This window comes from Bos indicus x Bos taurus, chromosome 14, assembly GCF_003369695.1.
Source record: "Bos indicus x Bos taurus breed Angus x Brahman F1 hybrid chromosome 14, Bos_hybrid_MaternalHap_v2.0, whole genome shotgun sequence".
Classification (NCBI taxonomy): Eukaryota; Metazoa; Chordata; class Mammalia; order Artiodactyla; family Bovidae; genus Bos; species Bos indicus x Bos taurus.
This window is the reverse complement of record NC_040089.1, coordinates 69550989-69623077: the sequence shown is the minus strand read 5'-3', so window position 1 is coordinate 69623077 and position 72089 is coordinate 69550989. Positions and strand designations below refer to the sequence as shown.

The window sequence follows — 72089 nt, the reverse complement described above, 5'->3', positions numbered from 1 at the left end:
AGCACATTATCCCATTATGGGAGCACCGGCCCGGCCTCCAGCATCCTGCTAGACCCAATTCCATCCCCCTTCTAGGGGAGCCTTTGCTTTCCCTCCCAAACCCCTCAAATCTTCTGTGATCTTCACCTCCTCCCTATCCCTAGGAAAAGTCGAGGTTCTTCTCACTTCCTTATGCAGAGCACTTCAGTGTGATAAAAATACCTTTTGTTTCTCAGTGGGAGGAGTCATCTCTTCTATTCAAAGAGGGCTGCCTGGCATTTTCGCTGGATATGTTATATATACACATATTAAGCCACTCCCTGAGTATGAGAAAATGGTTGTGGCAATTCTTGCTCTAAGCAGCACTTTCCCCTTTTTAATTGTAAACAGAAATAACTGGGGATGGGGAGAGCACGGGGTGAAATCTGAGAGCAAAAGCTGAGTTTACTGCGCAGGGCACCTGCCCACTTGACTTCTCACTTTCTAAGCTCACCTTTGGGGCTAAGGGTTTACTTCCCTCAGAGACTGGTTTAGGGTGGTTTAGACTGTTAGAAGCTAAGAGTGACTTTCTTAAATATTCGTGACTAAACAGAATTAGGGAATCAAACAACATTCTTTGCTTCCAGTTGACATTTGATAAATGTTGCTTCTGCTACTTAATTGATAATTAATTCTGTTGAGAGCAGGAATTTTACTCCACAAACTCAAAAGTGCAAAAATATCATATTCTTGATTTGTTTAAAACCAAATGAGACCCCTAGGTTTTTCCTATATTGAAATTCTAGAGACTTATTGATATGTATTATTTTAAAGATGGCCTATTTTGTAGGAGAGAAGCTTAGAGGTAGGATTTTTAGGTCAAAAGGTCAGTGTATTCTGCAATTGGACATACAGTTCCACATAGGATCCCACACTCAGAAGTTTGAGAGCACCTGGTTATCTACACCCTCACCAGCCTGGAAGTTATCAATCTTTTCAACTTTTGCCAAGCAGATGGGCAAAAATTCAATTTTGTTATGATTTTAATTTGCATTTCCCTGGCTACTGGCAAGATTGAGCAACTTGTTATGTTTATATGGCATCTGCACTTCCTTTGATCTACTGGGTCACCTGTCTTATTGATTTCTAAAAAGCCTTATGTAAGTAAGGGCTCTTAACTCTGTGTGTGTGTGTGTGTGTGCTGTAGATACATTGATAGTTAACTAATCACTTGTTTTTTGACTGGTTGTGGGTTAAAAAGACACAGACCCTACTCTCAGCTCATATTCCAATGGGGGCATCAGCTGAAAGACAGAGAATGATCATAGAACTTGACAGAGCTGTACCCCAGGGGCACGTCTAATATCTGTAGCAGGCAAAATTTGCTTTTGCATTAGTATTACTTTTTAATGATGAAAACAATGTAACTTCATTGAAGGCCACAGCATACTTTTATCATGAAGTCAGACAAAACGATGACCACTGCAGGATTTTGCCAGAGCTTGACCACTCATAAACTTATTTAACTTCTACCACTTCTCACATGTCCCCTCTCAACCTACCACTCCCAAATTCCATTCTTCCTTAGAGTGTTTCTACCCACCCTTCTATTTTCAAAGGAATGGTATGTTAGTTTGTGACAGAGATTTTTTTTTGTAGATCTCCAATAAGTCTTAGACTCTTTAATACACATGTTAAAACCATCAGAGAAGATTTAGTTTCTTGAAATAGTTGACTATGCACAAAGAAGTTTTAGACTTTATATTTTAAAATAGGAGGGCCCATTTTCCTATGTAGTATTAACTCATTTAACATATTTTGATTGCTTACCCCTATATCAGAGAAGGCAATGGCACCCCACTCCAGTACTCTTGCCTGGAAAATCCCATGGACGGAGGAGCCTGGAAGGCTGCAGTCCATGAGGTCGCTGAGGGTCGGGCACAACTGAGCGACTTCACTCACCCTCTATATACCAGGCACTGTTTTAAAAACTGGGGAAAAAATCCAACTTTGGATATAATATTACATCTGCATGCTCATGGGACTTATGTGTTAGTTGAAGCAGAGAAAGGCATTAAATCAGTATAAACATAGTTTATAATGTCAGGTACATAGTATAAAAAAAAATAAGATAGCTTAAGAGGAGTGTTATGGGATGAATTGTGTCCCCTCAAAAAGATGTTAATTCTCAGTACCTGTGGATGTGACCTTATTTGAAAATAGGATCTTTGCAGATGATCAAGTCAAGATGAGGTCATTGGAGGAAGCCCTAATCCAATATGCCTGGAGTCCTTACAAAAAGGGGAAGTTAGGACACAGTGACAGACACACACACAGGGTGAATGTCATGTGAAGATGAAGGCTGAGATTTGGATGATGCTTCTATAAGCCAAAGGATGCCAATGAGTGCCAGCAAGCCACTGGAAGCTAGGAGCAAGGTATGGAACAGGTAGTGCTTCACAGCTTTCAGAACACACCAACTCTGCCAACATCTTGATCTCAGACTTATAGCTTCCAGAATTGTGAAACGATACATTGCCGTTGAATTGAGACATCCACTTTGTGGTACTTTGTTATGGAACCCTTAGGAAACTAATACAAAGAGGAAAAGTAAGATTTTAAGATGGGATGATGAGGGAAGTTCACATGTGAACAGAGAACAGAATGTAGTCAAGCAGATAAACTGGGAGAAGCATGTACCAGACAACGAAATGTCAAGTGCAAATAACCTCTGGTGGCAGCATGCTTGGCTCTTGTAAGGATCACCAGGGTCAGGATTCCTGATGCACAGTGAGCGAAAGGCAGGGAGAGTGGGAGGAGGTAAGGTCAGACCGTGTAGAGATCTACTGGCCATGACGTGTGGACAGTTGGCTTTTTTCTGGGCACCATAAGAAGCAATTGGAGGACTGTAGGCAGACACATGATGTCATTGGTGTCACAAGAAGCAAATTTAGTTTCCTGTTAAGCAGAAAACAAGGTTGAGTTTGGTATCTGTATTAGCCAGTGCTCTTGGAATTGTAAGTAACAGAGGTTCAACTCAAACTTGACTAAACAAGGGAGGGAACTTAACTAGATCACATAACTGAAAAGCCCAGGAGTAGTTTAGGCAGGGAGGGGGATCAGCTCTGATCATCAAAGATCTGTTTCATGGTTTCCTTCTTTCAGCTCTGCTTCCTGTATGTTGACGTCCCTCGCAGACAGGTTTTTTTCATTATGTGGCAAAAGGACCTTTCGCAGCTCGAGACGTTCATACTTTTTGGTACTGGAAATCCCAATATATATATAGTCCTACAATAAGTAGTGGTGATTTCTGAAGACAGTGTTTTGATCAACTGGCTTGGATCATGTGTCTACCTCTTTGGCAAGGGAGCCCACACACGGACTGAATGATACAGTGTATGAGAAGCATTCACCAATAGGAAGAGCGATGTCAGAGCCACTATGCTGCCCAGCTTCAGAACTCTAATTCGTGATGTAGTGTATGTGAACGGGACCTCCTGGAGTCCGGGAGTGCACAACCCCAGAGAGGTCACACATGGTGGCCCTTGGTTCTGTAACCTAAAGAATGGCAAAGGAAGTTGGGCAGGCAAAACCAGCAGGTATCCCCTAGTACCATCTCATTATAACTTTAAGAAAGGACTTTTTTTTTTAGGACTGTTTATGACAAGTTCTTCAGAGAAGGCAATGGCACCCCACTCCAGTACTCTTGCCTGGAGAATCCAATGGATGGAGGATCCTGGAAGGCTGCAGTCCATGGGGTCGCTGAAAGTCGGACACGACTGAGCGACTTCACTTTCACTTTTCACTTTCATGCATTGGAGAAGGAAATGGCAACCGACTCCAGTGTTCTTGCCTGGAGAATCCCAGGGACGGGGGAGCCTGGTGGTCTGCCGTCTATGGGGTCGCACAGAGTCGGACACAACTGAAGCGACTTAGCAACAGCAGCAGCAGCAACATAACAAGTTTTTGGCTGGGCTTTTGCCTTCTTGGAACAAAACATGACTCATAAAATGCAAATCTACAGTAGATAAATAAATAGATTTATTTTAATTTGTCTAGGGACGTCCTCTTAAATTTAAGGAACACCAATAATCCACCTTTGATAACAGTACTATAAATGGAATTATAATTCATAAGTGCAATGGCTCTTCCTTTCTAAGAACTTCACACATTCATTTATTTCATGACTATTGGTTGGGCCCCTGATAGTGATAAGGAATTCAAACATAGTGGGGGAACAAAACAAAACTGATTTCTGTCCTCATGGGTGAGATCGACATTGGACAATGAACTTGGATATAAATATATACTTTATGTTGTGATAACTCTGGGGCTTCCCTGGTAGCTCAGACCGTAGAGAGTCTGCCTGCAATGCAGGAGACCTGGGTTTGATTCCTAGGTCAGGAAGATCCCCTGGAGAAGGAAATGGCAACTCACTCCAGTATTCTTGCCTGGAGAATCCCATGGACAGAGGAGCCTGGCAGGGGGTCCCAAAGAGTCGGACATAACTGAGAAACTAACACACACAGAATTATTATAAAGGAAAAGAACTGGGTTCTATCAGAGAGAATTGACAGGAGGTGGGGGTTAATTTAGACTCGGATCAGAGATTTATCTGAGGTTGTGACATTAAAGCAGTTTGCTGAAGGATAAATAGGAATTAGCCAGATGAAGAGTGGGAGAGGCAGGCAGAGTATTCAGGCTGAGGGACCAGTATGTGTGAAGGCCTTGAGGAATTGTGGGTTTCACCAGACATCCCTGGCCAGGCCCAGGGACATTATCCCAGACATTTCCATTTCCACTGATTGTTGCTTTCCATAATATTTCAAATTACACTGAATTACACACATTCCCTTTTCATCATTACATGGTAGAATGAAAGTTTAGATTTCCCCCTCTGATGTATAAATATTTGTATATACTAGTGTACTAATATATGAGGATCACAAGCTGATCAAAAGTCATCAGAAGGTAGAAGTTATTAAAGGAGGACTGTAATTATTTCATGCTGACAATATGTTTTCAAGTGTTTCTTAGTAATTTAGCATTTCAGTTTCTATGACTTTGTGGCAGAAAAGAAGATGATGAAAAGATTTAGAAAACAAGCACAGACAGGAGTTTAATATTTAAAGGGAATTATCTGAAGTTCTCTCCTGGCATCTGCTAAGTGAAGGAGAGAAACCTGGGTGCTAGCCGCTGGTGAGGAGGTAAAGCTTAGATGTCATGGTTCAAGACTTGATTAATCAGAATCCCAAAAGAAAATAGATGGCCCACTCAGAAGAGGCTAAATTGGGATGTTTTATATACAAAGGGACTGTTTTCAAAGCTGTATGTGTGCAGGCTTACGGCACTTCTTAATGAGTCTATAATACCCAGGCCCACAGAGATGAGGAGTAGAGATGTTTCCTGGACCCAAGAGATAGAGAGGGACAGACACACAGAGTCGTGTATCACTGCCACTCTATATGAGAGAAGAAATGACCTTTAGTCGAGGGACACTGCCAGCTGGAGGCAACTTTATAGGAAGGAAACAGAAGGGTGAAGCAACCTGACCTTCTTCTTCTTCCCTTCCTCTGACTTCTAGTTGAACCCAACCAGAAGGCAGAGTCATGAGCATCCACTGCTGTGGTCCATACAGATCAATATTCCAGGAAGAGTGCAGGATGAAGAAGAGAATGAGGAGATCTGACCCTAAGGAGGAAACAGGTATTTTGCCACAGTTCTCAAGAGGCTTTCCACCAACCCCCAGGTACACAGCTAGTCAGCACCATGCTGCTTGGAATCCATCCAGTTCTTGTTGACCATGCTTCATCGTCATGAATGTGCAAGGATGTGTATTAAAAAATACCGAAAGTGCTTATCTGCTGATTCCTAGGATACCTTGCAAACTGGACAAGTAGTATCAACTCCTGCTTTTAAAGATTTAGACCTATCTGCTTTTTTTTTTTTTTTTAACTGCAAGCCAGTCAACCCCTAAAAATATACAGCCCACAGACTTCTGCAATCAGGTGCCCTTGGAACAATTCCCTAATTAAGTGATGAGATCCTTGAAGAAAGACATTTCTATCATACTGCTATCATTTTCATTACTCATCTTGGTTTTTAAATATCACAGAAATTTTCAAATATGAAAAATAGTATAAAGATAATGTATACTCATATCCGCTACCCTAATTTAGAAAATGTTAATATTTTGATGTTTCAGAAATTTTAAATAAAGTATCACAGAGTGGAAGGCTTCTTGTCACTTATGATCTCTACTCATTCAATAACTTTCATTTTAAAAACACATATTGAGCAACGACTTGCTGCTGCTGCTTAGTCGCTTCTGTTGTGTCCGAACCTCTGCGACCCTATGGGCTGCAGCCTGCCAGTCTCCTCTGTCCATGGGATACTCCAGGCAAGAGTACTTAGAGTGGGTTGCCATGCCCTCCTCCAGGGGATCTTCCCAACCCAGGGATCCAACCTGGGTCTCCCACATTGCAGGCATATTCTTTACCGCTGAGCCGCCAGGGAAGCCTGAGCAACCACTTGCTGCTGCTGCTGCTGCTAAGTCGCTTCAGTCGTGTCCGACTCTGTGCGACCCCATAGACGGCAGCCCACCAGGCTCCCCCATCCCTGGGACTCTCCAGGCAAGAACACTGGAGTCGGTTGCCATTTCCTTCTCCAATGCATGAAAGTGAAAAGTGAAAGTGAAGTCTCTTAGTCGTGTCCGACTCGTAGCGACCCCAGGGACTGCGGCCCACCAGGTCCCTCCGTCCATGGGAGTTTCCAGGTAAGAGTACTGGAGTGGTGTGCCATTGCCTTCTCTGGAGCAACTACTTACTCTACTACAAATCTAGGCAGTAAAAACAAGTAAGACTGAGACTTGTTTCCTTTACTCAAGGTGCTCCCGATCTAGTAGAGTGGGAGCAGACAAGGAGACACCTGGGAAGAAGATGTGTGGGAGTGGAAAAGAATTTAGATCCCTCGACTGAGCGACTAAGAACTGCCCAGATCCCACACACAGGTAAAGATGCTCATTAAATATAAATTGTATTGAACTGATCTTGGAAGTTGTGGTTGCAAAACCTAATGCAAGTGTCAAAAGAGAAGAGAAGAAGAAACAGGAGGAGATGGAGAATGAAGGCCAGAAGAGAAAGAAGGGGCATCATAAGCTCTTGGGCTCCTAACTATTTACCTCTACAGCACACTCCGTGGGCATTGTTCACAGAGACATCTTCCCCCACCCCTCACCCTTCAAGGGCGCTTGATTTAGGGGCTGTGGCTCAGGAAGGAATTGGCAGTCTTTGGTACAAAACTGAAACTCCATTCTTTTCTCTCCCACGTTGGAATGCCTTTATCTTAGGGATAACCTGGCATCATCCCTAAATATATTGAAAAGCAAGATATTTTCAAAGTTTGGTTCTTTAATTCTGATTCAAAATACTTTGTGCAGAGACAATCCACCTTAACCACATGGCAACTATGACAGGTCTTGTCTGTGACTTGTGGAGAGGCCACCGTCTATTTTCTTTCTTTGCAGACATGACTTTGTGGAGCATTCAGCAGTTATTATCCCTAAAATGGTTGATGGTCTATTTGTGGTAGGTTGGTGAGAACAGAGAGAGAAGCAAACAAACCAGTAGCTTCTGCATTGAAAACTTGGCAATACACAGCCGCAGTGGAAACTGAAGAGCGTAATGGATAAAGCCACAATTGCACTAACACAGTGACAGCTCAGTTCAGTCGCTCAGTTGTGTACGACTCTTTGCGGCCCCATGAACCGCAGCACGCCAGGCCTCCCTGTCTATCACCAACTCCGGAGTCCAGCCAAACCCATGTCCATTGAATCGGTGATGCCATCCAACCATCATGAGATGGTTGTCGTCCCTCTGTCGTCCCCTACTCCTCCTGCCCTAAATCTTTCCCAGCATCAGGGGCTTTTCAAATGAGTCAGCTCTTCACATCAGGTGACCAAAGTATTGGAGCTTCATCTTCAAAATCAGTCCTTCCAATGAACACCCAGGACTGATCTCCTTTAGGATGGACTGCTTGGATCTCCTTGCAGTCCAAGGGACTCTCAAGAGTCTTCTCCAACATCACAGTTCAAAAGCATCAATTCTTTGGCACTCAGCTTTCTTTATAGTCCAATCCTCACGTCCATACATGACTTCTGGAAAAACCATAGCTGACAACTTTGCCTCTAAGTGTTTCTTTTTTGTTTGTTTTCTACTTTTTTGTTTTGGTTGCACCTCTCAACATGTGAGACCCTAGTTCCCTGTGCTGCGCTGTGCTAAGTCACTCAGTTGTGTCCTTCTCTTTGCGACCCTATGGATGGTAGCCTGCCAGGCTCCCTGCCACATCTCTTATGTCTCCGGCCTTGGCAGGTGGGTTCTTCACCACCAGCGCCACCTGGGAAGCCCCCTAGTTACCTGACCACAGGTCAAACTGCACCCCCTGCAGTGGAATAGACCCCTACAGTGTCTTAAGGCCCCCAGGAAATCTCTCCTCTTATTGTTTCTGATTGAAATGTATAATAGACACCTTTTTACCAAATGAGAAACTTGCCACCAATGAGGTGTTTGACGCTGGCCAATTTTATTAAAATTTCTAGTGTCTAGTCCATAGTGAGCTATAGCCAGAATTAAAAGCTCAGGAAAAGAACATCAATAGACAACATTCTTTCAGGACTAAACCTGTATACTTGTGTATTTAGAAAAACAGTAATTGAAGATAAGTACACTACACTGAAAAGCATGATGCATTTTGGGCTTCTCTGGTGGTTCAGATGGTAAAGGATACACCTGCAATGCAAGAGACCCAGGTTCAAAACTTGGGTTGGGAAGATCCCCTAGAGAAGGGAATACCTACCCACTCCAGCTTGCCTAGAGAATTCCATGGACAGAAGAGCCTGGTGGGCTAGAGTCTATGGGGTCGCAAAGAGTCAGACATGACTGAGAAACTGACACTTTCAACACTTTCTCCAAAATCAGGTAACTGGAAGGCTTAATGAAATGAGTTGTGGAAATTTTTCACAAGGGGAACTATTCTTTTCAAGCTCAAATTTCTTCACATTCTGCCATTCTTAAAGTGGTTGGTTAGGTCTTCCAACAGAGAAGGCAATGACAACCCACTCCAGTACTCTTGCATGGAAAATCCCATGGATGGAGGGGCCTGGTGGGTTGCAGTCCATGGGGTCGCTAGGAGTCGGACACAACTGAGCGACTTCACTTTATTTTTTCACTTTCATGCATTGGAGAAGAAAATGGCAACCCACTTCAGTGTTCTTGCCTGGAGAATCCCAGGGACGGAGGAGCCTGGTGCCTGCCGTCTATGGGGTCACGCAGAGTCAGACACGACTGAAGCGACTTAGCAGTAGCAGCAGGTCTTCCAATAGCAAAAAGTGCAAGTCTATACAGCATCTTGGTGCAAATTCAGAGGAGGACCCCCTTGAGGCTCATGCAGCCCTGCCAACTTGTGCCTCTGGGTGAGCGAAGGCGCCCGTCACACTTGGCAGCCTGAGACCACCACTTACCCCCATGCCCAGGCACGTTTGTGCAGTGCGCAGACTGTACAACCAGGTGCCTTGATTTCAGTGCCAAAAAACATCGCTTCAGAACAATGCCCTGAACACCTCCCAATGCTGGGCACTCAGCCAGGCACTGGAAATAAAAAAAGGAATAAAACAGAGTCTACTCTTGGAACCTGGGAAGAGGGCCATGTAAACAGATTACCACAATAAGACCGAATAATGTGATCAAAGAGAAACGCACACACATCGCTACTGAATCACAAATTAAGGAACCACTCATTTCTCTTGGATGCGGCTGTGGTCAAGGAAAGTTCAGAAAGGAAGAGGCATTTGAATGAGGGTTCAGTGGGTGATGAGTGGAAGTCTATGAGGTGGGAAAAGGGGATTGAGACGTTTGGTGACAAGGATAAGCTTGAGTTTCTTCTGCTACCCCAAACTCAGGAAAGCCTCAGTTGCAGCTTTATCTCTTGACCTAGGACTTGGGTCTCACTACTTCTGTTGGGTTTGTCCATGTCTTTTTTTGGCCTCTGAGGTGATCCAGACAGCTCAGCAGTGGGGCTTATATAAACAGAGCAATAGACAGTGTTTTTGCCAGCATAGCTCTGTCGGGCATCTGAGGAGGCAGGAGGTGACTGGTCAAAGGCTGGATTTGGGAGCATGGCCAAATGGCCTCCTTGTAGACGTAGCACATAAGGACATTCCAGGAAGAGGGAGCACCGTGATCCCACAGTATTTTGTTTGCCAGATGGAAATCTCCTTAGTGACAAACATTTAATTTGCCTGTAGATGTGACCTTTGGTTACACAACAGAGTTGTGAATTAGCTAGAATATCATGTTTGAAAGACCTAGACTGCTTATTTCCCTAGAAGGATCAGTTTGTTTGGCCCAGAAAAGCTGTTCCAAGACCACAGATGACATTTCTAACTCTAGTGAACTTTTCCCCTTGTTGGCACATTGCTGCTGGTTGCTAGAAGACATGGCTCCTCACAAACCATCGTCACTGTCAGAGAAGCAAGTGTGTGTGTGTGTGTGTGTGTGTGTGTGTTCTTTTGGAAGGAAGTCAGAGGCGTCTTTTCTGGGTGGTTAAGAGGGAGAGTCATATGCAGGCATCAGATAGTATTGGGGTACAAGGGTCAGAGGCAGGGAGCTTTATTTCTTCCCCTGGAGTTAGACACTGTGACTTTGCTGTGATGCTCTGAAACAACCTTGTCCTCTGAACCTGTTTGTGCAGTTCAAGGCGGACAGGAAGCTTCACTGGGCACTGGTCTGTGCAATTGCAACATAATAATAAACTTGCTGACCCTCTTTCTACTGATTAGTTCCAAACTAGCTATTCCAGGCCACATAAACCAAGTTCTCCTTTCATGACCCTAATGTTGAGATAAAAGGTGGTGGTGAGTTATACAGCACCAGCCCTCAGGAAGTGCCCGAGGGCCCTCTTTGCAACAATCTGATAGCCACAGAAAGCACCGAGGAGTGCTTCCCCGCCTGTGTGTGAGCCCCTGGTGCCCAAAACTCTGCTTCTGAAGCTCCCAGTGACTGAGAAATGGAAAACTAGCCCACATTCGCATCTAGGAAGAAGTCATCAAAGAGAACATGTAGTCAAGCGTACTTTATAAACACAAAGAGAACATTCCTTCAAAGTAGGCAGGCACATTAAAACATGGCAGGTCAAAGAATGAAGACAAAGGGCTGTGCCAGCCCATATTCAAGGATCCTGTTGAAGGGGGATCCCGTGGTGATGAATACCATTGGGAAAGTATCATATACCAAAATTCCTCAATCACCCTGTAAAGAATTTATATTTTTTAGTTCAGGAATGTGAAGATACCTCCATTCCATCAGCTGCTTATGTAAAAAATCTAGGTCATTATTTATTTCTCTCTTTTCTCCATTACCTCCCCCCCACCCATGAACCTGTCTGTAAGTCAACTTCCAAATTACATGTTGATCTGTCCACCTCTGTTTATCTCTAAGCATGATCCCAGTCCATGCCACAATAATCTGATGCCCAGACGATCTCAAGAGGTTTCTCCGTACTTACTCTGCCCGCCTCCACCTCTGATTTTTGTGTGGGAAGGTCTTTCTAGGTATAAACAAATGGAAGAAATTAACAAATGAAAAGTTCTGTAGATTTGATAAAAAGCTTAAAATTTTAAATGTCAAAAAATGACCACACACACCTTTAGCAGTATGAGAAGGCTCATATATATATTTAGTATATATGTTTAAATATACTTATATGTATATACGGTTCTGTATTAATTTATTCAGTGAATATGTAACTTTTAAAATAAAAAATTACATGCAATAATAAATTAAAAATTACATACAATAATACATGTTACACACAACTAAAATTAAGTAACAAATTGGAAAAGTATTTGACAAAAAGATGATAAACACTTAAAATAGATTTGATAGACAATATATACAAGCTCATATAACTCATTTTGACTTAGGAAAGACCCTGATGCTGGGAAAGTTTGAGGGCAGGAGGAGAAGGGGATGACAGAAGATGAGATGGTTGGATGGCATCACTGACTCAATGGACATGAGTTTGAGTAGGCTCCGGGAGTTGGTGATGGACAGAGAGGCCTGGCGTGCTGCAGTCAATGGGGTCACAAAGAGTCAGACACGACTGCGTGACCGAACAACAACAACAACATATAGCTCAAAAAACCATTAGGACCATTAGCATTAAAATGGATAAGGAGGACTTCCCTGGTGGCGCAATGGATAAGAATCTGCCTGCCAGTGCAGGGGACACGAGTTTGACCCCTGGTCCAGGAAGATCCCACATGCCGTGGAGCAACTAAGCCTGTGCGCCACAACTGAGCCTGTGCTCTAGAGTCTGCGAGCTGCAACTACCAAGCCCACAGAAGCCTAGAGTAGATGCCCTGCAACAGGAGGACTCAGCACAATGAGAAGCCCACGCAATGGAACGAAGAGTAGCCCCCCTCGCTGCAACTAGAGAAAGCCCATGCACAGCAATGAAGATCCAGATCAGCCAAAATTAAATAAATAAAAATTTTAAAGTGCTCAATAAATGATTCTTTAAAAAAATAAATAAAATAACGAAAAAAAAGTATTTTGAAATAAGCTACCAGATTTTTTAACCAAAAATGGGTAATGATGCTAATAGTGAATCACTGAAAATTAAATACAAATAAGCAAACAAAAAATTCTGTCTCACTAATAATCAGATAAGTGAAAATTAAAAGTTGAGATATTACGTTTTGCCTATTAGAGTAGCAAGACTTTTTTAAAAATTTAATAAATCTATTATTTTCATCCAGTTTGTAGGAGTATAAATTTCTTTGGTAAGAATTCTGGCAATGACCACTATCTCAAAAGCTCACATTTTATTTCTAGGAATTTATCATAAGGCAATAATCACAGCTACAGGAAAAGATTCAATTATAATGTAATTGTAGCCATGAAATTAAAAAGATGCTTACTCCTTGGAAGGAAAGTTATGACCAAACTAGATAGCATATTAAAAAGCAGAGACATTACTTTGCCAGCAAAGGTTCATCTAGTCAAGGCTATGGTTTTTCCTGTGGTCATGTATGGATGCAAGAGTTGGACTGTGAAGAAAGCTGAGTGCCGAAGAATTGATGCTTTTGAACTGTGGTGCTGGAGAAGACTCTTAAGAGTCCCTTGGACTGTGAGGAGATCCAACCAGTCCATTCTAAAGCAGATCAGTCCTGGGTGTTCATTGGAAGGACTGATGCTAAAGCTGAAACTCAGTATTTTGGCCACCTCATGTGAAGAGTTGACTCATTGGAAAAGACTCTGATGCTGGGAGGGATTGGGGGCAGGAGGAGAAGGGGACGACAGAGGATGAGATGGCTGGATGGCATCACCAACTCGATGCACATGAGTTTGACTGAACTCCAGGAGTTGGTGATGGATAGGGAGGCCTGGTGTGCTGCGATTCATGGGGTTGCAAAGAGTTGGACATGACTGAGTGACTGAACTGAACTGAACTGAACTGAAGAATTATTTATAAAATCAAAAATTGGAGAAAATATATGTCAGCTATAAATTTAACATAATTCCAATAAAAACACCCTCAGAATCTTTTTAGTAGGAAAAAACTGATCCAAAAAGTCGAATGAAAAATAAACAGGAATGGCCAGGAAAACTCTGAGAAGAGATAAGAGCAACAAGGACTAACAGTACCAGACACATATGAAAAATATTTTAAATCCTCAATGATTAAAAGAATGTAGCACTAGAATGCTAATAGAGACAAACAGAACAGTATAGACACAAAACACATACATGAATTTATTCTGTGAAAAAGCATTTCAAATCAAAGGAGGAAAAGGTGGGCTACTGAATAAATGATGGTAAGACAACTAGACAGGCATAAGGAAAAAAGTTGGATCCATGCCTTTGTAACACTTACTCCCTCCAAACAAACATATATATATATACACACAAATATAAATATAAACATATATATATGTATATATATAGGACCTGTAGAAGTGCTGCTCAGTTCAGTTCAGTCACTCAGTCGTGTCCGACTCTTTGTGACCCAATGAACCGCAGCACACCAGGCCTCCCTGTCCATCACCAACTCCCGGAGCCCACCCAAACCCATGTCCATTGAATTGGTGATGCCATCCAACCCTCTCATCCTCTGTTGTCCCCTTCTCGTCCTGCCCTCAATCTTTCCCAGCATCAGGGTCTTTTCAAATGAGTCAGCTCTTCACATCAGGTGGCCAAAGTATTGGAGCTTCATCGTCAAAATCAGTCCTTCCAATGAACACCCAGGACTGATCTCCTTTAGGATGGACTGCTTGGATGTCCTTGCAGTCCAAGGGACTATTAAGAGTCTTCTCCAACACCACAGTTCAAAAGCATCAATACTTCAGTGCTCAGCTTTCTTCATAGTCCAACTCTCACATCCATGCATGACCACTGGAAAAACCATAGCCTTGACTAGATGGACCCTTGCTGACAAAGTAATGTCTTCGCTTTTTAATATGCTGTCTAGGTTGGTCATAGCTTTCCTTCCAAGGAGTAAGCGTCTTTTAATTTCATGGCTGCAATCACCATCTGCAGTGATTCTGGAGCCCAGATAAATAAAGTCAGCCATTGTTTCCACTGTTTCCCCGTCTATTTTCCATGAAGTGATGGGACCCGATGCCATGATCTTAACTTTCTGAATGTTGAGCTTTAAGCCAACTTCTTCACTTTCCTCTTTCACTTTGCTCAAGAGGCTCTTTAGTTCTTCTTCACTTTCTGCCATAAGGGTGGTGTCATCTGCATATCTGAGGTTATTGATGTTTCTCCTGGCAATCTTGATTCCAGCTTGTGCTTCCTCCAGCCCAGCGTTTCTCATGATGTACTCTGCATAGAAGTTAAATAAGCAGGGTGAGAATATACAGCCTTGACAGACTCCTTTTCCTATTTGGAACCAGTCTGTTGTTCCATATCCAGTTCTAACCTGTTTCTTCCTGACCTGCATACAGGTTTCTCAAGAGGCAGGTCAGGTGGTCCCGTATTCCCATCTCTTTCAGAATTTTCCACAGTTTAGAAGGAACCAAAGTACTAGAAGAAAACAGGGGGAAAAATTAGTCAAGACATTTTTAAATCAGAAAGGCCTTTCTAATAATGACACAAAAGGAGCCACAAGAGCAAATATTGATGTTTGAGTATACAAAAATGTATTACAAAATTTCTACACGGCAAGATTCCACAAGAGAAGTCAAAACCAAAAACAGACTAGGAAAAAGTTGTGATCCGTCTTGACCATTTCAAGCGTACAGGTCTGTAGCATTAAGTCCATGCACGCTGCTGTGAGACCTTCACCACCATCCATTCCCAGATTTCTTTTCATTTTGCAAAACAAACTCTGTTCTCATGAAACAGTAGGGCCCCACCCCTCCCTCTGCAGTCTACTTTCTCTCTCAATGAATCTGATGACTCCAGGTACCTGGTGTAAGAGGAATCATGTCGTAAGTGTCCTTTCGTGAACTGGCTTATTTCACTTAACACCATGTCTTCATGGTTCATCCGTGTTGCAGCATGTGTCAGAATGTCCCCCCTCCCTTTTTAAGGCTGAATAACATTACATTGTATGTATTTCTCACATTTTCAATCCATTCATCAGTCAATGAACATGTGAGTTGCTTGGCAATTTTGAAAAACACTGCTCTGAACTTGGGTGTACACATACCTCAAGTCCTCACTTGTATATTTTTGTACTTCAAATTTTTTTTGCACCTTGGAAATTGCATTAGTAATCAACTGCTGTATAACAAACCATCCCAAAACTGGATGATTTAACAACAATGATTTATTATTTCTCCTGGTTCCGTGGGTTGGCTGGGTTTTCAATTTATTTACTTGGCCTCAGTCACACAGTGAAATTCCGATGGGAGATCTGGTGGGCACAAAGGTCCAACTGACTTCTTCCGCATGTTTTGCAGTTGGTCTCGGCTTCTCCTGTCTGGTTTTCTTCCATAGAACTTCATATCCTCTAAGAGGTTAAACCACTTTCCTTAATGGCAGACTCAAGAGAACTGTTCACGAGGGGAAAGCAGAAACTGCAAGGTTTCTGAAGTACAGGCTCTGGAACTTGCACAATGTCACTTCTGCTACCTTCCGCTGGTCAAAGCAAATATCAAAGACAGCTCAGATTCAAGGAGTGGGAAACAGACTCTATCTTTTAATGAGAATAGCTGCAAAGAATCTGTGGTCATATTTAACCTACCACAGGACTAGATTACCTATTCAAACATATTAAATAAAAATGTTTATAAATAAATCATAATGATATGGGAAATTCATGTTATAATATTTTAAAATGCAGAGGGAAAACTTGTATGTGAATTAATTTATATTGGTAACACCACTGTCTCCTGGCTTCCCTGCTGCCTCCTTAAATACTCAATTTTCAATCTGTTTTGTTTCTACTAGAGATCGTGGCTCAATTCAAAATGGCTTATATAGTAAGGAGTATGGATTATTTCACATAACAAACACTTCTGAAGAAGGGCAGCTCCAGTGGTTGAAAATGCATCTGCTTCCTAATGTCAGCAGGGACCCGTGTCGGCATTTCAGCTTGATCCTCAGACAAGTCTCCCTCATGGCCGAAAGTTGGTTGCTTCAGTAACAGGTGTCCCATCCACCCACCCAAAGGAAGAAGAGGTATTATACTGAAAAACCGTAAGCATATTGAAAAGTTGAGAGTGGTGCAACCTAGCTTTAACTATTGATAACACTTTGCCACAGGCTTTCCAGGTGGCTCAGTGGTAAAGAATCTGTCTGCCAATGCAGGAGATGCGGGTTGGATCCCTGGGTCGGGAAGATGCCTTGGAGAAAGAAATGGCAACCCACTCCAGTATTCTCGCCTGGGCAATCCCATGGATGGAGGAGCCTGGTGGGCTATACAGTCCATGGGATGGCAAAAGAGTTGGGCGTGACTTAGTGACTAAACATTTTGCCATGTGCCATAATTGCTTAACCTCTCTCCTTCACTCTGTGACTGATACATGTCTACATGTCGACATGTTAAAGTTTTGTTTCCTATGTCATTTGAAAATCATGTGCAAATATCACAACTCCACCCCTACATAATTCAGCCTGTATTTCCTAAGAATAAAGATGTCTTCTGTAGAATGACAGTCTCCCACCGAAGAAAAATTAACAGTAATCCTTTAACATCACTTAATGTTCAGTCCCAAGTTCAACTTTCCTCAGTTATCCCTAAAATGTGTTTTGTACCTTATGTAATTCAAGCCAGAATCCAATCGAGTTGCATATATGGCACTTGGTTTTATGTTTCTTTGGTCCTTTTAAATTTAGGACATTCTCCCAATTTGTTTTTCTTGTTTTTTAATGACAGAAACTAAATGTTACAATTTATTCTGTTTTCATGATTACAGGCATTACAGGCGAGTAAACAAGGCAAGTCAAGTGACCTCTTTTCTCTCCCCACTCTCCATTTAATCATATGCAGCATTTTGGCATTTTTATGATACACAGGTGGACTTAATTCACTGACTTAAGTTGAAAGCTGGCAGCAGTAATCTTTGTAATTTAGGATCTTCCTCCAGAGCCACTCCAAGGATTTTAATTCCTGAAGTACACCATGCATTCTGAAATGGTGTTCACTGCAACATTCATGGGAGAAGGCAATGGCACCCCACTCCAGTACTCTTGCCTGGAGAATCCCATGGATGGAGGAGTCTGATAGGCTGCAGTCCATGGGGTGGCTAAGAGTTGGACATGACCAAGTGAATTCACTTTCACTTTTCACTTTCATGCATAGGAGAAGGAAATGGCAACCCACTCCGGTGTTCTTGCCTGGAGAATCCCAGGGACGGGGGAGCCTGGTGGGCTGCCATCTATGGGGTCGCACACAGTCGGACCCGACTGAAGCGACTTAGCGGCAGCAGCAGCAGCATTCATGAAGCTTTCATGTCTTAATAGGAAATCTGACACCACTTGTTAAGGTAGGGAACCGTTGAAAGCCATCTTCCTCTTGGCTAACCCAGTCCACCAGCAATCATAGTAAAATGACTATATAAAAATAAAACTGTGTTCCCAAGCATTGACTGGAACTGTTGTGCTGGGGACTCTTTCTGGAGAATTAGCTTCCTCAGAGAAAAGAGATCTTAACCAGTTGCTTCCATGAACAAATAACCCCTAGAGTGTATGTAATGTCCTTCAAAGAATGACTCAAGGTCAGGCAACCTTAGTCATCCTGACAAGCTTATGCATGTTTTCCTACAAGATATATTTAAAACTGATCCCAGACCAAGTATTGCAACCCTAATCCCAAATAATCCCATTATTTAGAACATGGAGTTCCTGCTGAGATGTCAAAGCCAGAAATCTGAAAGCAAAGTGATGGTTCATCATCTTTTTAAAATGAGAGAAAAATAGCAAGGAGGAAAGGAAACTCCTCCCTCCTGAATTCATCAAATCAATGCTATCTTCAGTTTTAATTGACACGATCCGGAGACCTCAATTTCTTGATTTGAGGAGTCCACTCTCAAGGTGACTGTCAAGGTCAAGAAGAGCTTTCAGGCTTTTCTTTGCCATGGCCCATGAACTCCAGTCCTTCAATAGGAATCTTCTTCTCCTTTATTGCTTTCTGAACACACTGCTGGTAGTGCATGAAGAGGTTGGGCAAACCCAGTGATTGAAGCACTGTGTGTACTTGAGCTTTGTGTAGGTGCAAGCCTCTCCTCGGAGAAGGCCATGGCACCCACTCCAGTACTCTTGCCTGGAAAATCCCACGGCAGAGGAGCCTGGTAGGCTGCAGTCCATGGGGTCGCTACCAGTCGGACACGACTGAGCGACTTCACTTTCACTTTTCACTTTCATGCATTGGAGAAGGCAATGGCAACCCACTCTGGTGTTCTTGCCTGGAGAATCCCAGGGATGGGGAAGCCTGGTGGGCAGCCGTCTATGGGGTCCCACAGAGTCGGACACGACTGAAGCGACTTAGCAGCAGCAGCAGCAGCAAGCCTCCCCTACGCTGTTTGTGGTGTCAGCGTCCTCCAACTATCTGTGACCCCATGGACTGCAGCACGCCAGGCCTCCCTGTCCTTAAGTATCTCCCAGAGAATGATCAAACTCATGTCCATCGAGTCCATGATGCCATTCAACCATCTCATCCTCTGTCATCCCCTTCTTCTCTTGCCTTCAATCTTTCCCAGCATCAGGGTCTTTTACAATGAATCAGCTCTTCACATTAGGTGGCCAAAGTATTAGAGTTTCAGCTTCAAAATCAGTCCTTCCAATGAATATTCAGGACTGATCTCCTTTGGGATTGACTGGTTGGATCTCCTTGCAGTCCAAGGGAATATCAAGAGTCTTCTCCAACACCACAGTTCAAAATCATCAATTCTTTGGTGCTCGACCTTCTTTACAGTCCAACTCTCACATCCATACATGACTACTGGAAAAACCATAGCCTTGACTAAATGGATCTTTGTTGGCAAAGTAGTATCTCTGCTTTTTATACACTGTCTAGATTTGTCATAGCTTTTCTTCAAAGAAGCATCTGTCTTTTAATTCCATGGCTGCAGTCACCATCTACAGTGATTTGGGACCCCAAGAAAATAAAATCTGTCATTGTTTCCACTTTTTCCCCATCTATTTGCCATGAAGTGATTGGAACCATATGCCATGACCTTAGTTATTTGAATGTTGAGTTTCAAGACAGCTTTTCCACTCTCCTTTCACCTTCATCAAGAGGCTAAGGGATTAGAGGGATTTAATCTGCATATCTGAGGTTGTTGATATTTCTCCTGGCAATCTTGATTTCAGCTTGTGCTTCATCCAGCCCAGCATTTCGCATGATGTACTCTGCATATAAGTTAAATAAACGGAGTGACAATATACAGCCTTGATGCACTCCTTTCCCAATTTGGAACCATTCCATTGTTCCATGTCCAGTTCTAACAGCTGCTTCTTGACCTGCATACAGGTTTCTCAGGAGGCTGGTAAGGTGGTTTGGTTTTCCCATCTCTTTAAGAATTTTCCATGGTTTGTTGTGATCTATACAGTCACAGGCTTTAGAATAGTCAATGAAGCAGAAGTAGATGTTTTTATGGAATTCTCTTGCTTTTTCTATGATCCAACGGATGTTGACAATTTGATCTCTGGTTCCTCTGCCTTTTCTAAATCCAGCTTGAACATCTGGAAGTGCTCCGTTCATGTACTATTGAAGCCTAGCTTGAAGGATTTGGAGCATTACCTTGCTAGCATGTGAAATGAGCATAATTGTATGGTAATTTGAACATTCTTTGGAATTGTCTTTCTTTGGATTTGGAATGAAATCTGACCTTTTCCAGTTCTGTGGCCGTTACTGAGTTTTCCAGATTTGCTGGCATATTGAGTGCAGCACTTTAACAACATCATCTTTTAGGATTTGAAATAGCTCAGCTGGAATTCCATCACCTCCACTAGCCTTGTTCATAGTAATGCTTCCTATGGCCCACTTGACTTCCCACTCCAGGATGTCTGGCTCTAGGTGAGTGACCACACCATCATGGTTATCTGGGTCATTAAGACCTTTTTTGAATAGTTCTTGTGTGTATTCCTGCCGCCTCTTCTTAATCTCTTCTGCTTCTGTTTTGTCCATACTGTTTCTGTCCTTTATTGTGCCCATCATTGCATGAAATGTTCCTTTGATAGCTCCAGTTTTATTGAAGAGATGTCTGGTCTTTCCCACTCTGTTGTTTTCTTCTTTCTTTGCATTCTTCATGTAAGGCTTTCTTATCTCTCCTTGCTATTCTCTGAAACTCTGCATTCAGTTAGGTATATCTTCTGCTTTTGCTTATCTTTTCTCAGCTATTTGTACAGCCTCCTCAGACAACTGTTTTGCCTTCCTGCAATTCTTTTCCTTTGGGATGGTTTTGATCACCACCTCCTGTACAATGTTTCAAACCTCCATGAATAGTTCTTCAGGCACTCTTGCTACCAGATCTAATCCCTTGAATCCATTTGTCACTTCCACCATATAATCATAAGGAATTTGATTTAGGTATACCTGAATGGTCTAGTGGTTTTCCCTACTTTCTTCAATTTATGCCTGAATTTGGCAACAAGGAGCTAATGATCTGAGCCACAGTCAGCTCCTGGTCTTGTTTTTGCTGACTGTATAGAGCTTTGCCATCTTCAGTTGCAAAGAATATAATCAATCTGACTTCAATATTGACCATCTGATGATGTCTATGTGTAGCCTTCTCTTGTGTTGTTGGAAGAGGGTGTTTGCCATGACCAGTGTGTTCTCTTGGCAAAACTCTGTTAGCCTTTGCCCTGCTTCATTTTGTACTCCAAGGCAAAACTTGTCTGTTACTCCAGGAATCTCTTAACTTCCTGCTTTTGGATTCCAGTCCCCTAATGAAAGGGATATCTTTTTTTGGTGTTAGTTCTAGAAGATCTTGTAGGTCTCCATAGATCCGGTCAACTTCAGCTTCTTTGGCATTGGTGGTTGGGGCATACACTTGGGTAACTGTGATGATGAATGGCTTGCCCTGGAAACAAACTGAGATCATTCTGTCATTTTCGAGACTGAACCCAAGTACTGCATTTCGGACTCTTTCATTGACTATGATGGCTACTCCATTTCTTCTAAGGGATTCTTGCCAACAGTAGTAGCTACAATGGTCATCTGAATTAAATTCGCCCATTCCTGTCCATTTTAGTTTGCTGATTCCTAAAATGTTGATGTTCACTCTTGCTATCTCCTGTTTGACCACTTCCAATTTACCTTGATTCACAGACCTAACATTCCAGGTTCCTATGTAATATTGTTCTTTACAGCACTAGACTTTATTTCATCACCAGACATATCCACTAAAGCCTTGTTTATGCTTTGACCCAGTGTCCTTTTATTAGGGAGGCTTCTTTTTTTATTCTCAGAGATGCCATAGTGGACTTTCCCATAAGTGTCCTTGTCCAGAGGAGGTAGACATGCATGGTCCTGGGCCAGTCACTGGGGATGTACCTGTGTGGACTGAGGAGGGTACCTGGCTCCTTTGACACCTGTACAAAGAGGTTTGTCTGGTGGAGGAAGCAGACAGTGCTTTCTCCTGCCCCCTTCTGTGTTCCATGGTACCATCTTCACCTCATGTCTGACATCCACCACTTCTCTCGACTTCCACTATTGCACCTGTCCAAGTCGCCAACAGCTCTGGCCCGGTTTGCAGCCATGAACTCCTAACCCATCCCACTGTTTCAAATCTATTCACCAAACAGTCATCAGAGTTTAGTTTTAAAACCGAAGTCCCATTATGTCAACTCCCTGTCATTCCTTAAATGGCTCCATTATGTCATTCCTTAAATGGCTTCCCAGCACACTTATGATAAAATCCTCCACTCTCAACCTAGCCTACAAAACATCACATCATTTGGCTCCTTCTCACCTCTCCAGTCTCAAACGGTCCACCCTCCTGCACACTCAATGCCAGCTACACAGGCATTCGCCCTGTTCTTCACGTGTGCTTTACTGATTCAGGACTTCTGTACATGAAGTTACACCGTATGGGATGCTACCCCACCCCTCCTTCCTTTGGCAGTAGAATACAGCAGTTGTTACAGCTCAGTTATGCCCTCCTGCCCTCTCATTCATATGTTGAAGTCCAAACCTCCAGTACTTCAGAATCCGACTTTTAGAGAGAGGGTCTTGAACAACGTGATTCCAGGTAAAATGAGATCATCAGGGTGAACCCTAATCTAATATAACTGGTGCACTCATAAAAGATGAGATTAGGACACAGACACACCCAGAGGGAAGACCCTGTGAAGATACAGGCAGGAAGCGACCATCGGGAAGCCAAGGAGAAAGGCCTCAAAAGACATCAGCTCTGCTAGTACCTTGATTAGGATAGCTAGCCTCCATAAAGGTGAGAAAATAAATTTCTGTTGTTTAAGCTCACCCTGTCTGGGATATATTGTTAGGCAGTCCTAGGAAATCAACATAGTAGTTAAGCAGGTGAGTTCTAGAGTAACCTTCCCAAGTGTAAATCCTGCCTCTGCCAATTTCTAGCAAATGGTTCAAACTTTTCTTGCCTTAGTTTCTTTTTCTGTAAAATGGGGATGATAACAAGAGTACCAATAGAGTGACAACCGTCTAGTATGCTCCAGAGCAAGGGGTTTCCTGGGATGCAGGACTCTCAGTGCTTAAACCTGAATCAAGTGTATGCAAGCTCAGTTATGTCCAACTCTTTGCAACCCCAGGAACTGTAGCCCACCAGGTTCCTCTGTCCACGTAATTCTCCAGGCAAGGATACTAGAGTGGGGTGCCATTCCCTAAAACCTGAATGATCACCCTAAACTAAATACGGCTGTTGTGAGATTGAATGAATATCTAGGAGAATGTCTAATATATGGTAAGCACTCAATAAGTAACAGGTATTGTTATTATCATTAACTATATTTCAGATCTCAGTTTAACTATCACTTTCTCAGAGATACTTTTCTTGACCACATAATCTAGGTTAGGCTCCTAGTTAAATTCTTCCATAGTATATGGTTCTTTTTAATTAGGGGTTCTGAATATCCATTTTCTTCATTTTCAATAATAATGGGACCCCTGATTTCTAACGGCACATGTCTGCAGGAATAAAGACTATTTCCAGCTTTTGTTGTAGAAAATTACATTCTAATCACTGGGATATGAGTAGATGGGATATGTGCAAATGTTAGGTTGTGCCGTTAAAGCAGAGGGTTCTTAACCCAAGGAAGCTGTGGATAGAATTCACAGTGGTCTGTAACCTTGAGTAGGACAAAACCCAAAAAATCTACATCTGTATTTTTACTAACTGCTAACTAAAATTTATCATTGGCTTCAATTACGAATATAGGCAACAAAGTGCAAAAGTATTGGAAGTAATCATGATCTTGTTACCAAATGAAATGGCAAATAGTCTTTCATATTGTTTATGTTCATCATGACTATGACACTTGAAATCAGACTCACTGCTAAATATCATTTAACGTTGAGGAAGCACATCTATTGTTACATGCCATGGCACAAAAATGACTAAGGAACTCCCGGAAGAGAAGGGCGTTGTGCCCCTTCCCCTTTGACTCTTACTGCTGACTGGCACATAGACTAGCAAGAGGCCATCTTGGACATGGAGGTAAGAACTGTACCCTTCGGATGATGGAACAACCAGACTGAAAAAGCCAAGGTGTCTGGGATCCTGGAATCTCCATGCAACCCTAGATTGCTTATACCGGAACTGGTACTTGAAAGAAGAATAAACGTCTACTTTGTTTACAGCAGTGTTATTTTGTATCTTCATCTGAGCAGCGGAATCTATATTATTAGTACAACAGTTACCACATTTTCTAATTGCATATTTAGTTGTGATGATTTTTGTTTGTTTAAATGTTTTTACCACTAAGAATAAGTTCTTGGAGGACATGGAGCACATTTATTCATTCTGGAATCCTAGCCACTAGTACACTGTAGACACAGAGTAGATTCTCAATAAATGTTTCAAAATGAATGAAACAATAGCATAAGAAAATGCGCATCCGCATGTGAGGCTACTCAAATAACACTGCACAGGCAGTATGTAAAAACAAGTAAAAAGCCTATGCAGAAAGAAAGAGATTGGAAGAAAATACAAAATGTGGATAGTAACTGTTTGAATCATAGGTTTTAGCATGATTTTTTTCTCCTACACTTGCCTATGTTTTCCAAATCTCCTTTAATGAGATTTTTTTAAAAAGAAAAATACATATAATCAAAAATATGTAACAGAACAAAGTGGACTGAGGAGAAGTTAGTTGATCCCTGAGAGCCATGGAGAAGCTGGAGGAGATGGGTGCCGTATTGTCGTCTGGGGAGATTTAACCAAATGTGGTCTGGTGCCGACCATTTACTATACACTCAAGGTGTCATATAAAAGCCAATAAGTGGGCTTCCCTGGTGGTACAGTGGATAGGAATCTGTCTCCAATGCACCCCTGCACCACAGGTTCGATCCCTGGTCCAGGAAGATTCCACATGCTGCGGAGCAGCTAAGCCCATGCTCCTGAACTACTGGAGCCCTCGCTCTAGAGCTCATGCTTTGCAACAAGAGAAGCCACTGCAATGAGGATCCCCGCTCACCACAACCAGAGAAAGCTCTAGGGCAGCAACAGAGACCCTAGCGCAACCATAAATAAATAAAAGAAAGACTTCATTAAAAAAATAAAAGCCAATAAGTCAGCCTGACTCTTATTATAAAAAGTGAAACTCACTTCTTAACAGAGCTCATGTAAAAAATTAGAAATGATGTAATATTCTGGAACAATGATGCACAGCTCTTTACAATGTAGCAATAACCACAGGACGATCTTTATTGAGCTGAAGCTTGGAAATAAATGCTACTATATTTCATTCACAGCTACACAGATGGATCAGTTATAACCACCAGGGAGAAAGTCATAAACTCAAAGATGACAAAGTAAGCAACTGTCACTGCTAAAGGCCAAGTTAACAAATTGTGCTTCTGTGGTCATTTATTTTTTAATGTTAATTTTTTGGTTAAGCACTGAGCTTCTGCCTTGATATAACCTTAAATGAAGAAAAATGCATGCATATTTCAAATATATTGACTTTAATATCAAGAAATTACACTATGGAAATATTTTCATGTAGTCACAATTCTAAAAAAATTAACTTTGTTATTAGTAATAGATGTTCAATAAATGTTAGTGACAATGTGTTATCCACAGAATAATTTTAAAACGTCTTAATTTTCCTCTATCCCGTTAACTGAAATTGTGCTTTCAGGTTTAAATATCTACAGGCTCAAAAAAAAAAAAAAGTCTACAGGCTCATAACATTTATGAGAAATGGTTATATTTTTTGATATAGATTGATCTGCCTGGAGATAGGAAAAGAAACGGGTCCATCATAAAGATGTGAAACTGGGTACTGGAAACAAAACAAAAGAGAAGTTAATGATAACAAATGATAACTGTTAAAAAATAATTTTTAACAAAACTTTATAGTCTTGATTCTCACACAGATATAAAATTAACACATGTTAAAAATTTCAGGACTTCTCTGGTTGTCCAGTGGTTAAGAATCTGCCTGCCAATGTAGGGGACACCGGTTTGAATCCTGGTTGGGGAAGATTCCCCATGCCCTGGGGTAACGAAGCCCATACACTGCAACTACTGAAGCCCAGCACACCATAGGGCCCACACTCTGCGACAAGATAAGCCACCACAATGAGACGCTCAGGCGTATCAACTAGACAATAGTCCCAACTCCCTGCAACTAGAGAAAGCCTGCATGCAGCAACCGTGACCCCGCATAGCCAACAATTTTTTTAAAAAATTAAAAATTAAAAAATTAACTTCATTAATTTGTGGGAGAACCAGTAAGATCTTACAACCAATTCGAAGAAGTATTCAAACTACCAGACATATATAGGCAGTCAGGAAGCTTAAGTCAATCTGTTTAATAGATGAGAAACGGGTAAAATCAGACAATAACCACAGAACACTAATCGACTCAATCTCCTACGGATATAATCTGCATAAGTCACAGACAAGGATTATTTGCATTCTCAATATTCTGCCACTTACAGAATTATGAAACAGTTCAAAGACAGTGAAAAGCACAAAGAACCCATAAAATCAGGCAACCTGGACAGTGTCTAACTTTCCATTAAGACACTCAGAAATCGTTTTGGTCCTTTTAAAGTCTTTCTTAATGTTTTCCCTACATAGATGACTTGTTTTCAGTGCTATTTATGGGCTAGGCATTGCCCTGGATGCCTTAAAGGTATTAACTTATTTAATTCTCACAAGAACTTTGGCTTCTATTACTATTACCATTTCACAGTGGAGGAATCTGAAGCACAAGAAAAGGTCATTCAAAGTCACAGAGATAACAGGAAGTAGAGCCAGGATCTGATTCCAGGTAGTTTTGGTGTCATGGACGTGAATATATGAAGAAAAAAGAATTGATAAGACCTGACCAGTTAGATTACATTAGTTATACAAGAAAGACTAGGTAACGATGATTCCAAAGTGTTTCCCCTGGTTGTGAGAAGGTGCACACTCTCCAGACAAAAAGACTACCAGTTGAGATTGAAAAGTCCAGCTAGGCAGGAGACCAGAATTGCAGGTGGAGATAAGTGATTTTTTTTTTTTAATTGAGCAGGTTTAAACTTAGTGCTAAAGCACAGAAGCCCAAAGAAAAAAGAGAACATTATGCAGGAGGGACTGAGATCCTGTATAGGCTGAAGAGAGACTGTGTCAGGGAAGAAAACCAAAGCAGAGTGAATTGGCTGGAGTTCTTGGGTCCACACAAGCTGGAATCAAGATTGCCGGGAGAAATATCAATAATCTCAGATATGCAGATGACACCACCCTTATGGCAGAAAGTGAAGAGGAACTAAAAAGCCTCTTGATGAAAGTGAAAGTGGAGAGTGAAAAAGTTGGCTTAAAGCTCAACATTCAGAAAACGAAGATCATGGCATCCGGTCCCACCACTTCATGGGAAATAGATGGGGAAACAGTGGAAACAGTGTCAGACTTTATTTTTCTGGGCTCCAAAATCACTGCAGATGGTGATTGCAGCCATGAAATTAAAAGACGCTTACTCCTTGAAAGGAAAGTTATGACCAACCTAGATAGCATATTCAAGAGCAGAGACATTACTTTGCCAACAAAGGTTCGTCTAGTCAAGGCTATGGTTTTTCCTGTGGTCATGTATGGATGTGAGAGTTGGACTGTGAAGAAGGCTGAGTGCCGAAGAATTGATGCTTTTGAACTGTGGTGTTGGAGAAGACTCTTGAGAGTCCCTTGGACTGCAAGGAGATCCAACCAGTCCATTCTGAAGGAGATCAGCCCTGGGTGTTCTTTGGAAGGAATGATGCTAAAGCTGAAACTCCAGTCCTTTGGCCACCTCATGCGAAGAGTTGACTCATTGGAAAAGACTCTGATGCTGGGAGGGATTGGGGGCAGGAGGAGAAGGGGACGACAGAGGATGAGATGGCTGGATGGCATCACTGACTGGATGGACGTGAGTCTGAGTGAACTCCGGGAGATGGTGATGGACAGGGAGGCCTGGTGTGCTGCGATTCATGGGGTCACAAAGAGTTGGACACGACTGAGCGATTGATCTGATCTGATCTGATCTTGGGTCCACAAAAGCAGAACTCTCTCCCTTGGGTTTAAGGAGAATCATTAAGCTGGAGTTACAAATGCTTGGGTTGAGGCTGAAAGGTAAACAGAGGCTATTGTCATGGAGGAACTTTATCCAACACTCAGCAAAGTTTGTCAGTCAGGAAAGGATCATGATCAGAAGTACATTTTAGAAAGAACTAGTGTGGCTCCTTGGAAGAAAAGCTATGACCAACCTAGACAGCATGTTAAAAAGCAGAGACATTACTTTGCTGACAAAGGTTTGTCTAATCAAAGCTCTGGTTTTTCCAGTAGTCATGTATGGATGCAAGAGTTGGACCCTAAAGAAAGCTAAGCGCTCAAGAATTGATGCTTTTGAACTGCGGCGCTGAAGAAGACTCCTGAGAGTCCCTTGGACTGAAAGGAGATCCAACCAGTCAATCCTAAAGGAAATCAGACCTGAATATTCATTGGAAGGACTGATGCTGAAACTGAAACTCCAGTACTTTGGCCACCTGATGTGAAGAGAGGACTCATTGGAAAAGACCTCGATGCTGGGGAAGAATTAAGGCAGGAGGAGAAGGGGACGACAGAGGATGAGATGGTTGGATGGCATCACAGTCTCAATGGACATGAGCCTGAACAAGCTCCGGGGAGATGGTGATGGACAGGGAGGCCTGGCGTGCTGCAGTCCATGGGGTCGCAAAGAGTAGGACACTAACTTAGCGACTGAACTGAACTGAAGAGTGTGGCGGCAGCAGGAAACGTCTGGTCAAACCTGGACGCAGGAGGTGTTACTTGGATCCAGATGTAAGCAGCTTGGACCAGGTCTCGGGTCCTGGCAACTAGACTCAACTGTAACATTTCACCGGCCTGAGGTTAAGAGGGCCTAAGGAGGCTCACATGCCATGTGAATAATTGTTTAAAAGTTATAAATCAAGCTAGTAAACTGTTAAATTATTCTCCATTCTCCTATCTCGATAAACACATCTTCAGGAGGGCCTGGAAGGGAAGGGGAGAGCCTGGGCGGAATCCCTGGGACTCAGGCGGGGCTCTCCCTGAGGTGCACGGCGGCAGACCACAGCGACACCTGGCTCCTCTCCGAGCAGCGGCCAGAGGTCGCCTTCCCGTCGCCTCGCCCTGCTGCTTGACCTGCCGGGGGCGTGGCCGAGCGTAGCCGCGCGCCGAGAACGCGGGGTCGAAGGGCAGGCGGCGTCGGTGTCATGGCGGCCTCCACGTTGGGCTCGGCGTGGGGACCTCTGCGGCTCGGCGTCCCCGGCCTGTGTCGCCGCCGACCACCCCGGGGCCTGTGGGCGCGCGCACGGCGGCTTTCGGAGCCCGTGGCGTCCGGGAGGAGCGTGGCCGCGGGTAGTGGACTTGGCGCCTCGGGCACTGACCGCTACTGCTTGGAGCTGCTGCGGTGAGAGAGCCCGGCCTGCCCCGAGGTCGGGGAGCAAAGCCGGAAGGGACCCTCGTGGGCGCGGCGGGCCTCGAGGCCGACCTGCCTCTTGGCATTCCAACGCGTGTGCCCTGGGGTCATCCCTGGGTGTGTGGTGGGAGTGAAGCCACAGGAGCTTTCACATCGGTCCCAAAATTGTGGCAAAATTCCTTCGTCTGTCATGTAGCTTGAGTCTTAACGTTAAGCTTTTTACATGAGTGTTTTTTTTTAATGTGAAAGATGACTAGTAATTAATTTTAAGTAAGCAGTGGCTAACTTTGAGTTCTTCTTGTGTGTCAGTCAGGCATTATGCAAAATATTAGTTTACAAGTAATTTATGTAATCTTCGCCACAAAGTATGACGGACAGTTGTACACTCCGAGTTTTATGAATTAAAACATTTAGAACAATGTCTGGCTTAAAGCAGGGGCACAGTGAGTACAGTATAAACGGTATTATCTTATTTAGCAGATATGGAAGCAGATTTAGAGAGAATTCAGGGGATTTACCCGAGTTCAGTGGAATCTAAGCCTCATAAAGTCAGAGGCTTAATGACGATTTTGTTCAGGTAACACGTGAAAAGCACAGAGGAGTGAATTGGATGTTTCAGGTTACCTGATACATCTCGGCAGGGGCCTGTCTTGGATTCCAGGTCTGACTTCAGGGATGAATGGTTTAAAATACACCGCTCCCCTCCCCGACTCTGCTGCCTTTGATTAATAAAAGCGGCAGAAGGTCTCAAAATATCTGGTCTCAAGGGCTTCTGAGAAGTGCTAGAGTAGTTAACCACCCTGGATTTGATTGGGCTAGTAAATCCCAATTTTTTGGAATTCCGTTATAGCAAAATGTAGTATAATGACAGAATTCCCATGCATTTCAGTGTTTTGTTTTTAATGCTTTTAAAAATAGTGTACCTATCCCCCCTTGTTTACTTGTTGATTACTTATGGAGAAACAAGGTAGCATTAGTGGAAATCAGGGCATTAAAAATTGTAAAAGCCAAAATAGTTATATTCATTTTTATATAGTTTAAAATTACCACTTTTTGATAATAAACAGTTTAGGTTACCAAAATGTATACCATCCACAGTCACTTGTTCAGTGCGGTTTTTCTTTGACACCAGTAGTGTCCTCTGATTTTCCTATCCAGGGTTGAGTCGCTCTTACAGATTTCTTTTATGTTCTTCTAGTAATAGTCTGTAGATATCACATAACAGCTTTTCTCAAATATATATTTACAAATGGGGAGACACTTAATCTGTCCATATTGGTAATTAAGTGGAATGGAGGCTGTTGACTCTAGTGATTTAAAGCAGGCAAACCTTATCTGAGTTTATTAATGTTAGTTGTGTCATTTGGGAAAGTTAACTAAGATTCACCTATTTCCTCATTTGTAGATTTATACTTTTGGAGAAGGCAATGGCAACCCACTGCAGTACTCTTGCCTGGGAAATCCCATGGAGAGAGGGGCCTGGTAGGCTGCAGTCCATGAGGTCGCTAAGAGTCAGACACGACTGAGTGACTTCACTTTCACTTTTCACTTTCATGCATTGGAAAAGGAAATGGCAACCCACTCCAGTGTTCTTGCCTGGAGAATCCTAGGGACGGGGGAGCCTGGTGGGCTGCCGTCTATGGGGTCACACAGAGTCGGACACGACTGAAGTGACTTAGCAGCAGATTTATACTTCCACTTTATAAGGTGGTTGTGAGGATTAAATTGCATGATGGGTGTAAAAATTCAGGCACATAATGACAGTTGAACAGAGAACTAGAAGTTTAAAACAAACTGAAACTTGGACAGAAGATAACTTTTAGCTTCTTATTGTCCATTAATCTTTGCAAGATTTGGACTCTGAAATTGTGTGTGCAGGATTGTTTTGGACATGTGTCTTATGCAAAGCTTCCAAATATCAGAAGAGATACCGTATAACTTCAGGTTAGCCCACCGGGGTTCTTCTAGGAATCAAGATTCTTGGGAAAGTTTCAAACCTAATTTATTATATGTAGGCCTCTTGGGGTCTGGTTTTGAGAAACAGTTCTTTAGGCCTTGCCTGTGTGTTAAGTCAATTCAGTCCTGTCTGACTCTTTTGTGACCCTTTGGACTGTAGCCCGCCAGGCTTCTCTGATGGTGGGATTCTCCAGGCAAGAATACTCATGTGGGTTGCCATGCCCTCCTCCAGGGGATCTTCCTGACCCAGGGATGGAACCTGCATCTTTTGTCTTCTGCATTGGCAGGCGTGTTCTTTACCACTAGCGCCACCTGGGAAGCCTCTAGACCTGGGAATTAATGCTCTAATAAGGAGATGAGGTTGCTACTGGTGGTATCTGGAAGTGCTCCAGCCTCACTGAGGAACCACTTCTTCCTTTGTGCTTCAGCTGCACAGGTCATTGGAATTAGCATAGCAGTCTTAGCACTAGATATGCTTATTTCTCATATGTCTGTCTCTCCCTGCTAGATGAAGTCTGTACCATCTTCAGTGTCTAGCACAGTGCTTGGCACGTTGTAGGCACTGAATGAATGTTTGAATGAATAAATGAAAAGTTATTGACTGTGTTGCTGTATAAAGCTATCACAGTACAGGATTTCTCACTATCTGTTACAGTTCTGAGGTAACTGGACCTTGGTTTGCCACTTAAAGGATATCCTTGTATACTAGTAATCTATGTTTATAACAATGATCCTGATTGGTGAAGAAATGGGTCAGTAGTCAGTGTATTCTATCTAATGTGAAGAAGTGGGTAATATTGTTTAGAAAAATTTCCAACCAAAATATTTAAAAAAAGTTATTAACAGGGCAAATCCTTAGCTGTGTAGAATATCTTTATTTCCCAAGGACTGTTATAGTTCTGTCATCCTTTTATTTTTCATTTTCCTGTAAGAAGCTTGAAAATCCTTCACATATTGGTTATTTTTTAGGAGATATGAAACAGGTAGGTTATCAAGCTTCATTTTATAAGTTAGGAAATAGACATGACTGATATCATTTCTGTCAGTAACTAGTTGAATGATGGAAATTAAGATTGTAGTTTTGATTCCTATTCAGTATTTTCTCACTGTTCCATATTAGCTTTCAGGTGTTTTAAACACTTTTGATGTTTACAGACTTTTTGTAATAAAATTTGAAAATATTTACATCTATCTATATTTAAAAGTGTGAGCTATAAAGCTGTTTTGCCCAGACCCTCCATATTATAGCTGAAACTGCAACTGGTGGGGTTTTTCAGTAGAGCTGTCTTGTGATCGCTAGGTTGCTACGATTCATGCCCTCTCCCTTTAGTCTATGTGGAAGTTGAGCGGGGATTGTGAAGTTTAAGTTCTCTGTTAGCCACACAGCAAAATGTGAACCAGTTGAAAAGTGGGAGTAGTCCGAGTTTCAGAACCTAAACTCCGTGGAATGAGGTTGGACCCATTTAATGTTGAGTATTGTTTTTATAGGAAGTACTGTTACAGTCAGGTTCCAGGTAATTACAATGAAAGCAGCTTTGTCAGTAGGCAGTCTAGTACTTTAGACTTACATCATCCTAGAATGAGTATAGTAAGGACTATATTTTTTTTAACTTTTCAGTTTAAAGTAATTTCAAATTCACATAAAAATTACAGAAACAGCACACAGAGCTCCAATACACTCTTCACCGCAGTTCTCTCATTGTTGACATTCTGAACCACTTGAGAATAAGATGTAGATGACCTATTATCTCCTTTATTAGTTATTGGTGTGTATTTCTTAATACACAAGGATTCTTTCCCTTATTGTCATTGTACAGCCATCAAAATCAAGATATTAAAATTGATTCAATATTACCATCTAATCCAGACTCTGTTCAACTTTTGCTAGTTATTCTGTTATGACTTTCATGCATCCAGGAGTATGTGCTACATTTAGTTGTCAAAAGTCTTTAGTCTTCTCTAATCTGGAACAGTTTTTCATCTTCCATGAACTTAATTTTTTTTTTTTTTTTAAGGAGAATCGGCTGGGTTCTCTCAATTTGGGTTTATACAGTTTTTGCAAGAATATTGCAGAACTCACTCTGTGGTTTTCTCCGTATCTTATCAGGAAGCACAGCATGTTGATTTATCCTATTACTGTGGGGTGAACTTTCTGTTACTTGGTTGAGAGGGTGTCTTTCAAGGTTTCTGCCTTTTAAATTTAATTACTTGGTTGAGAGGGTGTCTTTCAAGGTTTCTGCCTTTTAAATTTAATTAATAAAAAAGTTAGTAAATAATACTTATTTGGTGAGTAGCTACTTTCAGTTCAGTTCAGTTGCTCAGTCATGTCTGACTCCCCACGACCCCATGAATTGCAGCACGCCAGGCCTCCCTGTCCATCACCAACTCCCGGAGTTCACCCAAACTCATGTGCATCGAGTCGGTAATACCATCCAGCCATCTCATCCTCTGTCGTCCCCTTCTCCTCCTGCCCCCAATCCCTCCCAGCATCAGAGTCTTTTCCAGTGAGTCAGCTCTTTGCATGAGGTGGCCAAAGTATTGGAGCTTCAGCTTTAGCATCATTCCTTCCAAAGAACACCCAGAACTGATCTCCTTTAGAAGGGACTGGTTGGATCTCCTTGCAGTCCAAGGGACTCTCAAGAGTCTTCTCCAACACCACAGTTCAAAAGCATCAATTCTTTGGTGCTCAGCTTTCTTCACAGTCCAACTCTCACATCCATACATGACTACTGGAAAAACCATAGCCTTGACAAGATGGACCTTTGTTGGCAAAGTAATGTCTCTGCTTTTGAATGTGCTATCTAGGTTGGTCATAACTTTCCTTCCAAGGAGTAAGCATCTTTTAATTTCATGGCTGCAGTCACCATCTGCAGTGATTTTGGAGCCCCCAAAATTAAAGTCTGACACTGTTTCCCCATCTATTTGCCATGAAGTGATGGGACCAGATGCCATGATCTTCGTTTTCTGAATGTTGAGCTTTAAGCCAACTTTTTCACTCTCCGTTTTCACTTTCATCAAGAGGCTTCTCAGTTCTTCACTTTCTGTCATAAGGGTGGTGTCATCTGCGTATCTGAGGTTATTGATATTTCTCCTAGCAATATTGATTCCAGCTTGTGCTTCTTCCAGCCTAGCGTTTCTCATGATATACTCTGCATATAAGTTAAATAAGCAGGGTGACAGTATACAGCCTTGAAGTAATCCTTTTCCTATTTGGAACCAGTCTGTTATTCCATGTCCAGTTCTAACTGTTGCTTCCTGACCTGCATATAGGTTTCTCAAAGAGGTAGGTCAGGTGGTCTGGTATGCCCATCTCTTTCAGAATTTTCCACAGTTTATTGTGATCCACACAGTCAAAGGCTTTGGCATAGTCAGTAAAGCAGAAATAGATGTTTTTCTGGAACTCTCTTGCTTTTTCCATGATCCAGTGGATGTTGGCAATTTGATCTCTAGTTCCTTTGCTTTTCTAAAACCAGCTTGAACATCTGGAAGTTCATGGTTCACGTATTTTTGAAGCCTGGCTTGGAGAATTTTGAGCATTACTTTACTAGCGTGTGAGATGAGTGCAATTGTGTGGTAGTTTGAGCATTCTTTGGCATTGCCTTTCTTTGGGATTGGAATGAAAACTGACCTTTTCCAGTCCTGTGGCCACTGCTGAGTTTTCCAAATTTGCTGGCATATTGAGTGCAGCACTTTCACAGCATCATCTTTTAGGATTTGAAAGTGCTCAACTGGAATTCCATCACCTCCACTAGCTTTGTTCGTAGTGATGCTTTCTAAGGCCCACTTAACTTCACATTCCAGGATGTTGGCTCTAGGTGAGTGATCACACCATCGTGATTATCTTGGTCATGAAGATCTTTTTTGTACAGTTCTTCTGTGTATTTTTGCCACCTCTTCTTAATATCTTCTGCTTCTGTTAGGTCCATACCATTTCTGTCCTTTATTGTGCCCATCTTTGCATGAAATGTTCCCTTGGTATCTAATTTTCTTGAAGAGATCTCTAGTCTTTCCCATTCTGTTGTTTTCCTCTATTTCTTTGCATTGATCGCTGAGGAAGGCTTTCTTATCTCTTCTTGCTATTCTTTGGAACTCTGCAGTCAGATGCTTGTATCTTTCCTTTTCTCCTTTGCTTTTAGCTTCTCTTCTCTTCACAGTCATACTTTAATACTATGTAAATATCCTTTTCCTGTCAAACTTTCACTTGTTTAACATTTTCGGACACTGGTATTTGCCTGAATCAGTGGTTACCTTGGTAGTTAAGAGCTCTCAAATGGTGATGTTAAAAAATTCAGTCGTGTCTTCTAGATTTCTCAGTTTCCATGCACTGGTTGTCACGTTCTTCCTTCTCTTTGTGTTTGTTTACTCATTCATGTGTGTTGGTCTGGGCTCATGCGGTCCTGTTGCAGTCTTTACTCTCAGTGTTTTTTTGGTGCTCAAATGGTGCCCCACTCGGCCAGTGAGAACTTCATCAAGCCACTTTCTTTGGCCTCTGACAGGGCCCTCCATTCTTTGAATGGTTGTTCACTTTCTACTCAAGAAGATGCTCCAGGCTTATCTTGTATTTTCCGTGCACCAGTCCTGGAGTCACTCATTGCTTCAAGGAGCCTACGTTTCTTGCAGTGGAGAGATCAAGGTCTAGGTGTCAGTTTTGGGGTGGAGGGGCGGATGTCATTGTTTCTAGGCTTTCTCAACAGATGCCGTACGGACCGCGAGTGAGTGTGTGTGCATACACATGGGCGCACTCTCCCCGACGGCGCCCCGTGCTGTTCTCTGTCTTTATGTCTTACCTGTATATAAATGTGTGTGTATTCATACCAGGACTTATTAGAACTGTTTTCTAGATTTCTATATCTGTAGCTCATTTGAATTCTTATTACTAAAACCAAAGTGATTCTGAAATAGTTAAAATTATATATATTACATGTCAAAATAAATTAATAGAGATTGATTATTTTAACTGCTCTGAAATTGGAGACAGATACATTTTTTTTTGTAATTGTAGAGAAACAGATATAAAATATAGGAAACTTAAGGCCCATTTTGAATTGAAGCCATGTTTCTAGTTCATTTTGGTCAGTATTTTTTGTGTGCAACTTGGAAAGTGCAAAATAATTACCTTTTTCTGCTTTTTGTTACAGGAAACGAGATTATGAAGGCTATTTATGTTCCCTTTTACTCCCTGCCGAATCCAGAAGCTCTGCTTTTGCACTGAGAGCCTTCAATGTGGAACTGGCTCAGGCTGGTATTAAAATACCTTATAAATCATTTGCAAAAAATTATGATATAATGTGTTTAATGCTGAATAATAAAGAACGATAGTTGTAACTTATATGTTGGACATGCTTAAGGTCTCTGCTGGGGACTTCTTTCTCCTGCTTAACAATTCAATTCCAAAAATAAAGGTAGCTAATGAACTTAATTTAATGTTTCTGGAAAGACCATCCTGGAATTTCTTTTTTCTAAGGATATTTTAAACTATGCAAGTAACATTGCACTTTTGTCTATTAATTGAATAGGTTAATCAGAGTATTACTGCTTATTCTCTACAATATTTGCATAATTTGCATGAATATAGCAGTTCTTCAGAGCACTTTTTGAAATGAGTTTTTAACTTTAAAGGGAAATGGAAATTGAAGTAATTATAGCAAACCCAAATCTTATATCATACTAACTCTTGTCTGAAGAATAACAAAAGAAGGAGAGAGTCTTCCTTTTATTAGAATGGAAAGAATGTGTGCTGAGGTATAAGATAAATTGAAATGGAGAGTGTCATTGAGGGAGTTGAGATAGAATGGCCTTAATTTTCTCAGTAAATTAAATGGAGAGATCAGATATTGAGAGTGAGGGAGCGTGGGAGGGTTGGGGGTCTTGAAGAGTGTGGCCAGTTTTGATGCAGCCTCTGGTGAATACGATAGGAGGTGAGCTAGGAGCGAACGGGAGGCTATGATTGTAGCACTGAGGCCTGACGAAGCTTAGACTTGATGAATCTGCAGAGTAATTGAGTCCAGCTGTTTGTCCTTGGTGTATTTCTAGAAGTCATGGTTCTGTATTTTTTCACTTTTTCCTTTTTCAGGTATAAACTATACTTCAGCATCTTAAGTCAGTCACAGTTTAAAAATAAATAATCTCCATTGTGATCTTCCATTATAACTTTAAAATAATAAAAAATTCCATTTTTAATAGATAAATCCTCCATATTTTCCCTAATTGTCTGTCATCTTATAAGAGTGTCTTGCTGCATTTGTTTTTTAATTGAATGAATTCAATTATGCAGGCATTTTTGCTCCTGCACTCCAGGCAGTGTGCCCCTGGTTGCCCCTTGGTCCTGTGGTCCCTTCACAAGACTTCCATCTCCCAGCAGCTGTCTGTCTTACTGTTTGTTTTTGCACACACAGACTTGTTCATTCATTCATTCAACAGATATTGCCCAAAATATGCTAGGCACTATTTTAGGTACTGGGTTATATAGCACTGAGTAAAACATGCAAAGTCCTTGCACTCAAGGAGCAAATAAATTCTGTATAGAAAAGTTAAGGAGGTTAGGGAAGGTTTGGTGTAGCAGGGGTTTCCATAAGAAAAAACCTCACTAATGTAGCATTTGAGCAAAGATTTGAAGGAGGCAAAGGAGTGTGAAATATGTGGCTGAATAATATTCCAGACAAAAGGAGCAGCAAATACAAAAGTCCTGAGGTATGTGTGCCGAACACATTCAAAGGAAAGAAGGCCAGGGTGACACAGCAGAGAGGGAGGGATAGTTTGGGAGATTAGGTTAGAGGCATCTGGGCCAGAAAGGTAAGGTGTTGGAGACCACTGCAGCCACTTTGGCATTTACTCTGAGTGAGACGGGAAACCGCTGGAGGATTCTGAGCAAAGAAAGAGACCATCTCTTGGTCATGTTTTAAAAGGATTACCCTTTAAAAATTTTTTTTAGTAAAATACAGTTGGTTTATAATATTATATTAGTTTCAAGTGTTCAACATAGTGATTTGATATTTTTATAGGTCATACTCCATTTAACATTATCATAAAGTATTGGTTATATTCCCTGTGTTGTATAGTATATCCTTGTATCTTACTTACTTTAGACATGGTAGTTTGTAGTTCTTACTCCCCTATCGCTATGTTGCTCCTCCCCTCATCCCTTTCCCCACTAGTAACCTCTGCTTTATTCTCTATATATGTGAGTCTGTTTCTCTTCTTTTCTTGTTGTTATGTTTATTCATTTGTGTTAACTTTTAGACTCTACATGTAAGTGATAACATACAGTATTTGCCTTTCTCTAATTTATTTCACTAAGCATCATATTCTGTGGGCCTTTCTTGTTGCAAATGGCAAAATTTTATTCTTTTTTATGGCTGAGTAATATTTCATCGTGTGTGTGTGTGTGTGTGTGTGTGTGTGTGTGTGTGTAAACCATATTTTCTCTGTCCATTTATCTGTTGATGGTCACTTAGGTTGCTTCCATATCTTGATTATTGTAAATAATGCTGCTATGAACACTGGGTGCATATATCTTTTCAAATTAGTGGTTTTGATTTATTTGGATTTATTATATTGGTACAGAAGTAATTGTAATTTTGCATTGTTGAACTTTGTTCTTTGATACTGGAATACACTCTTAAGTGTGGTTATGTTATACATCATTTTAATGCACGTTTATCACTTTTTTTTTTGCTAATTATTACTTGCTATTTATTTTATATTGATTTCAAACTAGGGAAATGATGTTAGACAAAAAGCAAATTTGAGCAATTTTCTTATTTGAGTTCAAAATGGGTTGTAAAGCAGCAGAGACAATTTGCAACATCAACAATGCATTTGCCCCGAACTGATAATATACAGTGTAGTGATGGTTCAAAAAGTTTTGCAAAGGAGACAGGAACCTTGAAGATGAGGAGCACAGTGGCCAGCCAGCAGAAGTTGACAACTACCAACTGAGAGGATCACTGAAGCTGATCTTTTTATAGCTATACGAGAAATTGCTGAAGAACTCAACATCAACCGTTCTGTGGATGTTGGCATTTGAAGCAAACTGGAAAGGTGAAAAAGTTCAATAAGTGTATGCCACATGCTGCTGCTGCTGCTAAGTCGCTTCAGTCGTGTCCAACTCTGTGTGACCCCATAGACGGCAGCCCACCAGGCTCCCCTGTCCCTGGGATTCTCCAGGCAAGAACACTGGAGTGGGTTGCCATTTCCTTCTCCAATGCATGAAAGGGAAAAGTGAAAGTGAAGTCGCTCAGTTGAGTCCGCTCTAGAGACCCCATGGACTGCAGCCTACCAGGCTCCTCCATCCATGGGGTTTTCTAGGCAAAAGTACTGGAGTGGGGTGGCATTGCCTTCTCCACATGAGCTGCCTTCAAATCCAAAATTGTTTTTTTAAAGTGTCCTCTTATTCTGTACAAGAAACCATTTCTCAACTGGATTGTGACACGCAATGAAAAGTGGATTTTATACGACAGCTGGCTATGACCAGCTCAGTGGTTGCACCAACAGTATTTGTGGTCTTTTTGATGATAACCATTCTGCAGATGTGAAGTGATACCTCCCTGGTGCTTAGTGATGGATGTTTCAGCACCTTTTTGTGGACCTCTTGGCCATCTGTATATCTTTTTGGTAAAGTGTCTATTTGGGTCTTTTGTTTGTTCTTTTGATATCAAGTTGTATGAACTGCTTTTGAATTTTGGCTATTAACCCCTCAAAGGATTTTCATTTGCAAATATTTTCTCCCGTTCAGTAGGTGGTGCAAATGTAATTATTGATAGGTGTGTACTACTGGACTTCCTGACTTTATTACTTGTTTTCCAGTTGTTTTTGTAGTTTTTCTCTGTTCATTTCTTCATTTTGTTTCTTCCATTGTGGTTGTGTAATTGTCTTTTTACACTATGTTTGGGTTGCTTTCTTACTGGTTTTTGTGTATCGTAGGTTTTTATTTTGTGGTTGCCACGAGATTTGTGTATGTTTTATATGGTAATTATATCTACTGGACTTAAACTAGTCTTTTAAGTTCATATACATTCTAGACAATTTTTACTTCCACCCCTCATATTTTTATGTTTTTGTTATTAAACTTTTCATCTGCATGGCTGTCTCTTTACCATTTATTGTCGTTACGGTTGCTTTTACAATTTTTTAAAAGAATCTTCATACCAGCTTATTTAAAGTGGTCGATACATCTTCTTTACTGTAAGATTTGTCTTTACTACTGGGATTTTTTTTTTTCCTCTATGAATTCTTGCTTCTTATAATCTTTTGTTTTCCACTTGAAAAAGACCCTTGATACTTCTTATAAGGTTGCTTTAGTACTGGTAAACTCAATTTTTGCTCGTCTGAGAAGTTCTTTATCTCCTTTAGTTCTGAAAGATAACGTTTCTGGGTAGAGTATCCTAGGCTGTAGGTTTTTTCCTTTTAGCTGTTTAAATATATCATGCCACTCCCTTCTGGCTTTCATAGCTTCTGCAGAAAATATCAGCTGATAGATAGCCTTACAGGGATTCCCCTGTGTTTGACTCTCTGTTTTTCTCTTGCTGCTTTTAAATTCTCTTTAACTTTTGCCATTTTAATTATAATGTGTTTTGGTGTGGGTCTTATTGGGTTCATCTTGTTTGGGGCTCTTTGTGCTTCCTATAGAAATCTGTCTCCTTCTTCAACTTCAAAAAGTTTTCAGCCATAATTTTATCAAATACATTTTCTACTCTTTTCTCACCCTCTTCTCCTGGGATCCGTATAAAGTGAGTGCTAGTACACTTGATGTTGTCTTAGAGGTCCCTTAAACTATGCTCGTTTTTAAAATTTTGTTTTCTTTTTGCTCTTCTGATGGGTGATTTCCATTTCCCGCCCCCGCCCATCACGCTAGTCTGCTGTGCATTCTTTCCTGTGCACTTTTCATTTCTTTAATTGTATTCTTCAGCTCTGACTGGTTCTTTTTAATATTTTCTGTTTCCTTGTTTAAATTCTTAGTGTGTTCATGGATTCTTTTTGCAAATTTAGTTAGCATTCCTTTTACTGTTACTGTGAAACTCTATGGGGTAAATTATTTATCTCTGTATCACCAGGGGTTTTTCTCAGTTTTTTCCCCTTATTCTTTCACTTGAAATATATTCCTTTGTCTTTTCATTTTGTATAACTTTGTATGAAATTAGGTAGAATGGTTACCTGTCCCAATCTTGAAGGGGCGTCCTTTTGTGGGGCTGTCCCTACGCAGTCTGTTTGTGCCCAGTTATTTTGGTGGGAGAGCTGGATCTGAAGTGAGCGTAGGTCACGTCTTCTCTTGGGGTGTGCTGGCAGCTACCACTGTGGTGGGAGGTAGGGCTAAAGATGAAGGGGCTATAGCTAAGCCAGGTGTGAGCTGGGCCTTTTCCTGGGCTCCTCCAGTGGCGGTCATCCGCGTGTCTGGGTGCGATCAGAGCTCAGGGTCCTAGACACAAGCTCTAAGGGTTGGCCGGAGCTCTCAGTGTGTGCACCCCTCTGGCAGGGCACCTCAGCCCTACTGGAGAGCCAGAGGGCCTCCAGCAGGCAGCTGGGTGGGCTGGGGTGCATGCGGGAACAGTCCCGGAAGCCACGCAGAGCCCCGGGCAGTTTTCAGCCTGCAGCGTGTCGTGCGTGCTGGCTCGGGTCCAGGCTGGCTTCCTTTTCTCTGAGTGTGTGCACACTCCTTGGCAGTGATAGCCTTTGTCTTAGTGGAGAGCAGTGCTGGACAAGACGGGCTGGAGCAGGCATCTGGCCAGAGCTGCAGGCACTTTTCCGTCTGCAGCCTTGATGCAGATCCTGGGAGTAAGTAAGCTTGTGCACAGTCTCTGCTTCTCACAGCACTCCAGTAAGTCCCACTGGTTTTCACACTAGCGAAGGGTAATTGTCTTCCCAGGGTGGATCCCTGAGCCTGTGTGTGATATTCCGCTCCTCCTGTGTCCCCTGCTAAGGGCCTAGGTCCCAACCTCATATGTGTCCCTCCCATTCTGCCCACTCCATTGGTTGTAGAAGAGCCTCTCTTTGCCAGTTTCCAGGTTGTTTTCAGCGATGTAGATGTATTTTTGATGTGTTCACTGGGGGAGAAGTGAGCTCAGTGTCCTCCTGAAATGATTAGTCTTTTAAAAAAGTTTTTTTAACTTATTTTTTCTTCTCCATTATGTTTTTTATAGGGTATTGAATATAGTTCCCTGTGCTATACGACAGGACCTTGTTGTCTGTCCATCCGATACTCTTGCATCTGCTAGTCCCAGATTCCCAATCCATCCTTCCCCCTTGGCAACTGCAGGTCTGTTTTCTGTGTGTGCCTGTTTCAGTTTTGTAGATAAGTTTATTTGTGTTGTATTTTAGATTCCACAAATAAGTGGTGTCACATGGTATTTTCTTTGTTTTTCTGATTTCACTTAATCTGATAATCTCTAGGTTCATCCATATTGCTGCATGTGACATTATTTCATTCTTTTTTATGTCTGAGTACATCAAAGCTGTATATTGTCACCCTGCTTGTTTAACTTATATGCAGAGTACATCATGAGAAATGCTGGGCTGGAAGAAGCACAAGCTGGAATCAAGATTGACGGGAGAAATATCAATAACCTCACATATGCAGATGACACCACCCTTATGGCAGAAAGTGAAGAGGAACTAAAAAGCCTCTTGATGAAAGAGGAGAGTGAAAAAGTTGGCTTAAAACTCAACATTCAGAAAACGAAGATCATGGCATCTGGTCCCATCATTTCATGGGAAATAGATGGGGAAACAGTGGAAACAGTGTCAGACTTTATTTTTTTGAGCTCCAAAATCAGTGCAGATGGTGACTGCAGCCATGAAATTAAAAGACGCTTACTCCTTGGAAGAAAAGTTATGACCAACCTAGATAGCATATTGAAAAGCAGAGACAGTACTTTGCCAACAAAGGTCTGTCTAGTCAAGGCTATGGTTTTTCCTATGGTCATGTATGGATGTGAGAGTTGGACTGTGAAGAAGGCTGAGCGCCGAAGAATTGATGCTTTTGAACTGTGGTGTTGGAGAAGACTCTTGAGAGTCCCTTGGACTGCAAGTAGATCCAACCAGTCCATTCTGAAGGAGATCAGCCCTGGGATTTCTTTGGAAGGACTGATGCTAAAGCTGAAACTCCAGTACTTTGGCCACCTCATGCGAAGAGTTGACTCATTGGAAAAGACCCTGATGCTGGGAGGGATTGGGGGCAGGAGGAGAAGGGGACAACAGAGGATGAGATGGCTGGATGGCATCTGACTTGATGGACGTGAGTCTGAGTGAACTCCGGGAGTTGGTGATGGACAGGGAGGCCTGGAGTGCTGCGATTCATGGGGTCGCAGAGATTTGGACACGACTGAGCGACTGAACTGAACTGAACATTCCATTGTATGTATGTGCCCACATCTTTAAAGGATTACTCTTGATGCTGTATTTAGAATAGACCATATGCCATGGGATCTGAACACTAAACATTGAGAGAGACCCACCCAGCACCAACACCATTAAAAATTTTTTTTTTTATTTGGAAATACTTTCATGCGCACAGGAGTAAGAATAGTACGAAGAATACCGATATGCCCTTTTGTTAATATTTGGCCCCATTTGCTCTATCAAGTTGTTCTCCTTCTCTCTGTCTTCCTTCCTTTCTCTCCCTCTTTTTCTCTCTCTGTATACACACACATGTATATGTACACACATTAATGCACTGTGTTTCTTTTTATGAATCATTTTACTGTAACTTGACTACACCATGCCCCTTTACTCATAAACTTGAGCGATATTTCATTAGCACAAGAATATTCTCTTTCATAACACTTACCAGTTTGAGTAAATTTGAGACAGATACACTAGTTTTATTTAATCTACCTTCTGGTTTCCAGTTTTGTTGAACGATTGAATGATGTTTTTTATGGCATCTTTAAACCCTTCTGTACAGAATCCAAACTAAGATCACATATTACATTTAAGCTTTCATGTCTCTTTTGCCTCCTTTTATCTGGAGCATTTCCACAGCTTTTCTTTGTCTTCTATTAAACACTGACATTAAAAAAAACCATATTGTTCCTTTAAAAATCTTGAATATTTCTCATTTGGAGTTTTTGTCACAATTATATTATACATTTCTAATCTAATACTTAATGTCTTAATGGTGTATGTCCTTCTCAGGGAATCACAATGAGGCATGACATGGCTGTGTGCCTCTTATTTGTGATAGCAATTTTGGCCACTGGTCAAGATGTTAATATTTTTTTCCTGTTGAATGTGAGGAGACATTCTAAGACCATGGTCCTCATCAAAATTTACCTCATATACAGCCAATAGGTACATGAAAATGTGTTCAGCGTCACTTTGAGAGAAGTGCAAATCAGAACCACAGTGAGGCGTCACTGCATACCTATTAGAATAGCTGTCATCAAAAAGACAAGAAACAACAAACGCTGAGGCTGTGGAGTAAAGGGAACCCTTTGCACTGTTGGTGGGAGTGCAAATTGGTGCAGCTGCTATGGAAAATGGTACGAGATTCCTAAAAGATTAGAACTACTACAAAATCTAGTAATTCCATTTCTGGGTATTTAGCCAAAGGAAATGAAAACACTAATTTGAAAAAAATAGTTGCACCTCCTTGTTCATCACGGCATTATTACAGTAGCCGAGGTTTGGAAGCCACCCAAGTGTCCGTTGGTGGATGACTGGATAAAGATGTGGTTTATCGGGACTTCTCTCGTGGTACAGTGGATAAGAATCTGCAGTACAGGGGACACAGGTTCGATCCCTGGTCCAGGCCGATTCTCCATGCCGTGGGCAACTGAAGCCTATGTGCCACAGCTGTTGAGCCCATGAGCTGCAGCTCCTGAAGCCTGAGCGCCCTAGAGCCTGCCCATGGCAACCCCTGAGTCCACCTGCTGCATCTGCTGAAACCCGGCCACCGTGGAGCGTGTGCTCCACCACGGAAGCCACCGCGGTGAGAAGCCTGTGCACTGCACCAGAGAGTCACCCCAGCGCACTGCAACTCGGGAACGCCCGTGGGCAGCAACGAAGACCCAGTGCAGCCAAAACTATAAATATGTAAATATATTCTTAGAAAAGATGAGGTATATCTACACAATGAGTTATTACTTACCATAAAGAAGAAGGAAACCTTGCCATTTGTGACAACACAGATGGACCTTGAGGGCTTCATGTACGTGAAATGAGTTTGACAAAGACAAATACCATACGATCTCACTTATAGTGGAATCTAAAGCAAAAGCAAAACAAACAAACAATTCGCAAGCCCGTAGATACAGGGAACAGATTGGTGGTCGCCAGAGACAGGGTTAGGACATGGGTGAGAGGAGTGATTGTGGTTAAAAAGTAGAAACTTGCCATTGTAAGTAAATAAGGCGTGGGCATGAGTGCACAGCTAATACTGTTACTATGCATTTGAAAGTTGCTAATAGAGCAGACCTTAAAAGCTCTTGACATACACAGATTTCTAATTTTGTGTGGTGATAATAGATATTCTATGGTGATCTTTCACAATATATAGGTAGGTAGGTAGGTAGGTAGGTTTAGTTGCTCAGTCATGTCCGACTCGTTGCGACCCCATGGACTGTAGCCCACCACGCTCATATCAAATCATGTTGTATACTTAAAGCAATGAAACTGTTATGTGTCAATTATAGCTCAGTTAGAAAAAATTTTCCTCCTAGATTTAGCATGCATTGATGATTCTTGCCAGAACTTAACAAGGCCATTCTTAATCAATAGTAAGTTAGGGAGAGAGTCTAGCAGTCTTTTAAAAAGTTAGTGAATGAACGAGTGAGTTTATTTAAATGTACCACAGTAAAATTCACTTTTTGTGGTATATAGACCTATAGGTTTTGAAAACTGCTTCAAGTCCTGTAGGTACCATCAGAGTCGTGATACAGAACAGTTCCATCAGCCTGAAAGATTCCCGTATGTGTCCCTTTGCAGTCAGCCCCTGCCCTCTCCACAGTCTTCTCCATGTGCGTGAGATAAGCTTCTACCTTTTTGAGCCATAATTTCTGTATTTGTAGAATGAATGTGTTGATAAGGACCCTGTGAGTTTGTTCTGATGATTGTGATCAGGTAACATCATGGTACCTACACAGGGCCTGGAACTTGTAGACATTTGATAAACAATATTTCCTTCTCTGCTTCCTCTGAAAAGCCTCTGGTTCTATTTACTAGGTTTATCGTCAGAGTTAAAAAATATTTTTGCTATCACTAACCAAGTGAGGATTGTTTTTCTTCCCTTCCACTTATTTTTTTAAAACTCCACTGGAAAATTTCAATCATATATAGAATGCAGTATGTCCATGTACAGAGAGAGAAATATAATGAACCCTCATGTACCCCGTCACCCACCTCCAGCTGTTACCTTCTCAAGGCCAATCTTGTTTTTCATCTTTACTCCTCAGCCACATCAGGTTATTTTGAAGTTAAGTTTCAGATGAATTTTTCCACCTGCAGATATTTCAATTTGCATCTCTAAAAGAATTCACTTAAAAAAAATAACACTACTATTATTATATATTAAAAATTTTAAATAATTCCTTAATATCATTAAACATCTGGTGTTCAAATTTTCCTAGTTGTCTCTCTCTTTAAATCCGGATTCAAATAGGTCTATATGTGACTGGTTGATCTTTCTTAAATTTTTTTAAAACAAAATGTCCCCCCTCCTTTGTTTTTCCTTATAACTTTTTTAGAAGAATTGCTGGTATTTTTGAATGCAGACCTTGAGGATATTTTTGAATAAGCACCAAGTAATCTTTGGCTTTTACTTAGGTAACTCATAATGGTGACAATTTAACCGATGTATAACTTCAAGGAAAAATTAAATGCAGAGAAGACTGAATTACGTGATTTTATGGTTATAAATAGTGATTTCTGAGACTCTGAGTAGTGCAGTTGTTAATGTTTTTAAACCCTGTTTATAGATTAAGGACTCTGTCTCTGAGAAAACAATTGGACTGATGCGAATGCAGTTTTGGAAGAAAACTGTGGATGATATATACAGTGACAATCCACCACATCAGCCTGTGGCCATTGAACTGTGGAAGGTAAAACAGAAACAGCTACTTTTCACTTGTAAGAATGTTGTTTAAGCATACTTTTTGTTACATACAAGTTGGATAGTGGCAATGGGGAATCTATCCTGAAAATATTCTTGGGCTCACGTAACGTTCAGATATATATTAGTTTTGACAGAATTTAAAATCATTAACAAGTAATTTACACACATCTTTAGTGTGTTTATTAAAAGAAGAAAGTCAGATATATATTAGTTTTGACAGAATTTAAAATCATTAACAAGTAATTTACACACATCTTTAGTGTGTTTATTAAAAGAAGAAAGAGGAATTTGGTCTGTTTATGTTATAAATTATTTTCCACATGTTTGGTTGCAGAATTTAAGCCCTACAAATTTTGAAACAATGACATTTTAAATTTTCTATTCTATCTGCCAAGTAGCTCCTTATTCCAGTGCTGTAGTTCATACGCTGGACTGTAGAAAATGATGCATTGATCTTTTGTGCTCTTATCATTCCTAAAGCTGCCTTGTCTAGTTTCATAGAATTGCCTCTTTGTTGATGAAGTTTAGGTATCTGAGAATGGAAGCCTATGGGCGAGGTTGTTATTTGTACACTAAGATGTATTTGGTAGTTTTACATTAAAGCTCTATGGATTCCTCATTCACAACTAGCCTTACACAGTTTAAAAATACATTGAACTAGCAGCAGAGAACAGGGTTTAGGCTCCTTTTGTCATTGATCTGTGTCCCTGTTGTCACATCGTAAGTGCCAGAAGACAGCGTCTGTCCCAGGAGCCTCTGACAGACCTGAGTGGTACACTCCTTCTCAGGTCTGTGCCCCAGCAGAGGCAGGCCCCTTTTCTTGGCCCCAGATTGACTTCACAGAACCTCAGTAATTGGAGAACCAGGCCCCTCCATCAGGGACTGGGAAGGAAAAGTGGATGGGAAGCTCTTGAGTATCGGATTAGCTGTTTCCCTTTAGTCATCCCACTTCAAGAACTTCATCCTGGCTGACTCAGTTTAAAGGAAAGTTTCTCCAAAATCCAGAAACTACTTATTTTATATACAAACCTGACTGCGTTAGAAGTTTATGCTAAGACTTGTATTGAAGATTCTGGCCTTTGTCAGGAAATAACTTGAAAGATCAGAGATTTATTTAACATAAATTTATCTTGTCTTAGCTTCATTTAAATGCCAGAAGACATATCTGATTTACAGAATGTTTACATGTATGACAATTTGTCCAGTTTTAAAAGCTGCTTAAATTTTGATGATTAATGTTGGCCAGCTCTCTGATATGACAGGTATTGCAGATTAACATGAACATTTGAAAGAAGCAGGTAGTGTTCAGAGCGGTTGTCCTGATTGTGTGTTTTTTACTTCTTCCCATTCTTCTGGAGCACATACTTATTGCGCCACTGTCCAGTCAGACTTTCCACTGATTGCTTAAAGAGCTTCAGGTTCTTCAGAAGATTAAATAGGGGAACAGAGAGTACATTCCTGCTGCGCTGTTTCATTGGTGCTTTTAGAGCACAGAATAGATGAATTCCTATAATTTCTAATAATTATAGCCATGATTTTTATTCCATTTGGCTTCTATTTGCAAAGTTTTGATACCTTTATTTAACAGGTTTTCAGCTTCTTATGTGTTTTTTTATCTTGATCTCTGATGTCCTTCAGAATCAGACAGAACTCTGTTTTGTGGTCAAGGAACTGCAGCTGTTACAGCGTCAGACTTGAGTAAATAGGAGTCTGACTTTTCAGTGGTTTAGTATCTGCTGAGTACTTTTATGTGCCAGGAATGGTGCTTGATGGTGTGGTTACAAAGATCAAACAAGCCCTGCCCTTCTCAGACATGTACAAAACAAAATGAGAGCAAGACTGAAGTGACTGAGGTATCCCAGGCTGATTCTTGGAACTGGGGGGAGAGGCCTGTGGGAGTGCTGCTGTGTAATTGTAGCAATGCTGAGAGCACTTCCAGACCAGCTCTTTGCAGCCCTCATAGCTTCTGCTGCTTTCCTGTCGGGCAAGGTGGGCTCCATTCTGCACACTTCCATCCTTTGCCACTTGCATGTGTGTTGATGAGCCTGCCAGCCTTTACATTAGTATCAGTGACATCTTAGAGTCTCAGTTGAAGTGTGGGATATCCTGGAGACTTTATGTTTCACTACTGTATTTCTTGTGAAAATATATTATACTTAGTGTTGACTTGGCACAAAAGCAGTGTTTACCTTATTTGGAAATAGCTTCAAAATTTTAGGAAGGTTACAAAAGTAAAAATCTTGTAAGAACACTTCTATGTCGTTCACTCACATTTACCTGTTGTTAACATTTTATCCTATTTGTTAATCATTTGTGTGTGCTCACTCGTGTGTGTGTGTGCTCTGGCATGATCTCTGTATATTTTCACACATAATTTTTTTAATTTTTTTAAATCATTTGAGTATAAGTTGCATACGTCATGTCCCTTTATTTCTCAATACTTTAGTATTTCCTAAGAATACAGATATTCTCTTATTTAACCAGAATAGTTACTGACTTTAGTAAATTTAACTTTGAAATAACTTTCATCTGATTTTCCAGTCATATTCCAATTTTGTCAGTTGACCTAATGATATACATTAATGTATTTTTCCCCTCCATTGTAGGATCCAGTCAGGTATTTTTCAGTCATATCTGTTTAGCCTACTTTAATCTGGAACATTTCCATAGTTTTTCTTTGTCTTCTATGACATTGACATGTTTGAAGTGTATAACATCTTTTTTTTTGTAGTAGAACATTCCTCATTTTGGATTTGTCTAATATTTTATCCTGCTTAGATGGTTCAGGTTATGCGCTCTTGGCCAGAATACTGCATCAGTGATGTATTCTTGGAGTGTCACATCTGGAGACACATTCTGTCCATCCGTCCTTTATTGCATTGTTCATTTTCATTAACATTCAAGATGTTGTCCGGTTCTCCCAATGTGTAGTCTACTGTATAATTAGAATTTCCCTTGCAACTAATCAACTTTAAGACAATGCAAATATCCTACTCCTCATCAGTTTCCTGTGAAACGTAACATTCACTGATGGTTCTTATCCAGTCTTTACTATTATGATTACAGAATGATAATGTCCCAACTCTAATGCTCTGTTCACATTTACCACTTGGCATGCTACTGTAAGCAACTGCTCTCACTCTCCTATATTATTTATTTGTTTATTAATTATTGGTATAAACTGCATTTTTGTCCAGTACTTTATAAATCATTGCTTGCATGCATGCTTATTCGCTTAGTTGTGTCCAACTCTTTCAGACCCTATGGACTGTGGCCCACCAAGTTCCTCTGTCTATAGTATTTCCCAAGCAAGAATACTGGAGTGGGTTGCCATTTCCTCTTCCAAGGGATCTTCCCAACCCAGGGAATGAACCCTTGTCTCTTATGTCTCCTACACTGGCAGGCAGATTATACCTCATTACTGTACTTAATTATTTGGTATTCATATAGTCCCATATTTGGACAATGAGAGTCCCTTCAGACTGGCTCCTGTGTCCTAACATGCCTCCTATCTTTGTTTTTTTTTTTTTTGCACTTTCTATTTTCTGGCACAATAAAATGGTTCAGGATCCTCTCGAATCTCCCTTTTTCCAGCTCTGGAATCCCCTTTTTTAGAGTCTGTTTCCTTTGATGGAAATGGTTCGAGACCAAGATCTAAGCACTAAGTGTGCTCTTTCTTAACGGAGTGTCTTTACTTGTAAGATAACACTGTACCCTGCAGATTGTTTTCTTTGGAGCTGTATTAGCCTTTTCTTTTTTATAAAGTGGTTATTTTCATTAAATAGGGTCTTCATTTTATGGAAAGAAGTTTGTAATAAGCATGGAAGTCAAGGCATACTGCATAGAGAAGCTTGCTCTGCTTAATTCTTGTGTTTTTGTTTGTTTTGAAAGTGGATTCACTAATTACTAATAGTATAAGGAAAAGAGTAGTGAAAAAGTTTTGGATATATTATCTTTACTTGAAAATGTTTTAAAGTGTTTTCTAGGGACATTTTCTTTTTCCCTAGGTTTTTAACATAGCTCTCTGGTGATGAGTTATTACAGATGTTCCCTGGCCTGGTTTTGTATTTGGTTTGTTTATGTTATTCAGGTCTACAGAAGTCATTTGTAGTACTTTCCAAAAACTTAAAACTTTTTTTTTTTTAGGCTGTCAGAAGACATAATCTGACTAAAAGATGGCTTATGAAAATCATTGATGAAAGAGTAAGTTGCAGTTGCTCAAGTCTTGTTTTTTCTCCTCTTTTAATCCTTATGCTAATTCTTCAGGGAAGAAATGTTTTAATATGTATATTAATATTTTGGAGGAAGCAGACTTTTAGAGAACTATGCCATTTTATCTGTTCTCCATCACTGCATGCCACCTACCTCAGCTCCTACCCCGGTACCTGGAGACAGACAGGTGAACAGGCGTCCAGGCAGAGGCATGCATGTGCATATCATACTCTACTATTTTGGTGTTTTTTTAAAAATAGAAAATGTTCAGACTTATATAAAAGTAGAGAAAATAGTGTAATATACTTTCATGTATCTGTCACCTAGCTTTAATAAACCCATGTCCAGTGTGTTTTCATTTTTTTTTCTACCAACTTCCCTCACTAAACCGTATTTGATTATTTTAAAGTAAACCCCAGACATGTTATCATTTGATCTGTAAATAAAACGTGTATAAAACAGATAATCAACAAGGACCTATTGTATAGCATGGGAAGCCCAGTTCCGTAATGACTGGGTGACTGAACAACAACACAGTCTAAGGTGGGGGCTTCCCTGATGGCTCAGTGGTGAAGAACCTGCGTGCCGATGAAAAAGTCACAGGTTTGATCCCTGGGTTGGGAAGATTCCCTGAAGGCCTCCCTGTCCCTTGTCATCTCCCAAAGTTTGCCCAAGTTCATGTCCATTGCATCAGTGATGCCATCCAACCATCTCATCCCCGAAGGCCCCCTTCTGTCCTCAGTCTTTCCCAGCATCAGGGACTTTTCCAGTGAGTCAGCTGGAGGAGGAAATGGCAAACCACCACAGCATACTTGCTGTGAGAACCTCATGAACTGTATAAAAAGACCTTAGACTTTAGAAGCAAGTAAAAATTAAGCCAACCCCACGTCTGTGGTGATTTGTGCATTGAGATTATTCCTGAGGTATTATTCTGAGGGGTGATTTGTAAGTAGTGAACATGTAGGATCTTATTTTATTGTGTAATAAACAGTTCATACCAATAGTTTTAATTATTTAATAATTAAATAATTTAAATTTAAATAATTTAACTTAAATAATAATTAAATAATTTCTTTAGGGGAAAAATTGTGCATTTTTAAAATAAGTTATTAACCATCAAACAAAGAAAACATTTTGTTTGTAGGAAAAAAATTTGGATGACAAAGCATATCGTAATATCCAGGAACTAGAAAATTATGCTGAAAATACACAGAGTTCTCTTCTTTATCTAACACTAGAAATATTGGGTAAGTTTTTTTTTTTTTTTCTGTTTTATACTTCTCTTTCTTAAAGAAAATACTTTTTTTTAATTGAAGTATAGTCGATCTACATTATGTTAATTTCAGGTATGTAGGAAAGTGATTCAGTTACATATATACTTTTTTTTTCAGATTCTTTTTCGTTGTAGTTATAAGAGCTGAATATAGTTCCCGTGCTAAACCCTTGTTGTTTATTCTATATGATGATGAGCATCTGGCAGCCCCAGGCTCCTACTTCGCCCCTCCCACTGCTTCCCCTTTGGTAACTGCCAGTCTGTTTTCTAAGTCTGTAAGTCTGTTTCTGTTTTGTAAGTAGGTTCATTTGTATGATTTTTCAGATCCCACATATAAGTGGATCATATAGTATCTGTCTTTGTCTGATTTACCACTCAGTACGGTAATCCCTAGTCCATCCGTGTTGCTGCAAGTGGCAGCGTTTCCTTCTGCTTCTATGGCTGAGTCGTGTTCCCTTGTGTGTGTGCACCACATCTTACTCTGTTCATCTGCTGATGGACAGCTAGGCTGTTTCTATGTCTTGACTATTGTAAATAGTGTTGCTGTGAATATTGCGGTGCATATATCTTTTCAAATGAGAGTTTTCATCTTTTCTGGATATATGCCCAGGCATAAACTTGCTGGATCATATGGTAACTCTGTTATTAGTTTTTTAAGGACCCTCCATACTGTTAACATACAATTTGACAGTCTAACCAGTTTAACGTTAAAATTTTTCTTTGCACCAACTATAAAGGACTAGCTTTTCTGTTTCTTTCAAGGTAGAATGGAAATATAATAAATATATACCTTTCTTTGGAATGGAATGCAGACTAATGAAAATACCCAGATTCTCATAAAAGTACTTTAGCTGCCTCATGCTATAATTAATAATCTGGTAATTGCAGATGATTTTACTTTTTTATGCAACCCTTACTGTTTGGAAGCCCTATGACCTGACTCCTTTCTTCTTTGTCAATAATACTTTCCCATGTTTAAGACAAAGGTTGAAGAAATAAAACTCTGTAAGTTTTTATGAGATTTTTCTTAAAAAAAAACAAAACCCCAAACTATGGAGTTTAGATATTTTTGCTCCTTTGACTCTATTCTAAGTTGGTGAGGGCTTATTGTCATGAGGATTGTAATGGAATTATTTGGGGCAAGGACAATACCATCCATTTGAAGAAAACAATATGTCTTTATGTCAGCCTAAAAGAATAATACAAGTCCTTGCCCAGTTTCCCAGGCCTGTTCTGCCTGCCCATTCAGTGACATGTTTGCCAACGCAGTGAAAGGAGGGCGCAAAGAGCAGAAAGTCTGTTAGGCATATACTTAAAATGAGGTCATATGGAAATTGCACTGAGGAGAAGAAATGCAAGACTTGCAGTGTTTTCCACAAGAGCTGATTAAAATTCCAAATGTGCTCTTGGTATGCTGTCGTCTGAGGAAACCTTCTATTTAAAAGTTGACGTTCAGAAGCCTGTTACTGGTAAATGATCAGCTTGTCTTTGTGCCCAGTTTTGCTCACATAAATCCTGTTTTTCAGATATGAAACACAGGATAAACACCTTTTACATGTTAAGGTGATTTCCCTATGCTGCTTGTATTCACTTGTTACGCATTTGAAGAGAAAAGAGCGGCCTAATTGTTAGATTTCTGAAATCACAGGCATAAAGGATCTTCATGCAGACCATGCCGCCAGTCACATCGGAAAAGCACAAGGCATCGTCACTTGCTTGAGAGCCACCCCCTATCACGGGAGCAGAAGAAGGGTGTTCCTTCCCATGGATATCTGTATGCTGGTAAGGCTGTTACTTGGACTCCTAATTATTTACCTTAAGAATATGGGGAGGGACATTTCTCTTCTTGTTCTTTAGTCTGTTCTAGAGAAGGCAGTGGCAACCCACTCCAGTACTCTTGCCTGGAAAATCCCATGGGCAGAGGAGCCTGGTAGGCGGCAGTCCATGGGGTCGCAAAGAGTCGGACACGACTGAGCGACTTCACTTTCCCTTTTCACTTTCGTGCATTGGAGAAGGAAATGGCAACCCACTCCAGTGTTCTTGCCTGGAAAATCCCAGGGACGGGGGAGCCTGGTGGGCTGCCGTCTCTGGGGTTGCACAGAGTCGGACACGACTGAAGCAACTTAGCAGCAGTAACTTCTTTGAAACACATGCGTATTGCATTTTTGCTTCAGAGTTACCAAGTCAGAGTTTTATCAGTCAGGCATTTTAGGTCGTGGTGGAGCTGTGCGTAAGAAGGTCCAGAGAACCTTACTTGGTGTAGCCTCATTCCCTTCCAAGCAATTTCATAATTATTCCTAGTGTTCACCTTAGCCTGTTCTTTTATTTTAAAGGAGGAAGTAATCCTTAAGAAAAATTACTGTGTATGAGAACCTTTGTTTTCTGGATGAGGTTCATTATTGTCTGTTCTTTTAAATTTCTTATCCGTTTGTTTATTTTGTTCCAGGTACTACTGTCGTTACTTAGCATCTTGTTGCATGTTCTTCCTAGGAGAGACAGTGTGTTTGTGTGTGACACGTACATATAGCTGTATTTTAAAAACCAAAAGAGCATTTTACTGTACATATTGTTCTATCACCTGTTGTCTTGAGCTGAGTTAGTTTTAAGTGTGCTCTTTGATTCCTAACGTAATGCGCATTTTCCTACGTAGCACGGTGTTTCACAAGAGGATTTTCTACGGAAGAGTCAAGATAGAAATGTGAGAGACGTGGTGTATGACGTGGCCAGCCAGGCACACTTGCACCTAAAGCACGTAAGTAGCCTCCTTTAGCCGAATCATTTAGGAAACCGTCGTTTCTAGCTGTGGCTACTCCTAAAGCTTGGTTGTAGCGTTTTCTGTTTAACAGTGTGTATCCATTGCTCAGTGAAATCCCAGCAAATGTATCTCAGGGACTATTGTAAACTTTTTCCACTTTTTAAAAATCCCCCTTTCTCCTCCTCAGCTTCCTCAGTGAGGCTGTCCTGGGACTCGTCTGCTCACTGTTTCTCTGTCTCTCAGGGGAGAGTGTGTCTTCCTGCCTGGTCAAGGCTGATGCCTCTCCTCTTCCGCCCTTCCAGAACTTTACATCCTCAGCAGTTCCCAGCTGGTGTTTTCAGCTGGCCTCTCTGACAGCTTGCCCCGTTTATCTTCTAGTTTGTTGCTACTGTGTTTAGTGAGCAGCCCGTGGGACCCTTCTGTTTCTTACTTTTCCCTCCCAGTTAACCTTTTTTGAATACACGTTCTATGTGTATTTTTACTTCAAGGCCCTCACCACTGTGACCCTGCTCACCGGTCTGTAATTTGGCTTCCATCCTGCATGCTCTTAATAATCATCTCTAGTAAATCATTTCCTATTGCCACATTTGAAAGAGTATCTGATTTATTGCATTCTTAAACCCTCTTGGTAGCTTCAACCTGATTGCTTCCAGGATATGAGTGAATGCCATAGGAATTGCAGGGGAGTCCAAAGGGCTGTGCCTCTCCTGTGGCTCAGTCTTATTTCGTACCTGCGACATCTCCTAAGAGAGATTTGTAAGGGGGAAATTGTGTCACTGAAACCATGGTGGTCTTTGAATCTTGCAGATATACTCATTCTCAGTATACAATGTAAGAGCAAATTTGTTGCAGCAAGTATTTTTGTAACTTACCTAGTTTGCTCAGTCAAAATAGTTTCTGAAATTAAAATTTCCACTTAAGTTATTAAAGCCCAGAAAGTACAAAGACATGATTCTCATATTTAATACTTTGTGGTTGTTCAGTTGCTCAGTTGTGTCCGACTCTGCAACCCTGTGGACTGCAGCACACCAGGCTTCCCTGTCCTTCATTATCTCCTGGGGATTGCTCAGACTCATGTCCTTTGAGTCGGTGATGCCATCCAACCATCTCATCCTCTGCCATCCCCTTCTCTTGTCTTCAATCTTTCCCAGCTTCAGGGTCTTTTCCAATAGTCAGTTCTTTGCGTCAGATGGCCAAAGTATTGGAGTTTCAGCTTCAGCATCAGTTCTTCCAGTGAATATTCAGGGTTAATTTCCTTTAGGATTGACTCGTTTGATCTCCTTGCAGTCCAAGGGACTCTCAAGAGTCTTCTCCAACACCACAGTTCAAAAGCATCGATTCTCTGGCTTGGTCCAATTCTCACATCCATACTTGACTGCTGGAAAAACCACAACTTTGATTATATGGATCTTTGTTGGCAAAGTAATGTCTCTGCTTTTTAATATGCTGTCTAGGTTTAATACTTACCAAGTAATTTAATACTTACCAACTAATTCAGCCATAATAAGTCATTAAAAAATAAAGAGTGTCTGATTTAGGGAGGGTAGATATTTTACATGTATGTATGTGAATGTATATACATACATATATACATATAATGAGCTTCCCCAGTGGCTCAACAGTAAAGAATTCATCTGTGATGCAGGAGATGTGGATTCGATCCCTGGCTCAGGAATTCCCCTAGAGGAGGGCATGGCAACCCACTCTGGTATTCTTGCCTGAAAAATCCTATGGACAGAGGAGCCTGGCGGGTACAGTCCATGGAGTCGCAAAGAGTTGGACACGACTGCAGCGACGGAGCACAGCACCGAGCACACACATAACAGAGGAAGAAGCGACTAGACTTGATAACTGATTGGATCGTAGCAGGGTCAGGGAGCAGGAAGGGGAAGGTTTCATGAAGTTCAAATATAGATTGTGCTAGTGCCAGTCAGAGACTGCAGTAGAAAAGCAGTGGTGTACTGGCTGCTGATCAGTAGTCTTCTGGGCATCACTGAATTTAAGGGGATTCGAGGGCATTTAAGGAAGTGGGCCAAAATGCAGATTGCAGGATGACGACTGTAAGAGGAGGTCAGAACTGGAGATACAGCCTGGGGAGTCATTCAGGTGGAAGGCTTAGGGTTAAAGCTCCAGGTGTGGATACGCTGTTGTCCAAAGAGAGTGTATATTTAGACAAGAAGGCCAAAGGCTGAACCTTGAACCCACCTCCAGTTCTCAGGTAGGAAGGAGAACTCGGAGTCAGTGTGTTGGAAACCTAAGGGAGGAGCAGATTCCAAGAACGGGAAACTAAAGTCCTGCATTCCTCAGAGAGATTGAAGAGAAAAGAGGGGTATGCTGATCAGTAAATTGTGAATGATCTCGAAGAGAGCAGTTTTAGTATATGGAGTAAAACCGGAGTACAGTGGGTTGAGAATTGAGTCAGGGAGTAGAAGTAGTTTCTGACGATGTAAACAAAGGCCTGTAGACAGAAGTGGGCTTGGGGAGGGTGGAGGGTGGACATTACTCCGGGTGGGTCGAGGCTTTGTAGTCCAGGGCATTAGGGAGCTGGGTTGGATAGGTAAGATTAGATTCAAGATGCGGAGGCCTTTGAATTCTAAGATGAGTAGTTGAGACATGATCTATCAGGGAGTTAAGTTAAACAATGACTTTATGACATTAATTTGGCTGATTGTGTGACATGAATTAATGGTAGGGGAACACAGACGCAGGAAGCGTGGCTGGGAGGGTCTTATAGTCATCTAGGCAAGAGAGGCTGACATCCAGGCTGGGGAGGTGCTGGGACTGATGTGCAAATACAGTCGACCCTTGCACAACCACAGGGCTTAGGGTGCCAGCCTTCCACGCAGTTGAAAATCCACACATCATTTACAGGTGGCCTTCTGTATCCAGGGTTCCTCTGTGTGTGGCGGGGGGCAGTGGTGGTCAAAGTTGTGGCAGCTGGAAATGCGAAAACCAAATGACAGAAAGAGTAGAATTCTTGGGACTTGCCTGGTGGTCCAGTGACTGAAATTCCATGTTCCCAATGCAAGGGGCCCGGGTTTGATCCCTGGTCAGGGAACTAGATCCCACGTGCTGCAACTGAAAATGCTGCATGCCACAGTTAAAACCTGGCAGAGTCAAATAAAATAAATAATTTTTTTTTAAAGAAGAATAGAATTCTTAATATAGTGCCTTTTCCTGATTTCTTTAGGTTTGGCAAGTTAATCTCAACCAGCAGGAGATAACTGTTTTCTTGTTTTCAAGAAAGGCCCTAGCGATGCTGTTTGAAACTGCTGGTGTTGTTTTGTGTTCACTTTCAGAGGGAGAGGGTTAATTTCCAGAAATACTTGTCTTTCAAACCAGTTTTCTTTTGTCTTCCCTTTTTAGGCTAGGTCCTTCCACAGAAGTATTCCTGTGAAAGCATTTCCTGCTTTTCTTCAGACTGTAAGTAGATTAACAGAATAAGTTGTTTAATTATTAAAGCAGATGTGTATAGCCTTTTTTTTTTTTAATAATGGTTCCAGTGCAGTTCTTTAGTCTGTAGTATTTGTTTTTGTTTTCGTCCCTTAGGGTAGGTTTTGTTGGTTAACATTCTGCTCTTGGTGAAGGTCATGCTTGTGTTCCCCAGAGGCAGGTGAGTGGAATTATCGTTAGTGCTGACTGCAGCCAGACCACATTGGTTTGAATTTGCTTTGTCACTTACTGTGGAACAAGTTCCTTAATCATTATGTTCCTCAGTTTACTCATAGGTAAAATGGGACTCACAGGATAAACCACCTCATAGGAGTGTTAGGCTGCTTCTAGCCATATAAGTATGACCTAATGGTGTACTTATTAATTTTTTTCTCAATAGTGACCATATTGTAGCACTGGTTCCTGAAAGTGCAGTGCTGAGCTGGCTGCATCAGAATCATCTTGGAAAGCCTCTTCAAAAATACTGATTCCTGGGGTCTTCTTACTAAGACTCAGACTCTTGGGGTTGTGGGGGGTACATTCCTAAGAGGATTTGTGATGATTTTTATTTTTTTAATTACCCAGGTGATTCTGATGTATAGCCAGGTTCAGGAACCATTGTTCCTGTAAAATACATTAAAAAATGAGAACAACTTCCGGTTAGTAGCACCTAATATGGGAAACAGATTCTGAGCTAGATCATGTCATACATTATTCTTCAGTGTGGTTTACTTCATTTTGTAGACCAAGGTTCAAAGATTTGTGATGTTTGAAAATGGAAAACTCAAGCATTTTCTACAGTACCAAACATATCTTCTACCTTTCTCCCTAAAATATGTTCCAAGATGCTCTTCTGTTCCTTGACATCTTTTGTCCTAGGTCTCAGATCTGAGTGTTTGAAATCATTTTGTTTCTTTATTGAGTTTACTTATTATGAAAGTAATACATTAATATTTTAGATGTTCATATAACAAGAGGCAAAAGAAGAAATTGGAATCTTTTCTCAATTCTGTCCTTTCCAGAGATAATGTCTGTTCATCTTTTCGGACTTTTTATGTTCATATAATTATATATGTGTTTTTGGTATAAATGAGACGTCAAGCCTCTCTTTCTGTGTCAACACATTCTAAGTCACCATTTTTAATTGTTATTTATTTGATCATTTGGTGATGTACCATCACCTGTTTTGAATTACAAGCCGCAAGAAGATTAAATACTGTTTTGTTCACTTTTGTGGAAAAAAAGGTTGTTCTCAACTCTGGTTGTCCGTCAGAATCACTTGGGGGAACTTTTAAAACAAAACAATGTTGGGCTTATCTCTGAACCAACTAAATCACAGTATTTAAGAGGTGGGATCTAGGCATTGATACCACTTACAAGTTCCCCCGGAAATCATGAAGTGCAGCTAGGCCAAGAACCAGTCTTTTGGGCTGGTGGCGTGGTCCCTGGCCTGGCAGTATCTGCCTGGGGTCATGTAGAAATGCACATTTGGGGGTCTGCCGCAGACCTAATGGATCAGAGACTCCTCGGGCTGGAGCCCAGTTCTCAGTTTCCAAACTGTGCGAGGAGAAAGTGGCGGGACTGCATGACAGTCCCGGGGAGCTGCTGCTGTCCTACTCCTCATCCCAGCCGGGGCATGCATCACCCCATGTGCTGTGTGTGGGGGGCATCTGTTAATTACTTTCTTCAAAGAAAAGGTTCTGCTGTTTGAAAATGACTCGTCCGGGGTAGCATATGTTGTCCTCTATAGATGAGGTTTTCAGAAAAGTGAAGTGCTAGTGAAAGTCGCTCAGTCGTGTTCAACTCTTTGAGACCCCATGGACTATACAGTCCATGGAATTCTCCAGACTAGAATACTGGAGTGGGTAGCCTTTCCCTTCTCCAGGGGATCTTCCCAACCCAGGGATCAAACCCAGGTCTCCTGCTTTGCAGGCAGATTCTTTACCAGCTGAGCCACAAGGGAAGCCCAAGAATACTGGAGTGGGTAAGCCTATTCCTTCTCCAGCAGATCTTTCCAACCCAGGAATCGAACTAGGGTCTCCTGCGTTGCAGGCGGATTCTTTACCAGCTGAGCTACCAGAGAAGCCCATGGTTTTCAGAAGCTATATTCAGAAATTATAACATCTTTGAAAATTTCACAATGAATTTGTTACCTTGAACAATTTATTTGCCATTAGCCAGACTTTGCTTGGTGAAGGAAATGGCAGCCCACTCCAGTATTCTTGCCTGGAGAATCCCATTGACAGAGGTGCCTGGTGGGCTGCAGTCCATGGGGTCGCAAAGAGTCAAACATGACTGAGTGACTCACTCACTCAGACTTTGAACCAAATCCTGATTTGTGAATGCTTAGTTGAGCTCTAATTTTGAGGTCTGTTTCATTTGTATTTCAGTGAAATCTTCTCCTGATTATAAAAGCAATATATTCTCATAATAGAGATTTGGACAATATAAAAAGAATATTAGAAGAAAATAACTATCATACCATAAATAGCACAGTTCCTGGACCCAGAGATAAAAGCTATTTACTCTGTTCTTTTTTTTTTTTTTTAAACTTTACATAATTGTATTAGTTTTGCCAAATGTTCTTTTTTTTTTTAATGAATTTCTGTGTGTATTTAAAAATCACGCTTTAAAAAAAAATAAAAAATAAAAATCACGCTTTATATGGTAGTATCCTATTTATCAAGCATTTAACCACATCATTAAAAATATTTATTAATATTTAATGGCTGTATAATTCTTTATTATGTGCTTGCACCTTAATTTCAGTAACTTTTCCTGTAATTGGATATTATGAAACTATTAAAATGTACATAATAAAATTCTTAGAGATGAAAAGTTAATCACAATATATTGAGTGATTCAAAAAAGCAGGTTACGGTAGAGTCCAGTGGTTGAGAGTCCTCCTTCCAGTTCAGGGGACACACAGGTTTGATCCCTGGTCTAGGAAGATTAAACATGCCGCAGGGCAGCTAAGCCGGTCACCACAGCTAGAGAAGCCTGCATGCCACAATGACGATTTCACACAGCCAAAGAATGAGTTACAGAACATTATGAATAATATGAGCTTTTTTCCCCCAAAAAACAAAGAGAACATGTGAGAGCCCATAAAATACCTTCAAAGGTTTTTCTTTTATTCTTTTTTAAAGTGTTTTTTATTTGATATCTACAAATGAGTGTATCTATACGTCTGCACGTATTGTGAAGCATAACATAATGAACACCCGTGAACCCACTGCTCCATCCAGGACCTAAAATGTTGTTGTTCCATTGCGCTCACGTGTTTTCCCCATCTCATCCCCTTCTGCCTTCCTCCTCCAGGTAGCTGTCCTGGACTTGGTATTTATTATTCTAAAAATGCTTTTCCCATTTTGTATATTCCTAACCAGTATGTTGCTTAGTTTTGTTTTTGAGCTTTATAAAAATGGATCATTTTCTGTTTATTTCTTATAGGTTACACACACACACACATATAATGTTGCTAAGATTTATCCATATTATTCTATCTAAATACATTTTAATTTCACTGCAGCTTAATATTTCATCATGTGAACATTTTATTTATCTATTTGTTTCTGTCAAAGAACTTCTGGACTGTTTCCAGGTCTTTGGCAGCTGTGCGCGTTCATGCACATACCTGATGTGTGTATATAAGTTGAGAGATTCAGAAGTGGAGACTGAATTGATACGTAAACTTACTCGTTGATAGTGTATGGGAGAAACCTAGTCCTGTAGACGGGCCCCAGCCGGCTGTGGACACCCAGGTTGTGCCGCAGAACTCCAGGGGGTGCTGTGCGCGTGGGTGAGAGGGCGGTGGGGCCGCTTTGCGTCGTGCAGTGCCAAACTAGGTACCTCTCTGTGTAATAAGTTATTGCAATATGTTAAAAATTTACAGATAGTAACATTGAAATCCATGAAGAGCACTGCCCATCGGCAGTGTTTTCTAACTTGCCCCCCGCCCCACCCCAATCCCAGGGAAAACTTTGCCGAGTTTTGTGTGATGGGGGAGCATGGCGTGACCTCTGAGGGACCTGGGATTGTTCTCCCTGGTTGCAGATTTTCTTCTAACAAGAATATGGAGACTCTGAACTTTTTCACAAAATACTGTTTTAAGCAACTTGGGCTCCCGCTCATGGCACAGTGCATTTCTGTGGAGGGTTGGGCTGGGGAGGGTGTTCCTTTTCCTTAATTGAAACACCACTTTTGTATCGGAGAAGGCGATGGCACCGCACTCCAGTACTTTTGCCTTGAAAATCCCATGGACAGAGGAGCCCAGTAGGCTGCAGTCCATGGGGTCGCTCAGAGTCGGACAGGACTGAGCTACTTCATTTCACTTTTCACCTTCATGCATTGGAGAAGGAAATGGCAACCCACTCCAGTGTTCTTGCCTGGAGAATCCCAGGGACGGGGGAGCCTGGTGGGCTGCCATATATGGGGTCATACAGAGTTGGACACGACTGACAGGACTTAGCAGTAGCAATAGCAGTTTTGTATTCTACAGAATCTAGTAATAAAATAGGGCAAATCATTTCTTTTTTACATTTTGACCAGAACACTATAAATTACGATCCACATTAGCTTGATAGTCCTAGCTCTGTGATACAGTTAGCTTCATAACTTCCAGATTTCTTAGAAGATGTCTTTATTTTCTCTCTCTTAAAAATTCTCGTTTACAGTCTTAGCATGCAGAAGACCATCTCAGGAATACTAAAGTAGCCTTAATACCTGCTGGTTTTATTTTTGTTTCTTTAAAAGACTTAATCTATATGATCTGGTGACCATTATTCTCTTTTTCTAGGTTGCTCTGGAGGACTATTTAAAGAAAATTCAACAAGTGGATTTTGATCTATTCCACCCATCTTTACAGCGGAAGAATACTTTGCTCCCATTATCTTTGTATATTCAGTCATGGAGAAAAAGATACTAAAATAATGTTATGGCACTGATATTTATTAGTTTTACAGAAGTGTCCTTAGTTTAGGGTTCTTGTTTACACACAACAGGAACTACTTAAGGAAAAAATGAATTTATCGGGGGAGTGTGTAGGTCACAGAATGGATGAGAAGTTGCTGTGGGGCCAGGCGGCCAGGATTCTGCCCCGCCCGACCCTTGTCGGCAGCAGTGCAGACCTTCCGGGGAGTGGAGCCCGTCCCAGCTGCACTGAGGCTGCTGGCCGTGCTTCCGCCGCCAGAGGGCAGGGGAGTGGCAGCTCCCCTCCCTCTCTCACCGTTGCAGAGGAACCGGGAAGGGGCTGAAGTAGGACTGGGTTTGTATGCTGAGCAGCCAGACCCCAGGCATCCAGTACAGCTGGGAAATGCGTTTATCTAGGGATCACGAAGAGTGAAGTGAACATCAGTGTTTGAGGCCTTTATATCTCTAACATTTATTCTTTCCCACCCTGTGAAAATTTGTCCGTGATGATACAATAACTTCTTTAGGGTGGCTGACTGTCAAGGGCTCCAATCCTAATGTAATTTTAGGTCTGACTTGAAGGCTTTTACTTTTATGTTTACCTTTTTGCTTCACTCTCTGTCATCGAGTATTATCATCATGAACAAAACTCTTCTTAACAAAATGTGTGTTAATGTAAATTAAATTAACAAAATTTTGTTAAAAATTGATTAAGGGGATACTCCATTTTTAAAAACTAGTGGACTAGTTGAGCTTCCCAGTTAAAAAGCTCTGTGCCATGTACTTTGACCAGTGTTCTCATCTGATCTTCAAAACAATGAAACAAGAAATGTTTGGGGATTAAAAGTTTTAATTATAAAATACATACTAATTGCAAAAAGCAGAATTATTTGCATCACTCATAGTTGGCAGATCTGGATTGTGAATGAGTCTCCAGCTCCCAGCACTGGATTCCACCCTGGTTTCCTTTTCTTGTGTTTTTAGTGGTCTTGTCTCCTGCCCACTCTGCCTCCCTTGTACCGTTTCTCTGTCTCATCTCAAGTCTTTGGTTTCAGCTATGAATAAGTGCCTTGGAGAAGGCAATGGCACCTCACTCCAGTACTCTTGCCTGGAAAATCCCATGGACGGAGGAGCCTGGTAGGCTGCAGTCCATGGGGTCGAGAAGAGTCGAACATGACTGAGTGACTTCACTTTGATTTTCCACTTTCATGCACTGGAGAAGGAAATGGCAACCGACTCCAGTGTTCTTGCCTGGAGAATCCCAGGGACGGGGGAGCCTGGTGGGCTGCCGTCTATGGGGTTGCACAGAGTCGGACACGACTGAAGCAACTTAGCAGTAGCAGCAGCATGAGTAAGTGCCTACTTCAATTGTGAATTAATGATGGCTTAAAATATTACATTTTTGCAAATAAAGCTCAACACTGAGAGCTGCTCAAGAGCAGGAATACCTTGTTTTATTCTTGGGATCCCCAGTTCTTAGTATGGCTTCTGATTTAGAGCAAGTGGAGGTTAATAAATGTATAAATGAATTAAGATACAGTGCAGTTGTTTATATTATTGTCCTTATGGATTATACTGATGGTGAAAGAAGATCTTACTTAATCCTGAAGCTTTAGAGAGCTAAAAGAGGAAAACCTATGGAAATGGGACACATTTCCTCTTGGAATTCCGAAAGGTCCAGAGTTGAAAAGTTCATTAGAGACGGTCTATTACTAAGCATTGTCTTTGGGTCTCAGGTTAAACTTGGCAGCAGTTGGCCACTAAGCATCTTAGTTCCTGTCTTAAGAAGGGTTTAAACACTCAACTGGATTACTGGATTTTTTACTGGCTCAGAAGCCAATTTACTGTTAAGCAAATAATTTCAAAATACTTTCTAAGTCCTTTTAAATTTGATGCTTAGAGATTTGGATGAAGTTTCCAGTCTCCTAGAGATTGAGATAGCTTATTGATTGATGTTTACTGTACTATTAATTTCCTGGCATTAAAAATACTCCGCTAGATGGTGCCAACATTGCTTTTTATTTTTCAGATCTGTTTTTTATTAGAGCATTTAAAGGAGTCAGATACATTTTCAAACCATTTAAGACACATTTTGATATTGAATAAGTGGAGAGCAACAGATAACAAATATTAAGTGTTAATCTCAATGTAGGTAACATTGCTTATCATAAAATACATTGAATAGTTCCCCAATCAGCTAGCATTATTGTTTCTGTCCTTTAGGTTAAATCTCTTCTTTTGATGAAAGTTAAATGTCTCCTGAGAAATAAAGCAGCAGTTAACACTTAGCACGAACTTGCCCAGGTGATCTGCTCTGCGCCCCTTTGCTTTAATCTTGACAGCGAAGTAGGTCTTTATTTTCCAAAGGATAAAACTGCCTCGGTTCAAGGTCACACAGCCATTAGAACTAGAGTTGGATGCCAAACCCACATTAGTTCAGTGCCAAAGCTCACAACCCATATATTTTTTTTTTTTTTACCATTCTTGAGATTGTAAAATAAACAGCCAAGTTTAAAGCTCAAGGGCACAACTTTTTTTTCCCCCAGAAATAAGTATTACTGAGTAAATTTAGGTACAAATTGGGCTAAAAAGTATATGTATGTATATTCTTAACTACAGATCAGAGAAGTAAATAGGCAACTGAAGTAGATATTACGTGCTGGTTCTGGGTACACACAGGAGGGACACATAACCACCTTGGAGGTCAAAGGTTTCCCAGAGGAGGGGACACGTGAGGAATCTCAGGAAGTTGGGGTAGCAGGCAGGCTTTGGGAAGCGGGTACAGGTGTTGTGGGGAGGTTCCGGCTGAGGAAGCAGCAGGAACAAAGGCAGGAGGCAGAACTGATGCAGCCTCTAGCAAGAATCTTAAATTTTTTGGCTTCAGCTTACTGAAGTGAAATGAATATAATGTTCAGAGTTCTTAGGAAAGTTCATGACTAAAAAGTGACTATATCTCCTGATCTAGTGAAATGTTTTAAATTAAGATCACCGACTCAGGAGTTTATATCTTGCCTGTTTCACCAGATGCCTCCGTGTCCTTGGATTTGTTTTAGCTGGTATTAATAGGACTTTTCTGAAGACACTGGCCTGATGGATTGCCTTGTCCATAAAGATCCACAGAGGTGTAAACATGCTGACAGTTACTGAAAATCAAATGTTATACTGCTGTTTGGAGGACTAATAATAAACCACATGCATCCAGAATTGGGAAGGGTATTGGAGATGGACCGGAAGGAAGGGAGGAGGTGGGGAGTGGTTGTGAGAATACCACGAATACCTTAAACACTTCACTCTCTCCACTTCCTCCTGTAGTGAACATGTATTTTTTTGGGTATAGCTACAAAGTTCGTTCTAAAGAATTGAATGAAAGTCGCTCAGTCGTGTCTGACTCTTTGTGACCGCATGGACTATACAGTCCATGGAATTCTCCAGGCCAGAATACTGGAGTGGGTAGCCATTCCCTTCTCCAGGGGATCTTCCCAACCCAGGAATTGAACCCAGGTCTCCTGCATTGCGGGCGGCTTCTTTACCAGCTGAGCTACCAGGAGTGGTTGTGAGAATACCATGAATACCTTAAACACTTCACTCTCCACTTTCTCTTGTAGTGAACATGTATTTTGGGGGGTAGAACCTTCAAATGAGAAAAATGATTGTAAGCAAGGAATGTGATGAAATTTATCAAACAATGAACAGATGGACAGATTTTTTTTTTGCATGAAGTCTGTATATACTGATTAAAAAGAGTTTGTTCAACAACAAAAAGGAGTGATATTTGGCACATTATTAAATATGTAGCTCATTATGTAGTATAAGCTGAATAAAGAAATTTTGAAAGTTTAGATACAGCAGTATAATGCTGTGAAGTACTGCTCCGAAGGAGCCTGACTGCGTTCAAGCTCCAGTTTCACCACCCTAACAACCGTGTAACCTCAGCAAGTTATGAGAACCCTCTGGTGCCTCAGTTGTCCCACTTGTAAAATGGGTAGAATCACAGTATCGGCTTCAACATGTAAAATGCCTAAAGAGGGACAGGAGCCCACATGGAGTAAACACTAAATGATGTTAACCTTAGTATATAGAAGACAGGCACATTTTGATTTTCAGGCATGGCATTTAAAGAAGAAGAAATTTAATGCCTTTAGATCTGACAGTTTTCAGCGTGAACTATTATCTCACTCCCAGCCTGATAAATTTATGTTACGTGCTTGCTCTGTAAGACTTGAGTTTGCAAACAGTGGTTTAGGAGAATTTGTGAATGATGGATTAATAACAAGTGATTACAAGTAACTGGAGGCTGGGTCCACTAAGCGTAGCCACGAGTTCTCCCTGCAAGCGGACTGCATTTTAACTGTTGTTTACCTGTCTGTCCCTCGCTCATCCAAAGTTCTTGAGTGCAAGACCATGTTCCATTCATCTCTGTATCCCCAGAACCTATCATAGATCCTGTTGCTGCTCCATAAATCTTTATGGTCTGGATGAACGTGCCACAGTATAAGGTGGGGTGGTGGGCTCCAAGGAAATGTTAACGGATTGGGGCTTATATGTAAGGGATGAACTGGAAGTTCATGTCAGAAGGTGGTGAATGGACAGTGTATATGGCATTCAAACGTCTGGACTGTGGGGTAAAATGGAAAAGCAGGGTGTAAGGAAAGAGTAAGGCTGGAAAGATAAATTATAGACACATTAAGATGTTTGGGTTTGAAAAATGACATGAAGTTTGAAAATACTGGGCCATTGACAAATGGTCCATAATACATGTATTTTGTATATATGCTTATGAATATTATTTTCATTATTTCTGGTGTAATCATAGATTTAATAAGCATACCTTTTGAATCAGATTTGAAATAAAATATCAACCCACTCCAGTGTTCTTGCCTGGAGAATCCCAGGGACGGGGGAACCTGGTGGGCTGCCGTCTATGGGGTTGCACAGAGTCGGACACGACTGAAGCGACTTAGCAGCAGCAGTAGCAGCTACTAACAGTCTGGAGAAGGAAATGGCAACCCACTCCAGTGTTCTTGCCTGGAGAATCCCAGGGACGGGGGAACCTGGTGGGCTGCCGTCTATGGGGTCGCACAGAGTCGGACACGCCTGAAGCGACTTAGCAGCAGCAGTAGCAGCTACTAACAGTCTGGAGAAGGAAATGGCAACCCACTCCAGTGTTCTTGCCTGGAGAATCCCAGGGACGGGGGAGCCTGGTGGGCTGCTGTCTCTGGGGTCGCACAGAGTCGGACACGACTGAAGCAACTTAGCAGCAGTAGCAGCAGCATCTTTATTCTTACTGGATAAGTCTATGGATTGACTTTATTACCCAGTATAGATACTGTTTTCCTTTGAGTCACCCTTCTCTCATTAAACAGTCCTGCCTTGGTGTTCTGTGTCTTTTCCCTTTTATTTTTAATCACGATTAATCTTCACAGCTGCTTAGTTATATAATAATATCCTGTGTTTAAACACAGGCCTACAGATTGAATTTCTCAGAGAGCAAGTTCAAGATCTTTTTAAAACCACAAGATCTCTTTTATGGGTGCTACAAAGATTCTTTAGGAGCGCAGCATTAATGATTTGAGAAGCTATTTCATCTATTTTACATTTGTTGCTTGTTTCAGTGATTTTTATCCTGTGTTAATCTTGTAAGTGGGCTAATAAGCTGAGAAAGTTTTCATTTAACATACAGACACCTGCTCTATTCCTTTCTTGAAAGCTGTTCAATGTAGTTGTTAAATCTGCTTGAATCTCAGTTTGGAGGAGTGTATAATACTCTCTTTACTGAACGATCATTTTCTAAATTAATGTATTTATTTTCTTCTTATGCAAGTAACCTACATGTGTTCATTACAGAAATCTTGGGGGGTGGAAATAATGCAAAAGCATAAAGGAAAAACATTTTTAAAATCAACTCGAGGGCTCCCCTGCTGTCTCAGTGGTAGAGTCCACCTGCTGATGCAGGAGACAAGGGTTCGATCCCTGATCTGGGCAGATCCCACGTGCTGCAGAGGAACTAAACTGGTATACCACGAGTATTGAGCCTGTGCTCTGGACACCAGGAGCTGCAACTGCTGAGCCCATATGCCACAACTGCTGAAGCCTGTGCACCCTAGACCCAGTGCTTTGCAACAAGAAAAGCTGCCACAGTGAGCAGCCCACACACTGCAACTGGAGAAAGCCCAAGTGGCAGTGAAGATCCAGCACAGCCAAAAACAAATCATAAAATCAATTCTGATTGTACCAGGTAAGAGAGAACTACCATTAACACAGTGTTTATGTCTTTCCAATTTTTCCTTGGTATATATATGATATACAAAATTGGTGTGTTGTGTATAGTATAGTCTGCATTTTAGCGGAGTAACACAATTTGAAATAGCAATATTCTTTTTATTCATTAGAACACCATTTTAATTCAGTGGTAAAATATTCTCTCTCTTATTTTGCAATTGTAATCCAAATGTATCTAAGGCCTCTGAAGTTAAACTTTCCTTTAATATAGTTTAAGCCACCATCCCATGTAATGTTCATGTCTCTTATGTCTCCTGCATTGGTAGGAGGATTCTTTACACTGAGCCACCTGGGAAGCCTCACATTTAGGTCCATGTGGAACGAATTTGAAGCAGGATGTGAGGAACATATCCAAGTGAACTGATAGCATCAGCCGTCTTGAGCATATACTCAATTTCTATCTGTATTTGAATCTGAAGTGTTATTTTAAATGTTAGAGGAGGTCACTTTTTGAAGATGTTCTCATAACTCCTTTTTATTAAAAATAAAAGGCTTGAGGAGTGAGTGGTTACATTCGGCTTGGTCATTTTTCACGAATCTTTTTTTTTTTAATTACTGTTTGTCCAAAAAGACATATTTTGGAGTATCAGTCAAATTTTAGTCTACCCATCAGCTTTCTCTTTGAACCATCTTGGTTTCCTTTTTCTCCCTTTGCTTTTCCCCTCAAATAGTGGAAAGGCAAGAGAAGAGAGGAGAATAAACTAGAAGCCGGTAAACCACAGTTCGCGTTAGCATGTCTCTGAGCAAAAACTTGAAACACAGTTCTAAGTCATCTTGACTAAGATCTCCATTTTGTTTTCTGATTGGTTAGCTCAGGTATGAACCATAATAAACACGAGAAATGGGCACTGTGCTCAACCAAGGAATATGAGGTAGACTAATAATTTAGCCAATCCAAACTAATACTCATTTACATAAAATTTCAAGATTCATTTAGTTTGGGTGGAGCTGGTGCTGGTAAGGACTATTTTCTCCACTTCTTCTGTGGATGTGGGACCAGTTCATATCGACTGGTTATGTGAGGAGTTGTTTGTGGGGCCTGAGTTAATGAAACGTATTTTAGAGTTCATTCTAGTGATGTTTCATGTCCTGTATGCACTGATGCCGCACACAGCTGCTCAGCTTGCCTAGTAAACTTGCTCTGGGGAGTTAGTTGTTATTCTCCCTGACTTTTTCATGTCTGTGCTGGTGAGTGAGAGACGATGGATGAGCAATAGATGTAATTACGTTGTGTCTCCTGAATGTCAGAGGAAAAATTAAACCAGTGTGTGCCTCAGGGTGTATGGGTTCTGATGGACCAGTCCAGCTGGGTCCTGGTGAGAAACTGGAGGTCAGAGATACGTATTTTGCTCTCACCAGAGAAGATTTACTACTGCGACTAATCCCCAGCGCAGCTGTCCTGGTCGTAGAACAGTTCCTAGAAAAGACATTGAGTACGATGGAGAAACAGAAGGGAAGGAAATTGGCAGGCGTGCTCTGAGGGATGACTGCTTGGCTGACAGGCCACTCTCCTGTCTTCTCCACGGAGCGCTCCATAGGCTGCTTGGAGGCCTGAGCTTGGGTCTGCAGCTGCCCAAAGCATGTCGGTTTTGGGACCTGTCATCTGGGACAGAGGGCATCTTTTTGTCCTTGGGAAGTTTTCTCCCACTATTAAAAAATCCCTTAGCTCTTCCTTTATCTTTTCCCCTCTTTGTTCAAGAGAGAACG

At 41.2% G+C, this 72089-nt stretch overlaps 1 protein-coding gene and 1 non-coding gene across 4 annotated transcripts; both read left to right on the top strand.

Annotated features, from left to right (window-relative positions):
* The first annotated feature begins 29272 nt into the window (after window positions 1-29272).
* Window positions 29273-66391, top strand: NDUFAF6 (NADH:ubiquinone oxidoreductase complex assembly factor 6). Of its 3 annotated transcripts, none has more exons than XM_027561506.1 (9): window positions 29273-29510; window positions 36614-36713; window positions 47384-47506; window positions 51667-51723; window positions 52877-52979; window positions 54654-54787; window positions 55656-55757; window positions 59127-59183; window positions 63991-66391. In XM_027561506.1, exons 1-9 carry the CDS (start codon window positions 29314-29316, stop codon window positions 64117-64119), a joined length of 1002 nt encoding a protein of 333 aa, XP_027417307.1. In that variant the 5' UTR covers window positions 29273-29313; the 3' UTR covers window positions 64120-66391. The 3 variants fall into 3 exon arrangements, with proteins under 3 accessions (XP_027417307.1, XP_027417308.1, XP_027417309.1); XM_027561507.1 differs by having other exon boundaries at window positions 29298-29510; window positions 36614-36717; XM_027561508.1 differs by lacking the exons at window positions 29273-29510; window positions 36614-36713 and adding an exon at window positions 42611-42726.
* On the top strand, window positions 56368-56502 carry LOC113904555. The gene has a single exon (XR_003514570.1). It is a non-coding gene; the product is annotated as a small nucleolar RNA SNORA14 (small nucleolar RNA).
* Window positions 66392-72089: the final 5698 nt, after the last annotated feature.

Bases quoted from the DNA above. Each gene is read 5' to 3' on its own strand.
- NDUFAF6 (XM_027561506.1), top strand. From the start codon at position 29,314: ATGGCGGCCTCCACGTTGGGCTCGGCGTGGGGACCTCTGCGGCTCGGC. The intron at 47,507-51,666 runs GTAAAACAGAAA...TTTTTTTTTTAG, and splicing joins TGGCCATTGAACTGTGGAAG to GCTGTCAGAAGACATAATCT. The intron at 54,788-55,655 runs GTAAGGCTGTTA...TTTCCTACGTAG, and splicing joins CCATGGATATCTGTATGCTG to CACGGTGTTTCACAAGAGGA.